Consider the following 71,024-nt stretch of genomic DNA (forward strand, 5'->3'; position numbering starts at 1 on the left):
TTTCTGTGGCACTTCCTGTTTTAGGATTCTGTGAGATCGGAAACTGTCCTCAGACAGCTGCTTGTGGGGTTTTGACAGGATCAGCAAGGACTAAAATCGGGGCTAAAATAAACCTTGTCGCGTTCTATTTGGTTGGCTTGCCTGTTGCTGTTGCAATGGCATTTTGGCTCAAGGTTGGGTTCATTGGTCTATGGTTTGGATTAGCTGCAGCTCAAGCCGCGTGTATGTTCATGATGATATACACGTTGATTAGGACCGATTGGAAACACCAGGCTAAGAGGTCTGAAGAGTTAACACAAGATGCTGAGGAGGAAACTGAGGACTTGGAAACAGGACTGTTATCTTGAGGATTTTTGGGTTAATATGGGAAATTAAGTAAATATGAATTAATCTTTTTTGGGGTGCAATTATTTTGGAGGAGATTAATTGCTGAGACGGTCTCAGCTATCCAAAGGGAAGGCAAAATAATAACAATGGCTTTCATATAGAGATGAATGATTGATTATACAACAATTTTTAACACTAACATTTTGTACAGGCAAATACCGCCTTCTTTACATTATTGCTTCCCTAGCAGAGTAAGGGAGTGTACCATCTCTTGCATTTATTTTGAGTATAGAAATTTGCATTATTTGAAGTTGATTTTATGTGAGTTTATGTACGAATTGGCTATTTAGATACTTACATGTACAAAAGGATGCAAGTTTATCTCTGAATTGCCTTAAAACAAGATTATTGTACCACAAACTCTTACGAGTAATCCATGATAGATGTAGAAGAGACGTGCTCCAGTAAATTGTCTAAAATAAGGTATACCACGTACCATACATTGGTATACCTTCCATTTTGTAGACCTGAAGGATCAATAGAACTTTCTTTTCGTACTTAAAATTTTGTCGGAAGCCAAATTTGACAGTCTTTATGTTTATTAGATTACAGCAATAGTAAAATTAAAATTTTTGATCGTATTGAGTTCTGATTTGTGTATATAATATAATAATCTTTCAATAGCTTATGAAGTTTTTGGAGAACATAATTCATAAGTACTTCGTTTAATGCATGGAAGGAAAACAAATGGGTTAAATAATAAGGCCTTAACAGTCAAGCCCAATCAAAGAAGAATTTCCAAGCTTCTTGGGCTCATTAATTATGGTCTAGATAAACAAATACAGTAGAATAAATCGAGAGGCCCAAGAAGAATGAAACGAAACAAGTGACGGTGTGAGTGTTTGAGTAAATAATTTATACAGTATATAAAGATTATAAACGGCATAGTAAAGACTAAGGTATTGTTCTGTTCACCTTATTTTCACTTAGTTCAGGGTTAGTAAGTTCAAATTAGTTCAGATAAGGGTTAATAAGTTCAGGAAAAATAAGTTCAGATAAGTTGTGATAATTAGGGCTGCCAAGTTTATTTTATAACTAAAATCATATAAGTTCAGATTAATAAAAATTAGGTGAATAGAACACATCCTAATTGTAAAAAGTAAGACATACTAGGACCGGCAATTTCACCCGAACCCATAGATAACCAAATCATCCGCCCGATTAAATGGATGAAAACCTGACAAAACACGGATTTTATATGGATGGTGGATGGATCGGATCGGATTTGGGTGGAGCGTCATCCATCTATCACCTGACCCATCCATCCACTTATAATTTTAAAAAATTTACAAATGATTTTTTTACCTACTTGTAATACTAAAAAAGCAAATACTTTATATATAGAAGTAATATTACTTACTCTTTGTATAATAATGTGAATATTGGGAAATTTAAAGATTTTGTCAACTACATATCAAATTCTTAGTTTATGTATATTAGTGTTAAAAATAAACGATGGTGTATTTAAGTATTTTATTTCACCCGATTCATCCGCTGATGATGGATGGGTTGGATGTAGATGAAAAGTTAAATGGTTGGATGACGGATGGATTCTTAGGGGATGAAGGAATTGAGCTCCACCTGATCATTGCCATCCCTATACATGACTAAACAAAATAAAACAAAGGAGTATTATGAATTCGAGAGAGTACAAATTGATAGTTGCTACAATGGTGATTGGGGCTGCACTTGGTTGGGAGGACCGCGTGTTCGATCCTCTACAACAATAATTGGGAGGAGATTGTAACCTACCCTCCCAGTCGAGCCCCAATTCCGGATTATCCCAAAGGGTGAACAAAAATAAATAAATAAATATTGAAAGAGTAGAAGAAAAAAAATATATTATAACGTGTTAAATGGTAAATAATTTTATTTGCGCTAATGGGTATTAATCAGGTTCTAAGCATGTACAGGATGACCGATCGCTCAAAGCCCCAGGTGAAATAAGACCCATAAAGTTTTTTAGATAAAATTGATAATTTAGTACTCCAAAGTATTTTTTGTTGATATTAATCATACGAAATATTTATATAGATACAAAAAATTATTTTATGGCCGATAATTTGACAAAATTGCATCAAATCATTTTTAGTGTTAACACTTGTAGTCTCACCTCTTGTATAATAACATAAACTAGCTTTTAAGTTTGGGCAATGTCTTGATAGTGTTCATTTATTAATATTTTCTTTTGCTTCAAAGTTTAAAATCTAATATTGCATTGTTTAGTGTTAAAATTTACATGTATAAACTTGAGATTCTATGACCAAATATAGAACCACTACTTGAAAGTTGAAACTACTCACCTACCCCAAAAAGGCAAAAACCACCACCGACCACCGAAATGTAGGTAGAACTAAAATTCAGACCATTATTCTATACAAATTCTAAAATTGGCCTACCTATCACAGTAATTAAATCAATCTCTTTGCCAAGCCAATTTGTGTCTTTGTGAGGAGGGGACGAGAAATTAAATCTAATATATTTAAGTTATAAAAGCCTTTATATTTTGTAAATGAATTAAACCGAACAAAAATATGTAGAGAAAACTGGCTGAATTAAATAAACTAAAATAAACTAAGCTAAACTAAATGTAAAGAGGAATATTGCTGAATTATATCATTGTTATGTTTTTTTTAATTGCGTAAGATAATAAGAGGCAAATTTATTAATATATATACTCAATTGTTTAATATAAAAAATAAAGTTCATCGTATGCTGGAAAGAATTGAAGGAACAATGGAGGGAAATAGAGAGCATAGACAGTGAATTTGAAACCTATGACCGAAAGAAAGAAAATAGAGAAAATCTATCGGTCAAGATCATAATCTATCAACACTATGTTAATAATTTAGTGTGTTATTATAAAGTATATCTCTAAGTACATACTAGTATAATAATTTGGTGTACCATTATAATCACATTTTCTCTCTCCTCATTCTCTTGGTTAGAGTTTGCTACAAGAAGAAACGGGAACATGTTGAGGAGATTGCTTTTTACTATACTACACAAATTTTATTCATTTTTTCGCCTTTTAAGCACACAAAGAAACAAACTAGTAATGTCCCACGTTTTCCTTGAGGAATATAATAAGTGAAATTGTCATATCATTAATCCACATCAAAGAATTAGACGACTTTTGCCTCACAAAGAGACATTGTTTCAGACATGTCATCTACTAGATTGTAACGTCTCTCTTGCATATCTATATTATTGTTTTTGAATAATAATTATGATTTCTCTTTTGCCACATATAGTATATGTTTATAATAAAGGTAATATGAAGGCAACTGGATTAACGATGTTAGGACAATAACAATAATAAGGATCTGTTCTCTTCAGCTGATTTTCAATTTACTTTAGTTCATTTTCTAATTTTATTCTCTTATATAATATCCAGCTCAGTAATTCAGTTTAGTAATGGTCCTCATAACCCCAATGCATATACCTTTGAACAATCTTATATATTGTTGATAATAACTAGATGAGGGGTTTGTATGATGATGATGTGACAATTGAACAGATTAAATCCCTCTAAAATCTGATCTAAAAGCTAAAAAAAAAACTTTTTTTTCTTTTTATCTCCACAATGAAATCTAAAATGCAATATTTTTCATGTAGGAACCGGATTAGATTATATTATAAAAGTTCTTTAAAAAAAAATTGTTTTATGATTTATATCAGTCTTTAATTTCTTATTACATGTCAATCCCAATAGGAGAAAATTATTGAAAGTAATAGACTCACTAAACTTCTGAAAGGGTTTTACATGTCTAGAAATCAAAGTCGATTAGGAATATTAAAAATGATTCATGTTAGAGGACCAACTCAACCAAAATCTTAAGCTGATGGTTGAGGCCCAGAAATATGTTTTTATACTCTATCAATTCATAACCCTTTAAATCAAAATATTTAAACCAACTAATGACTCAAATCGATTAATTAACGAGTTTGCTCTAAACGATAATTAATTATGAATGGTAAGTACCAAAAGCAACATATATTATTAGGACAACGAAATATTTATGGGAAGATATAAATTTAGAAGCAAGTAAAATTTAATTTCTTATATTTGAAATATCAACCTCCTAAACTTTGCTCGTACCAATAATACTATGCTCATTGTTGACCAAAGATATCGACAATTGTTTACTTCCTTTGTAACCAATGGTATTAGTAGTTATAAGCAAGTTATAAAGTATAGTTTAATTTTCATAAACAAGTTTAACGACTATTAGAAAATGATGTACTCAAACTCAATAGTTTATTTCAACAATTTAGGCTTATAAACTATGGGGTATAAACGCGTAAGGTACAATGTCATTGACAAATTACGCTACATATAATTGTCAAAAGTCAGTAGCATATTTCTATTTTATTTGACATCATAAACAACTTATTTTGACCAATTTTGGTCTTCAAAATATTAAGTTGACCAGCAAACCAAATTTATTCACATTCTTCTATCGAATAAAGGGTCTACATTTTTCAAGATCTCAACTACTTGAATTAATCTTCCAACAACATTCTACTCAAGTACTTTTGTAGTTTTGTAAATGTACTTGTGCCAAAAACAGGAAAAAATGGAGTTAGCAACCTCTTCTTGCTTGTTGCTTAGCGTTATGTAAATAATGAGAGTACTAGATGATTCTTAGAAAAAAGTTGTTTATTTGGACATATGCTTAATACTACGTAGAAGAATATACTCCATAAGAATTACTCCGTGTAAACTATGGCTAAGAGTCTGTTCACATTTACTGAACTGAATTGAGTTGAACTGAACTGAACTGATTGGAACTGAATTGAACTGAACTGATTGGAGCTAAACTGAACTGAATTGAAATGAATATTTTATGAGAGAAGAAAATTGGGAGCTGAACTGAACTGATTGAAGCTGAACTGATTGAAGCTGAACTAAAATTAAGTAAATGTGAACAGACCCTAAGTTCCTTAAGCTACACAAAGAAGCCTTATAGCTCAAATGTCAAAAGCACTCTTAAAAGAAAGTACAATATCCTTACCATGCATAAGTAGTCGGTTTGAAAATCAAACTATTTGTCTTTGAATATACTACAGGATAGACCAGACAATACCATTGTCGGCTTTGTATCCCATATTCCATTGATCTTGGGAAATGAGCAGAATGACATAGAATACACAAGTTTTGGCAAGCAACAAATAAATCGAGCTCAACAGAACACCAATAGTTACGAACAGTATGAAACATATTTTGCTTAATTGAAATCTATTTAGTATCAAAATGTAGCTTTATTAGTGCTAATCAAAATTTAGTATTTGTTGGTATCCAATTGTTACCAAAAATATAACTTAGTATAAACAAGTTTCCGCTAAAGTATTTAATGAGTCGCGTTACTAGACAGACTTTCTCATATAATGAGAGGGTAGAGTTGTAGAGAGGCATATCTTGCACCATTACAATTTACAAGTTACAATATGTTATACTTTGTCTTACCATTTAACCATCTGACAAATTATGTAATGGCCAACGAATTCATACTTGTGTTTATTGTAGGTAATGATGGAACTTTTGTTTTCGCTGGAGTACTTATTTCAGGGTTGCTTAGTCGGTCAATTAGCGTGTTTTCTATGTGAGGGTAACTCTTAACAGACCAAATAACCCCTGACCGATCGAGTAACCTCGGAATAAGTAACTCTTGAATTAGCAGCCTCAACCACATAGGGTGACCAACTACATATAAGAATATTATTTAAGATAATTAGATGGAGTAGTATTAATATATTCAGTTCTACACAAAGTCTTATATATGGCTGGCCACACGGTGTGGCCATCCATTATGAAGGTTACTTTGTTAGTGTTATACGGGTTACACGTTCAGTTTTACAAGGGTTACTTTGTCAGTATAATAGGGGTTACTTGGTGTTAGGAAGATATGATAGAATATTTACAATATCTTATAGTTAGGAAAGATATAATTCTTAGCTATATTTATGTTATTATCTTAGGCTAGGATATTTAGTTTCCTAGTTTATGATTATCTTTGATATTATCTTCCTTGTGGCTCAAGGAGATCTCTTGTATAAATATTGGTCTTGATTGAATGAGAAGGACAAGCTATTGAATCATAATATTATCACTTGGTCAGTATTACAAGGGGTTATCGGGTCATTGTTACAGGGGTTACTTTGTTTTTTAATAAATGGCTACATAGTGTGGCCGGCCACACACAAGACGCACTGTCAATTCTAAAGTGAACAAAGAGCTTTTATCCAATCCTTTCTCCATCTATAAGTTTGATACTTATCCGGTGGTTATACTAATGTAATGCAATCCATTGTATGTAACAACTTATAATTAACGATTGGGCATAATCATTGTTAAATGCTTAATAATGGGGCTTCTTATCAGAAAAATAAAACTGTATAAAATATAGCAAAAGTTCTTTTAAATGGGCATTATAATTATAAATTTATAACTACTAACAAGTCACAATTTAATACATGGGTAAGTTAATTATTTAATTAGGACATTCTCAAATGAGCTTATAAAATATACAAAATGTTTAATTAAAGCCGGTGTACAATAAATTAGTGAATGGCGGAAGTTGTGGAAACCAATAACTGCCAATTATGTGGTCCCGCACGTGCAAACTCATGATTGCGAAAATAAAACTGCCAACAAAAAGCACTTTCTCTCTCTTCCTCATTCATTCACTCACCAGCTTCTTTCTCTCTCCTCGTTTTTACTCTGAATTGGCGATTTCTCTCTCTAAAACTTCCTATTTCGAGCGTTTTCTCTCTCCTCCATTGTTGATTTTCTAGCTTTTTCTTTCTTCTCTTTCACTTGTGAAGTTGTTATTTGCTTAATTCAGGTTCGTTTACTTATTTTTTGAGATTTTTGTTAGTTTAAGTTGTTTTGATTCTTCAATTTTTAGGTTTTTTTATTTTGATTTTGTTTTCGATTTTCGTAGTGTTTGATTCTGCAATGGTGAAGAAGAAGATTACAAAGAAGGCTGTAGATGCTGAAGAAGGTGTGTTTACTTAAATTTTTCATCATTTTTCAAATTTTTCAGTTGAACTTTCGCTTATATATGTCGAATTAGTAGTGCATGTTATTTTTTTATAGTTTTCAGTTGATTTTTTATGCATATTATGATAATTGAATTTGAATTTTGAAGTTATTATGTTTAATTTTGCGTTATTTTATTGTTCATTGTATATAATTGATTCAAAATTTGTTATACATGTGTTGTGGTGTTGTTATATGTGAAACAAATTTTGCATGTTTGTTTTCAGAACTTTATTTTATTCATTGCTTATTATTCTTCAAATTTTGTATGTTAGGTTTTAGTCAGAGAATGCTAATTAAACTGATTATTGGTTTAGGTTTTATGTTTTAGTTAGATTATGAGTATAGTAGGCATATCTGCATTGTGTTTGTGCATCTGTGTTTGATTAACATGCATATGTGCATTGCTCATTGTGTTTGAGTAATAGACATATGTGTCATATATATGCTTTGACAATGTTCACTTTATGATGTTAAAAGGGTGACTTTATGCTGTTAAAAGAGTCACTGTATGTTGTTAAATGAGTAACTTTTTCAGTTAAAAGGGTCACTTTTTGCATATAAAAGGGTCACTTTATGCATATAAAAGGGTCACTTTATGCATATAAAAGGGTCACTTTATGTTGTTAAAAGGGTCACTTTATGCATATAAAAGGGTCACTTTATGCTGTTAAAAGGGTCACTTTGTGATGTTAAAAGGGTTACTTTGTGCTGTTAAAAGGGTCACTTTATGCATTTAAAAGTGTCATTTATGCACATTATTCTATATTTTTCCATGAGTAATTTCTGAATTTGTAATTATTTCACTGTAATAATTAAATACAGTTGGTTCAATAGGTGGTTATCGTTATAAAATGCCTACAAAAGGAAAAGGAAAGCCTAAAGAGCATGTTAAGGCTAAACCAGTACCAAAAAAGACCTAGATAGCTCCTGAGAAGAGCAAAGCAGTACCTAAAAAGGCTGTGAAAATTCCTGAGAAGGGCTTAATTATTTCTAAGAGTGACAAACCAGAGTCTGAGAAGGCCAAAATAGTTCCTAAGAAGGCTAAAATTGTACCTAAGAAAGCTAATACAGTGGAAGATTCTGATTATGAAATGCTTTCTGATTCTGATTCTGAATCTTTTGTGTAAGTATACATATTTTTTTTTTACATTTTTAATTATATTTTGTTTTTATTTTATATTGTTTTAGTTACATTTTCTTTCTTTTTTTTTCTATGTAGGGAGCAAAGAAGCTTGATTGCAAGATGTAGACCCTATTCATTGGAAATTTTGCTGCAGAACTTTAGTCCTGAGCAAAAACAGGCTGTTGAAGAAATTGGTTTTGGAGGTTTATTACATCTTAAATTGAAAACTCTTAATCGTCAAATGCTACCTTGGCTTGTTGAAAACTTCAATGCTGGTAGCTGCATGTTTACCATCGCTACTAGTAAAGAATTTGTTGTTACTAGAAATGATATATGCGATGTGTTTTGCTTGCCTTTGAGTGATATTTGCGTTCCTGAACTTAATAAAAATTCTGAAGATGAAAGTGTAGATAAACGTATCATTCAGACATGGAGATCTGATTATGGTCTTTCTGGTAAGCAACCTCTTCATTTGTCGAAATTGGAGTCTCGGATGGTTGATTTGGTTGATGGAGGGGAAGAATTTAAGAGGTGTTTGGTTCTTCAAGCTATGTCTAGCTTTTTAGCTCCTACTACTAATAGGACTGTTTCATTGAAGTTGCTGAAAGCTGTTGAAAAATTTGATGAAATTAAAACTTTCGATTGGTGTTCATATGTTTTGAAAAAGTTAAAGAAGGCTGTTCAGAAGTATAAGGATGATGAAACTGCTCAAAATGTTAGTGGTTGTTTGCTGGCTTTGCAAATTATGTATTTTCATCGTCTAAATTTTCAAGGTGAAAAGGAAAGTAGTACTCTTCCTGTGATTCAACATTGGACGGATGTAAAGATTAAGAAGCGGATTAAGTTAGAGATCAAAGCTGGTGGTTATGGGCAGGGACCGTTGGATACTTTTACATATCCTGTGTCACGGCTTAATTTTAGGGAAACTGTTTTTAAGCCAACTCCTACTTTGGGTTATGATAAGGGTGCTTCTACAAGTGGTACCACTGGTCGCATTGTTGCATTTGAGCTTCCAGAAGGTATTATGACTGATGAAGAAATTAAAAAAATTTCAACTGATGTAAGTGTTCTGTTTTCTTATATGTTTAGTTATTATTGCTTTTTGTGTACAAAAATTACCCTTTTGTGTACAAAAGTTACCCTTTTTGTGTACAAAACTTACCCTTTTTGTGTACCAAAGTTACCCTTTATTTGCACCGAAGTTACCCTTTATATGCATTAAAGTTATCTTAAATATTAAGTTAAAAGGGTTACTTTATTCATACGAAAGGGTAACTTTTTTCATTTAAAATGGTCACTTTATGCATTTAAAAGGGTCACTTTTAGCATATATTTAGATTTCCTACTTATTTTATTATTTTTATTTGTAACATTTTTTTTTCTTTGTTCATATGTTTGTAGGTTGTTCATGAAATGTTTCTTTTGTTTAAAAGAAATATGGATGTTTTATTATTTGTTCAGTCAACTGGTTTTCAAACCTTGAATGATCTGATTACTTCTCGCAGAAGTGTTTCATTATCTTCTAATGATTCTGTTTCAGTTTCTCAAACTAAACTGCTACTCTCTGATCCTCATTATCTGAAGATTTTAGATGGTTTAATTGATGAGTGTAATAAAATGAAGTCTGTACATGATTTGTTTCGCGGTTTTTATGAACCTACAGAAGGTAACAAGATGTTGTTCCTGAAAAAGAACCTGCACAAGGTTTTAATGAAAATATTCCTAAGGATGATGACAATGGTCATGGAAAAATAGTTAATGAAGGCCTTAATGGTTCTGGACCTTCTGCTATCATTCCTGGTCCTACTGAAAATATTCCTGTTGGGCATATTGATCAAAATGAACCTCCTCGACGTATCTTCAGAGCAAATAAATCTCTATGCTCTCTGGACTGTGGACCAGTAGGTGTGCAGGTGCCTTTTGTAACTCTTTTTGTAAAGAGCAATGCTCGGATTTTCAAGAATTTGTCTCAGTTACATTTGGAAATTCTCGATTATTGTTTGCGGAAGGATGTTTCAATGGATAGAAAGTTAAGTGTCCTTTTTTATTATAATTATTTTTTTATCTGTTTTTTTTCTTATATTTTTTTGTTTTTTTTTAAATGTTGATCTTATTTTTTATTGTTTCAGTGAGAGCCTTGTTACTTTTGGAATGAACTTTTTAATTCCAAGAGAAGACATGGTGTCCCTTGTTGCTCCACTCAGGATTCGATGGTGCGTTATTGATTGCTTCTGTTTGTATTTGAATGAGAAAACATGTTTTCAGGCTACTGGTCCTCGAAAATTCTTCTTCGGTGTTAGGCAGAGTGTAAGTTATTTCATTCTTTTTTTTTTTATATCTTAACACATTTACTTTATATATATATATATATACTATTGAGATCTTATACTTTAATAGTTTGCATTCTTGCATGTTTGTGACAATATTGGCAAAGGTAACATTTCTAGTGTTGTTAAGGATTTGCACGACCTATGGGAAGGTTGGGTTAGATATGAGAATCCAGAATGTGATATAATGGATGTTGATCTGGTATATTTATTCTAAACTTAGTGTAATAAATTTTAAAGAGTTCTGTTTATGATATGCTCTGTTTAAATCTCTTTTAATTTTGCTCTTTCAGATCTATTTTCCTGTTGTTATTGAGAATCACTACATTTTGTATGTTATTGATCATACAAAAGAGTTGGTATATTATCTTGACAACATTATCTGGACTGATTTTGCTCTTGTTTATACAAAAGAATTGTGTTCAAAGATGGTATGTTTGTGTTTGTTTTTTTGTTATGTTACAGTTGATTCATTGTTTCCATTTTAACTTTTTTGATTTTAATGTATTCTAAACTTTTATATTTTATGTCAGTGTGTTCAAATGGGTGCTTTTCTTGGCAAAAGAAATCATCCAAAGAGTTCTCAGCTACCTTCTTATGGTTTTGAAGTTGTTGAGTTGGAATGGAGAAAAGAAAAAGTTGACAATTTGGACTATGGGGTCTTTGTCATGTATCACATGCTCCATTTTGTTGGCGAATCGTTTAAATTAAATGAACTCAAAACAGTAATTATCTACATAGTTTCTGTAGTTTTTTTCTTTCTAATGCTTTTATTAATTACATATTGATAATTTTTTTTTTTTTGCTGTTGTGAGATTAATGGAAGGAAATTTTACGAGGAGAGATCTGTACCACACTGGTGCTGTGTGATTTGAATGAATCTAGGAACGATGTGTTGTCAGAATTACACAAGTTCAACGAGAAGAAGAAAGATCCTGCTTATGTCAATGGAATTGAAGAAAGATTAAAGGCTGCAATTGTTGCGAAGAAGAAGAGAGAAACAGAAGAAAGAAAAATGGCAGCAGAAGCAGAAGTAAAGGCAGAGGGAGAAGAGGAAAAGACCAAAGGAAAAAGGGCAAAAAAGTTTACTCCTTCTAAATAGTGAAATAATTGATAGTTGTTAGCTGATTAGGTCAGGGGTTTTTTTTTAACAATGAAAAACTTAATGTTTGTGCATACATTAAGTTCAATGATGTAATTAAACTTAGTTTAAAGTCTTTAGTTGTTTTTTTGGAATACTGATGTATGTGCATACATAAAGTAATTAAAAGGTTTATTTTTATGTTTTTTATGGGGTAACTTTTATGCAGAAAAGGGTAACTTTTATTTATAGAAAGGGTAACTTTTATTTACAGAAAGGGTAACTTTTAAGCAAGAAAACGTAGATTTTATTGTTAGAAATGGTAACTTTAGCTATGAAAAGGGTCACTTTTATGTAGAAAAAGGTTCACTTTTATGTAAATGGTTTATTATGTGAAAAGGGTCACTTTTTTCTGTAAATTAAAAGGGTCAGGGGTTTTTTTTCTGTTTTTTATGGGGTAACTTTTATGCAGAAAAAGGGTAACTTTTATTTATAGAAAGAATAACTTTTAAACAAGAAAAATGTAGACTTTATTTTTAGAAAGGGTAATTTTAGCTATGAAAAGGGTCACTTTTATTTAGAAAAAGGATCACTTTTATTCATGAAAATAATTACTTTTATGTAAATGGTTTATTATGTGAAAAGGGTCACTTTTTTCAGTAAATTAAAGGTTCACTTTTCTGTTAAAAGGGTCACTTTTTGCTTAAAAAAGGTTCATTTTTTTTGTTAAAAGGGTCACTCTTAATTTAAACGTTTAACTAAATAAAGATATGCTAATAATAGTGTCAATCACATATTCATTAAACTAGTCACATAGTAAAAAAATATATATATATATATATAGTTTTAGAATACAAATTACATTAATTTTTAAAATAAAATGATCTAAAAAAATTCCTAAAAGAGTCTCAAATTAGGTGTTTTAGATCCAAATTCTGAATGTGGAGGTGGCAGTGCTGGTTTTCTTTTTCTCTTGCTTTTTTCAAGACCTCCTTTTGCTCTATTGCTTCTACCTTTTGTTACAACCCTTTGTGGATCAAGTATTGTTGGTACACTTGTGCTTGTACTCGATGCCGAAGAAACATCATCATTGCTATGATTGCTGTCTGCCACATCAGGAACATTAGAAGCAGCTTCTGCACTTTCTCTCTGGCAGCACTAGCAAGTAAGTCTTCCACCATTTTAAGAATGTTTCTGAAACTTTCTTCCATAAATTATCTTGTTTCTTCATTTTCTTGACTCTTTAAGATTAGGTTGTAGTATTTCCTTATCATTGTTTGTCTCCATAAAATATACTGATGTGTAGGATCCTGATTCTTCAACCTATCCCATGCCTCTGTTTTTGCAAACTTAGTCCATCTTTTTGAAACATACTTGTCTGGTATTCTTGTTACTGAATGCAAGTGTAGAATTCTGATGCAATGATAACATAACCATCCAGATGCTTCAAAATTTTTGCAAGTACACCATACATTCTGGCTCTCATGTATATAGTTTACTTGATGTGCAGACCATGGCTTGTCTTCTAGGGCTACCTGATAGAGTAGACATTCTTCATTTCTTCCAATCATTTGAACAGTTGTTGCCATAGAATATCCAAACTCCTCTTCAAAATCTCTAAAGAGTGACAAAGTGAAAACCTATTCACCAAAATCGTTTAGCTACATTTAAACTGGTATAATTTACGTGTAAATTATGTACTTATCAGTTAACTTTTTACCTGAGCAGCATGTTTTAGCATTCCAGATAGTGGCAATGAAGTGAATGTTATTGACTTGCTACAGGTAAACTCATCATATTTCTCTGTGCTTCTCCAACGATTGATTGTTTTCTTAAATATGGTATAAAATTCTGTCAAGGTAGTTGCTTTACTTGCTATGAATCCTATTGCATGATTAGTGCTTTCACTCCTTTGTGACGATAAGATTCCTGCTGAAAAGAAATCTCTACTAAGGGCAGGACACCATTTCTCTTTCAACTCGTACACTCTTTGGTACCAAGAGTGTGCTGTCAACTCATATTTTTGCATCATTGCTTGCCATTTTGCTTCAAATTCTTGTTCTGTCACACACATCTTTAAACACTGGTTGAATGCATACTTGAATTCTTTGTCTTTTTTAAGAGCTCCAAATCTGGTTATAGCATTTTGTTCCAAATGCCAGATACAAAGTCTATGCCTTGTATTAGGAAGCACCTACATTGAAAATAAAGGGGTCACTTTATGTTGTTAAAAGGGTCACTTTATGCTGTTAAAAGGGTAACTTTATGCATTTAAAAGGGTAACGTTATGGGAAAAGGAAAACATTATTGTCAGAATTTAAAATCTGTAAAATGTAAATATAAATCTTTTACCTGCTCAATTGCATTTGCCATTGCTTGGTCCTGATCAGTGAATATTGAAGTTGGTTTTTTATTCTCCATAGCTTTCAAGAATGTTTCTAGTAGCCAAATGAATGAATCTGTTTTTTCATCCCCAATAAAGCACATGCAAACATACAATTATGCCAGTGATTATTTATTCTAACAAATGGAGCACATATAAGATTATATCTGTTGGTTCTGTATGTTGTATCAAAGACAAGCACATCTCCATATATCCTATAGTCTTCTAGCATCATTGAATCTATCCAAAAGATATTGGAAATTCTTCCATCCTTGCCAAACTTAACTCTAAAAAAGAATTTTGGATCCTTTGATTGTTCCTGATTTAAAATGTTCACTAAATTTTGAGCATCTCTAGCCTCAATTTGTTCCATTCTTAACCTTGAGCAAAAATTCAGATGATCTACAACACTATGACCTATATTCTGTTCTCCTCCAGCCTCTGTAGCCATGTACTTGTAAGTGTCCATTGTAGTTAGACCTGAAGATTTCATTGTTTTTATTGCTTCAGCTTTTTCTTCTGTCATTTTTCTTTCAGAAGGATGCAAATAATGCCACTGTGACCTTGTTAGCTCATGGTTATGCTGAATAACATGAGCCACTACCTCAATCTTTCCTTCTTTATTCACTTTTGCTCTTATGCATGCCTTGCAATTTGATCTTGTAATGGCTACTTGTCTTGGCTTTCTTGTTTTCACATTCACATCCTCTTCATTAACCATTTCAACCAACTTTGTTTTCTTGAAACCTGAATTTCTCTTTCCTTCAGCAGAACACACATAATTTTTCTCAGTTACTATTTTTGTGTGTGTCTGGTATCTAGTTGTATGTTTTCGTATTGAAAACCCCAGTATAGCAGCATGTTTTTCATACAATTCCAAAATTTCTTCAAAAGTTTCTCTTACCACACCAAAAAAATGAACCTCTAAGATCTAAACCAGAAGCATGAATTGGATTTGTATCTGTTATTTAATACAGATATATCAGATTATAATCAAAGGCAACATATAATTCAATTTAGAGGAAACAAAATGGTAACATTTGTTCGAAAATAGGGTCACTTTTATGCATGAAAAGGGTGACTTTATGCTGTTAAAAGAGTCACTGTATGTTGTTACATGAGTAACTTTTTCAGTTAAAAGGGTCACTTTTTGCATATAAAAGGGTCACTTTATTCATATAAAAGGGTCACTTTATACTGTTAAAAGGTCACTTTATGCTGTTAAAAGGGTCACTTTATGTTGTTAAAAGGGTCACTTTATGAATATAAAAGGGTCACTTTATGCTGTTAAAAGGGTCTCTTTGTGATGTTAAAAGGGTCACTTTGAGATGTTAAAAGGGTCACTTTGTACAGTTAAAAGGGTAACTTTGTGCTGTTAAAAGGGTAACTTTAAGGCATACAAAGGGTTACTTTTTGCATACAATCTGAAATGTTTATAGAAATTACCTTCAGTTGCATTTGATTTGGTTGTTTGTTCTGAATTTGAATCAATTGATTTGCCAGGAACCACTTGATATTCTGCATTATCAATTGGTTCTTCTGCATTCTCAATTGGTTCTTCTGCATTCTCAATTGCTTCTTCTGCATTCTCAATTGCTTCTTCTGCATTGTTAATTGCTTCTTCTGCATCGTCTACATTGTTTATATTGTTGAGTATTGGTACGAATTCATCTCCAAAACTCTTTGTTTCTTCTTCTTCTATAATCGATCGATTTAAATCGATTTCAAATTCAGTTTCAATTTGCCTCTGTTTTTGTAGCAATTCGTGGATGAGATTGCTAAAATTTGTGGTATCGAAAGTCGAATTTTCCATTGATGATCGGATTCTCCAATTTTTGCGTTTATCGAATTCCTCAATTTGTAAGTTGTTTCACTTTCTCTACTTTAATTGATGATCGAAATTTTTAATTTGTGTGTTTTTCACCTTTTTTTTCTTCTCAATTGATGATCGATTTCTACAATTTTTGCGTTTTCTCACTTTCTCTCTCCTCAGTTCATGATCAAGAGCTGCGTTTTCTCACTTTCTCTCTCCTCCATTATTGTCTGCGTTTTTTTGATTTTGAGGTATTAAATTTCGCGATTTTGCTTTTTTTTTTTTTTAAAAAAAAAAAAACTAGTAAATGAGTGGCATGTGCACAATGTCCAATGTACAGTAAAAATACTGTACACCGGGTGCATGCAAAATGGATTGATAAAATATTCATGGTGCTGAGATACCAAGTATCAAGTATGATGGGCTGATACTATTTTCTAGTATTTCCACTTTGTTCCACGATTACTATTTATATACATTTTGTATCCACTATAATATATAGGGAGTACTCAAAACAATTATTTATATTATCCAACAAATAATATGGCCTATTTCATGAAATGAATGTGTGAACAACAAACTGCTCGATCTCTTTTGCCACTTTGCCGGCCACCGTAGACTTCCAATAAAATACAATCCTAAGGCCGTTTAGTTACATATGGGAATTCTTTCAAAAAAAAAAATTACATATGGAAATTAAATGCCTATAAGAAGCTACAATACATAATGAAAAATTTTATATCCTAGGAATTACTAAAATTGTATTTAGTTGAAATATAGGAAATATAAAAAGCACCATTTTGCGGAAAAAAAAAATCTTTTAAGAGCTTTATGGTTAAAAAAAAAACCATCACGTTCATTTTTTTTTGCTAGAGGAAACTTATTTCCTTGATTATCTTCTAATTAACTTAATTAGATTCTAATTTCCTCCAATTTCTTCTAATTTACCTCTAACCCACCTAATTACTTAATAATAAGATTTAATTTATACATAAAAAAAACCACCACCCCGACCACCAACCAACCACCGTTTCCCCTTCTTCCTCCCTTCCCCCTCCCCCTCACCCACCGAACTTGCCACTCAGATCCCCCCACCCCCGGCGACCTACCTCCATCGCCAGAGGACCGTCCCTTTCCCCCGTTGGCGACCTACGCCTTCCCTTCGAATTTTTGGATCTTATTTACTTAAACATGATCAAATCAAGTCCAAATCAATTGCAATTTGCTTCTAAATAACCCTAGCATCACATACATACATAATCAAAGCCAAAACAAGCATCCATTACAAGCAAGATACACACAATTAAAAAACCCCCAAATTAATTTTCTAGGGTTTTTCAAAATTAAAGAGGTGGTTGTCGGGCGGTGATTAGGGGGAAAGGGAGGATCATCTGGATGTGGAGGAGGTCGTTGAAGGTGGGGGGATCCAGACAGCGGGTCCAGTGGGGGGGTGATTCCATGGGAGCATGAAGGAGGCGGAAGGGGAGGGAGAAAGGGGGAAAGGGATCATGTTAATTAGAAGAAATTAGAGTTTAATTATGTTAATTAGAGGGTAATTAGGGATATAGGCTTTCTCTTCCAAAAAAATAAACGTGATGGTTTTTTGAAATAAAAATAAAAAGGTTTTAAAAGGTTTTTTTTTCGCAAAATGATGCTTTTAAAAGATTTTTTTGACAAATTTTCCTAATTTCAACTACTTTCCCAAAATTTTGGGACAATAATGTAATTTCACGCAAAATACATGTAGGAAATTTGAGTGACCAAGGTAGGATGTGGGAAATTAATTCCCATATTTTGTAGGAATTCCAAATTCCTTAGGAATTTGCACTTCCTACATTTTTGCTAACCAAACAACTACTCTTAAACACATTTTCCATGAATTTGTATTTCCCCCATTATTAAAGTGCAACCAAACAAGACCTAAGTTTTATTATCTAGACAATAATTGTACTCAGTTTCTCAACCCTTGGCCCAACCTAACTACAAAGTTGTGATAAGACATTTTTATTTAAATTTTAAAAAATTTTATTGTTATTTATTTATTTACTCGTAAATTTGAATTTGAAAACTCAATAATTATCATTGATATGTCCCTCATTTCAAATTAAACACTTTGATTTTTTGCACTTTTGCAAACTTTACTTCACTAATTTTTTTTTCAATTATAGATAAGGAAGATCACATTCATGTGAGATTTTGTAGATTTTCTCACTCAATGTGTATATTTAAAAAATCTACTTATTAACTTATTATAATAATCCCAACTTTGCCTATTTTTTAGTTTGAATAATCTCCACTTTCGATTATTCTGCAATAATCCCAACTTTCACGTATATTTTCTTTATTGAGTCCCAAAAATTGGCAACCTGTTAAAATGTTTTTTTTCCCTAATATGGCACGTGTCGCACATTTATCGATCTAAAAATGTAAACAAAAAAAAAAAAAAAAACGACAAACACCCCCCATTCTAAGCCCCATTGGAAGAACTCCCCCTTTCCCAACCCCATTCATTCCTCCTCACTCCCCAGTTTAACCGGAAACCTTCCCTCCATTCTCCACCTCCAAAACTGGCCCACCCCCCTTCCTTGTTTTCTTTCTCTTTCCCTTCCCCACCACAAAATTGCTGACCCTTCACCACTAAAACACCGGTTTCGTGGGGTGAGGGAAAGGTTTCGATTAGATTTTCGAGGGGTTGAGGAAAGGTTTTCGAGGGGTGGGAGAAAGGTTTCGGGTGGGGAAGGGGGGGGGGCGTGTTTCTAGGGTGTGGGTCTAGGGTGGTTTTGGGGTGGGTGGTTTAAGTCAGGGGCGGTTTCGGGGGTGTGTTCGGTCAACTGGATGTGGGAGAAAGGTAGTTTCGGCGGTGGGGCGAGGGATGGGGTGGCTATTGGACTAAGGGGCAGGGTAAGGGGGTGTCTGCAAGGCTGGGTATGGGGCTATTCAATTTTTATTGGATCACTCACATGTCGAAGCGTGTCAAGCAACCTATAATAAGGGTCTGTTCTCTTACGTTGAAATTCAGTTCAGTTCAGTTCAGTTCAGCTCCTAATTTCCTTCTCTTATAAAATATTCATTTCAGTTCAGCTGAGTTCAGTCAATGAGAACATGCCCTAATAGGTTGATGATTTTTGTTGACCGGTTTGGAATTAATTGATGAAAATGGAGGGGAAAGTTGAGATTAATAAAGAGAAATCAAAAGTTAATTATTCGAAATAAATCGGACAAAGTTGAAATTATTATAATAAAATTTTCAATTTATTATTAATAATTAGAATATTTAAGATAAATTTATGCATCGATATACGAACATATAAGAAGAAAAAAAAAAAGTACTCCGCATTAACTAATTTGAAACAAATGAAGTAGTCGGCATAAGCCAATAATGCCTTAACCCATTCATTGTGTTGGTGGCCTAAATTCCAAATTCGAAGCTAAGGGCAACCCAAGCGAAGCCAAGCAAAATTATTTGGAGAGTGATTGAGCTCCCAATGGCCAATACTAAACTAAGAACATCAAGATTTTTCTTTATTAAAAAAAACATGAATCACTTCATATGCTCTCCACGTGTGCACGTCTTATTCGACACATGTATTTTCATATCTCCTTTTTCTCTCTCTCCATTTTATTTTATTTTAAAAAATCAAATCTAATTTTTACCTCTCACTTTTTTCAAATAACAAAATAAAAAAATTATTAAATTAAAAAAATAACACAATACTGACCGGAACAAATTCCTGCGAATATCTTCACCGGAACTTCCATTTTCACTTTTAGAGAGAGAAAATTAGTGCTTAGAGAGAGAAAGTAAAAATACTCTGCAAATCAATTACCCCACAAAAATTCAGAATTAGGGTTCATTTAATCTTCATTCAGCTCAAAATTAGCTCAAAAAAGATTTAATTTTTAATTTACTTATAAAAGATTCAAACTTTGCTTTTAGAATTTTTTCTACAATAATCCCACTAAAATTTCAACCCTCTTTTTATTTTTAATCTTTTTTTTTTGTAGCTTCAAGTGTAAGTTTCTCTGTTCTTTTTGCTACCCTTTTTCCTCCCCACAATTTTGCTTCCATTTTCGGGTACTAAGAAACTTCAAGTTCAATCAAGAAATTTCAAGAAAAAGAATAGTATAATAGTATTAAGGGGGTTGTTTGTTTGTTATTTTGGTAATTTCCAAAAAAAAATCAACATTTGACTATTCAGGAGAGAGAGAAAATTTGGGTTTTTATGGGGTTGATAAACCCCGGATTCTTCTTTTGATGCAACATTAAAAGGTTTATTTTTAAAAAATTAGTTTGATTTTTTTGGGTTTTTCTGGGGATTTTTTTTTTTTTTTTTTTTTTTTTTTTGAAATGAGGCATTCAGGGATTATTTGAGAAAATTAATTGAAGAGTATGAGTATTGGAAGAGAAGAGAATGATTGTGGGTCAAACAACCCGAATTCTAGAAACGGGTCGATCACCGGTTCACTTGATGAGAGTCTTCTGGTTGACCCGAGGTTGTTGTTTATTGGGTCCAAAGTTGGGGAAGGAGCTCATGGCAAGGTTTATGAAGGCAGGTCAGATTAATTTAACCAAAAGAAAGAAAAAGTGAAATTGTTATTTTCATGATTTTGTGCTGTTAGTTATTCCCTTTTTTGTGATCGTATTGTTAATAGTGTTTTAAAGTTGCTTAATTTAGTGTGTTTATGTTTAAGTCTATAGTAATTTTGAATTCATGATGTTTGTTGTATTATTGATTGATGAATTGGCTAAGTAATTGCTGATGTCTGTAAATGTTTGCTGAATTTTGTTTTTTTTTTCTTTTTTTCTTTTCTTTTTACTGTTTTAGTTTTACTTTGGCCAATAAAACAGTTAAAAAATTTATAGAGGGGCTTAAGTTAAGAGTAGATTTGTATAATTGTATGCTGTCATCATGCTAATTAGACTGTAACAATAACAGCAATCGCAGCAACAACCCAGTATTAGTGCCTCCAACAGGCTCGAGATTAGGTCCGATGAGGTCCAGATGTATGCCGTCTTACCCCAGTTACTGTTATCTGTTATTATTTTAGATTGGGGTATGAAAGAATAGTATAGTTGTAAAGTGTAACCATTTTTCTGTTTTAGAATGAAGGGGGGTGGGGTTGGGTGGGGAGAGATAAGATGAGCTCTATAAACTTCATGTAATAGTAAAGCTGGCCTGAGATTAGTTCCGGATGTATGCTGTCTTGCCCCTATTACAATTGGTATTTTCGATGGGGATTTGAAAGAATAGGATAGTTGTGAAGTGTGAGCATTTTTATTTTGTGTAAGAAAGGTGGGTAGGGAAGCTACAAATATTGCGGATTATAATGCACGGAATTACTCCTATGATTTTCATTGTGCACTTAGTTAATGATGCTTATGAAGCTAAAAACATTATGATACACTGAATTTCATTCTTTAAGTCCTACATTTGACTTGATAAATGATGTCTTGTTGATAAATTTTTGGTGTAGTGCTTTATAAGATTGTGCTATGTGACTCTTATTGGTTAGGGCCTTTGTTAGCACCGTATGGGCATTGCTTTGGTATGTACTATGAGTTATTGCCTTATTGGTGTAGTAATTAATACTTCCTTTGCCTTAATGCAGATATGGTGACAGAATTGTGGCTATTAAAGTTCTTAACCGTGGGAGTACTACTGATGAGAGGGCTTTGCTTGAAAGCCGCTTTATACGGGAGGTTAACATGATGTCTAGAGTTAAGCATGAGAACCTCGTCAAGGCAGGTCTTTAATATTTGATTGGTGAATTGTTTGTGTCCCTTTTTCTTTTTCAAACCTCCCTATTCCTTCTATTCGTTGCAGCAGAGAAGCTTGTATTTTGCTGTATTTTTGTGGTTGGAAATCTACTTCAAGCATGTCATATATTTACCCATTATTTTTCATTGCAGTTTATCGGAGCTTGCAAAGACCCATTGATGGTTATAGTTACAGAATTGTTACCAGGCCTATCATTGCGGAAGTACTTGAACAGTCTTCGTCCAAATCAGCTAGAGCTAGATGTGGTGTTGAGTTATGCACTTGACATTGCTCGTGCAATGGACTGTCTGCATGCTAATGGAATCATACACAGAGATTTAAAGCCTGGTATTGCCAGGACTATCCTTTGTTTGTAGACTATTTTACATACTGATATATTAGGAAGTGAACTAAATATCAACTACCATATGTATTTTTTTTGTCCATATAACCTTGTTTGGTAGACTTGGGATGTAATGAGATTGAAGCATTAAAACTAGATTTTTTAATTTTATTTCTCATTTTATTCTACTTGATTTACAACTGTATGATGAAGTTTTGCTGCTTTTGCTCTCATTTTCTGTTGCCGAGTGTGTTTCTGAAGTATAAACTACGTATATTTAATCATTTCAGCCTTTCAGGTTGTGATGCAAATAACTCCTTTTCTTGATTTGTTTGCTTACTTATGTTGTGACAAATTTTTGTTCATTGTGGAGACTCTATATCGATTGTCTATTGTTATGCTGTTTGCAGATAATTTGCTGCTTACTGCCAATCACAAGTCTGTGAAGCTAGCAGATTTTGGTCTTGCGAGAGAAGAAACTCTGACCGAGATGATGACTGCAGAAACTGGGACGTATCGCTGGATGGCTCCTGAGGTAGGTTTTAGTTTTTATTTATTTTTTTGAGCGGTAAATTGATTTTTGTTGGATGATCTCAAATATGGTTCGAAAATACGGTTTTGGTCATGATCCCTAGAACGGCCTTGCGTGGCAGGACTAGAGTTGATGCATTGATTGCCGATCATGACGCGGTTGTTGCAATATGAATTTGATTACAAAGTCTTTTTAGAATTTTACAATAATTGTAATTTATAAGTGTTGTTAGACTATTAGAGGCATAAAGCCTCTACTGGGGAGACGTGAGGAAACTTTCGCTCTATCTAAAAATAGCAAGTAATTTTTGAGTGAAACACGGGATGTAATGTTTGATATGTTGAATCATTTGATTCTGATGAGATCGCGGGTTTTTGATGCACCTTATATTGAACTGTATGATTTTGGATTGATCAATTGAAAATCCCTTACAATATGGCTGTACTGAAACAATGCGGCCGTATTTTTGCACCTTGAACTCTATGCAAATTATTATAGGAAGAGGGCTACAACATGTCTAGTTATATGGTGTTTGGTTTATAAAGGGGTAAAGGAAAGAAGGAGAAAGGAAAGCTACTCCTTTAATTCTCCTAGGTTTTCTTTTTTTCTTTTATTAAAAAGAAAAAAAAAAAATAGTAAAGGGAAACCATGTATATCTATCCTTCCATCTACGACCGCCACTACCTTTATTCTCCACCACTACTAGTCTACTAGTGCCATTCCTCTATCGGCTCTATGCTTCCAACACCAGCGCCCTCCTTCCACAATTGTTGGACCGATGCCACCACCCCTCTCCCTATATATGTTGCACCCACTTCTCTCTCTCTTCTTTCTTTTAGATCTACTTCCTCCATTCCACACATATTGCAACAATTACCATTTTAGAAAATTTCACATATATTGCAACATTACCTTATTTGCACATGTTTTCTCTTTCTCTATCCTCATCAAGTGGTACCTTATCTTTATTCCTCTCTATCTCTTTCCTCTTCTTATAATATGTGCCCCTTCCCCATGTTGCAATATTAAGGGAACAAAGGAAGTATTATTTTTGATAGAATTTCTTGATGTTCAGGGTTGATTTTAGAGTAAGTGGTGTGCTTTTAAATGTTTAGAGTTGTTTTTATTGTATTTAGGCTTTACTGGCATGGTTACGGGTTTTTATTGAAGTGGTTTGGTGAAAGTGGGAAGGTTGGATGGTGGTGGAAGTGTGGTTTCGTGTGAGTTGGATATGTGTTCGGTAGGTGGGGTTGGTTTTCAGTGGTGGGTGGTGGTTTTGTAGGTGGTTGGGTGGTGGATTAGTGGTGGTGGGTGTTTTTGAATTTTTTTTTAATTAATTTATTATTATTACACGGAATTATCAAATTTGGTTCATGTAGCTGACCCCTCTTATGGCATTAAGGTTTTGATTGATTATTATTTTTTTTATATAAGTGGGTGAGTGTTTTTGAAGGGTGCGGCGACACCAGGGGTTATGTTGGTTTTGTTGTTGGTCACTTTTTCGGTGGTTGGGGTGGTTTTGGCAGAGGTTAATAATCCCGGCATTAGATGGTGGTGTTTTGGTGTATTGGGGTGGTCATAGATGGTGGTGGTAAGTTGGTTGGGTGTAGAAGAGTTAGGATGATTGCTTGGGGGTGTGGGAATCATGGTAGAAGAAAGTGGGAGAATGGAAGGGGTAAAGCAAATAATTAAATTAGCCTAATAAATGATAAGGGAATCATGGTAGTTGGTTGCCTTTCCCTTTCTTGAATCCCCCTAAACAATTGCCATTTGTTCCTCTAATTGTATACTTTATATTGCAATATACGACGATCCTCAGTTTTATAGGCATGTCTTGCCGACATATCACTTTGGTTTAAGCTATTTAATTGGAGTCAACAGAATAATCATATAAGAGATTCTAGCTAGATTATGTTCTTTAGTACTTTAGTTCTTAAATTAGTTATAGAGTGGAACCATGATAGTCCAGAGCAAGGATTTTCATTGTTGTAGGTTGTTTAAATCAGTTGATTGACCAAGAGACTACTATGTCCCCCCTTAGGTGCTTTCTCTTCTTCTATGCCCATCCACTCAATTTAATAACCGAAGGATGCCATGTTCTAGCTTCTGGCATAATGTAGGATTTACTATTAGTTATTTTAGTTGTGTCTAATGCTCTGTAATATACTGTCTTGTAGACTAGTATGTAATTTGCTAGATTATGTTGATCCCATGATTTCTTTTATCCTTTTGGTAAATCGTATGCACTATGATATTTTATTATTCATATAGATCCACGAAGTAGTTGCCTTTTACATTTAGAGAATTTGGATTGATGTGGATGTATTTCCTGGTTTAAATTTCCTTCTTTTTACATGAGAACCCTTATCTGAACTTTCTATCCCTTATCTGAGCTTATTTTTCCTAATTTGAAGTTTGAACTTATCCTAACTTTCTTAGTTGTTAGCTTAGCCCTTATCAAAGCTAATTTTTCTTTTGAACTTGTCTAAAGTTAACGCCCCAGTCTTTTAGTCCTTAGGATATTTTCTAAAGAAATAAAAAAATGTAATTTCCATATTCGTGGAACAGACAAAGGTTTATAAAGTTGTTGAAGATACTATAGGCTTTAAATCAGGCCAGAACATTGTCTGAGGTTCCTTCTGTAGTCTATGATAACCTTATATATGCATACTGGTTTGTTCTTGCAGTTGTACAGCACAGTCACTTTACGCCAAGGAGAAAAGAAGCATTACAACAACAGGGTAGATGTGTACAGTTTTGGAATTGTCCTGTGGGAGTTGTTGACTAATCGCATGCCTTTTGAAGGAATGTCCAATTTACAAGCTGCATATGCTGCAGCATTTAAGGTGTGTAGAGTTAAAATCTTTCTGCTGCTGCTAGGTGTCATTGTGCACAGCATATAATGATTCTTCTTTTTAATTATTTGCACCTTATGTTTTTATGGACGCTTTCTTTAATTTGCTTCTTGTAGTCCCGTTGTTTAAACCTGTTTCCTAACTACTCTCTCCGTCCCTATTGTAAGTCAACTTTGCTTGAGGGTTCAAAGCCACAAAGATAAAATAGGATGAAAAGTGAAGAGTTTGAAGTGACTAAGTAGGCGTGGATTCTGACTTTTGAAAAATCTTGCCGAAAGTAGGATGCTAACTGCCTAACTTAGAACTGGGACACCCTAAAAATTTTAGTATTAGCGAAACTTTGTGTTTTTTTTTAGCATGGTTTACTTTTAGTTTGCGACTGTTTCAATATAGAGCAATGTCTTCAAATATTATGTTTATTCTAGATTACTGTATGTTACTTTTATTTGGATAAGGGTTAGAAAGGCTACAATCCATTTGGACCTCTCTTGACCTTCCCAGAACACGGATCCTTACTAGGGGGTTGTTATTTGTACTTTACATTGGGTTGATCCTACTTGGAGGTTGCTGAAGTATGCATCTCTCTTCATTTAACTCAGAATTTCTTTATCGTTTTCTTATAAGATTTTGTTTGATCTTAAAAAGAATGTATTGTTATTGAATGGTAATTAAGAAAAAAAAATTGGTGAAATATACTCAAATTTTGGAAGTGTAGAGAAAAAGTAGTGCGAGGGAATGTAGTATGAGTAAATGTTGGGAGTTGTGAGAGGAAGGTTGATGGCTTGATATGATGGAGATACAATGTTTATTGAGACGAGCAAAAACGCAGGAAGATTATTGAGAGTTCGAGGGAGTATGTTAATAATCCAGTTTTGAAGGGGGCCTTTATACAAAGTTCGGGTTGTCCTTTGTTAAAAGCTAAATGCCCTAGCCCATAGTAGTATTCGTATAATTCCATATAACTATGATATATGTCTTTTAATGTGAGTTTCTGAGTAATTTTCTCGTCTTATTATCAATGCAGCAAGAGAGACCAAAAATTCCAGATGATATAGCCCCAGAACTTGCATTCATCATACAATCATGTTGGGTCGAAGACCCTAACTTACGGCCTAGCTTCAGTCAGATTATCCGCATGTTAAATCAATATCTCTTTACACTCCAACCACCAGCACCTCCTCCACAGACGTGCTTGCCAGAATCAGAGGCCAATCAGGCTGCTTCAACAAGTAATGGTGCCATTACCGAGTTCTCAGCACGTGCTAGGGGGAAATTCTCATTCATTCGCCAACTTTTTGCTGCTACAAAGAGGACAAGGAACTTGCAATGAAGAAAATCGGGTAAAATTTTGTGTTGAAACATTCAATAGACGGTTATTTTCTTCTCTTCCTCTTTTTTGTGTAATATCTTTTGATTAGTTGGAGAACTTGATGATTAGCTCAGGATGATTATTGAAAGAGATAGCATGTTAGTGAGGGAACATGTTCTTGTTCAGAAATAAAGGAAATACACAAGTTGTCAATATTACACCAACGTCCACTTCATTGTAAAGAAAATATGTATGGCTTGATCAATTTGTTGCTCGGCAAGACTCATTTAGAGTGTTGGATGTGGAGTAGTGCCGTAATGAGATGATTTATACACGTATATATCCTTCTATGTGGCTTGTTTCAGTTTTGGTGTATTTCGTAAAACATGTTTGTATGGTCTGTGTGATCATTCCTTGTGGTCGTTGTGGATTAACTAGATTACAATCTGTAAGCCTAATACGAAGTATGTCACATGGAAGGTTTTGAATCTTTCCTCTAATTCAGTCACCATGTTGCAATGCTGCAGCAAGGAAACTGCCTTTACTTGGTTCGTTGTGTTATCAGTTCGATTATAAACTTCACGAAGCCTCTGAATCCCAGGTGTGACTGTGTGAGGTTCGAGACTCTCACGTAGCTCATTGTTGGGAGTTTCCCCATCACTTCCACCTGATGGTAATCTGCTGAAATTATACCCTTATGCCCTCCAACACGAGTACAAACCACAATAAAAGTGATGGTAGTCATAGATTCGTTGTCTTGGTAATTACTTTCTCCGTGTTTAAATAAATGAAACGTTTTGACTTTTTTCACTATTTTTCTAATTTAGTTTGACTAATATTTGTGATTTATACAAAAAATAAATTGTATTGTGGGTACTTGTTGGAGTCGTCCTTGCGAATAATTTATTAATATTCAATTGTTATACTTTTACCTATTGATAATTAAAGATATTATCATTTAAACTATTACATTGACATGCGTGCATAAAAAAACGTTTCATTTATTTGAATATGAAGGGAGTATGAGGTGTTTATTTATTTGCATATAGGGGGTTGAAGAATCAACTTATGGAGTAATATTATTATGTCATTGAAATTACTCAAAATTTTCTTAGCAAAGTTACAATTTTCGTTTTATTGATTTCTTATATTTATGAAAAAAATATTGTCAAAATTTATCCCATTGTAATAGAATGATAAATCTCCTTTTGGATTTCATGCAAGTCTACATTAGAATAACTAACTCAAAAAATGCATAACAAAATCATAAAGAAATTAATAAAAAAATGGTCGAAAATAGACAAATATTATGAAGAAATTTGGTTATGAAGACATTTGACTTTTGTTATTGTTAAAAAGCACCACTTTACCTGGGCAAAATTTTATTTTATTTTACAACTACCAAAACACACAAAATATATGAATTTTGCTATCAATATTATTATGGTTTCTGTTAGGATTCCGTTAGCGATTGCCTATTAATATTTTTTCTCAAATTGCGTGTCGAAAGATATTCCTATAAGGTTTTAGAGGGTTATTTTGGCTCATAAGATTAAGTTTATCCCAAGATTGAGACTTATACTTCACACTCAGCCACATCAGATTTCCACTAACTTTTAATAATTTTTTTATTATTCAGATTCATACAAAACTTCCTCCAATTTCACACGTTATTCCATGATTCACTTCAGATTTGCTTATCTATTAATATTATTAACATTCATTTACATATATATTTATTTTTTTAATAAATTTTTTTTAAGAGGGTGAGTTGGCAACTCACTAATGGTAATAACTAAAAGATTTTGTCCTCTTGTAGAGTCTTAAGATGAGTTTTGGATTTCAAAACTCATTGTAATATTGTATACATTATTGCAAGAATTTGGCTCAAGACTCCTTCCAAGACTTGCAATAAACTCACCCTAAGGAGCTAAATTGAGCTCGACATTGAAAAAAAAACACATACCTATTTTGTTTTACGTGTCAAAAAATGTACATATATGTGTGGTGCTATTCTTTTTGTCGCGAAAATTGCTCATTTTAGATATTATGAGCCATTTTAGTCTTTAATCTTACAAATTGAGTTCAAAATTGACAAAAATTAACATAAATATCTCATTTTGCGTGTCTAAATTGACATCATTGCGCTCGAAATTAACATTATTAAACACGTAAAACTAGACATTTACATTATTTTAGCACAAAGTTAGTAAAAACTGGTACGACACCAAACACAAATGTAACACGACATGACATGACAAGACAAAAGCGACATAGCTAGGGGTGGGACTTTGGTTTGGCGGTTCGGTTGGACCTCAGTGTGAGTCGGTTTCGGTTTGGAGCGGTTCGGGTTGAAACGATTTGATTTAGCTGACGGGTCGGTTCAGTTCGGTTTCGGTTAGTCACGGGTCGGTTCGGTTTCGGTTTATTTCTTTACGGTTTAAATTCGGTTTGGGTCATAAGCGGGTCGGTTTATAAACAATTCGGATCACCCCGGTTCAGTTTGAAACGGATCGGTTTAGGGGGCGGGTTTACCCAGGTTGATGACGGTTCGGTTTACAAACAGTTTGGATCATGCCGGTTTGGTTTGAAACGGGTCGGTTTAGGGGCGGGTTTACCCTGATCACTGTTGGTTCGGTTTATAAACGGTACGGATCATGTCGGTTCGGTTTGAAATGGGCCGGTTTAGGGGCGGGTTTACCCAGTCCAATGTCGGTTCGGTTTATAAACGGTTCGGATCATGCCGGTTCGGTTTATAAGCGGTTTGGGTCATGAATTCATGAATCATGATTGTTTTAAAGATCGCGTCATGACCATGATTTAATGAGTTGATACTTAGAATACAATAAATCGATAATTAAGGAAGTACAAGTACTCAATTAGATCGATCAACAAATGTTTTAAATTTTTAAGTTTTAACATATATGTTTATCGATTATACGTACATAGTTACATACTTAATTACTTACATACCAATGATTCAATGAGCCAATGATACTATGATACCAATCGTACATTCATACCATACTACCATATGATATACATAATACATATACATTAACAATATCGTATTGAATCAATTTCAATTTTCAAACATTTGCATATCTTATAATTTATAAGTTACACACTTACACGAGATTAAATGGATTATTTATTTAGTTTGGTACTTTATTTAGATTACTAACTCAAACAACTTGATAAGTTAAATGGACGAAATGACATAATGACTAAAGTGGTGATGAAATCATTATGCAATACTAATGTACAATTAGTCAAATAATCAACGGTTAGATTGAATGCCCATGAAAAACAACAGTTAGATTTCATTACTTTATTAGTTACTACTCATTACTTTATTAGTTATTACTTATTACTTTATTAGACTTATTCTTATACTCTTATTACTTATTAAGTTATTAGTTTATTACATTTAAAGTCACAGACTCACAGATATATTCATATATATAGTTATACATAGAGATGTTAGATATTGATGTACATTAAGTCATTAGCTATGTCATATTGAATTCATTCAATTTTGTTTCATTTGTGTTTCTTACAATTTATAAGTATATACATAATACATATACATTAACAATATGTCAATATCGTATTGAATCAATTTCAATTTCCAAACATTTGCATTTCTTATAATTTATAAGTTACACACTTACACGAGATTAAATGAATTATTTATTTAGTTTGGTACTTTGTTTAGATTACTAATTCAAACAACTTGATAAGTTAAATGGACGAAATGACGAAATCACTAAAGTGGTGATGAAATCATTATGCAAGAGCAATACTAATGTACAGATAGTCAAATAGTCAAATGGTCAAATATACAACGGTTAGATTGAATGCCCATGAAAAACAACAGTTAGATTTCATTACTTTATTAGTTACTACTTATTACTTATTAGTTATTACTTATTACTTTATTAGTCTTATACTCTTATTAGTTATTAGTTTATTACTTATTAAGTTATTATTTTATTATATTTAAAGTCACAGACTCACTTATATATTCATATATATAGTTATACACTTATACATAGAGATGTTAGATATTGATGTACATTAACGTCATTAAGTCATTAATTATGTCATATTGAATTAATTTCAATTTTGTTTCATTTGTGTTTCTTACAATTTATAAGTAATATTGTAATATTAATAATAATAATAATAATAATAATAATGATGATGATAATAATATTAATAATAATAATACTTATAAAAAGAATATTAACATAAAATTATACTAACATTCTAACAATAATAATAATAATAATAATAACAATAATAATACTAATAATAATAATAATAATAATAATAATAACCTCAAAATAATAATAATAATAATAATAATAATAATTATAGTAACCTCAAAATAATAAAATAATTAATAATAGTTTTCAAAAAAAAATAATAATAATATATTAATATATTTTAATAAAAAAAGGAAAAAGTCTCGAAAAAAAAAAATAAGACCGTTGATAAAGCTGGCATGTTGCATGAACATTCTGGAACCAGACCTTTATTACTTTATTACTACCAAAAAAAAAAAATGAACGGTGAGATGCTGAGATTAAAAATGGACGGTTAGATTAGGAGAAGAAGTAAAACCTAAAACTAAACCTAGAGAAAACTCACTAGCACACACGCCTCATTTGTCATTTCCTCATCTCTTTGATATTCTCAAACATCTCTCTCTCTCCTAACCTCCTAACCCTAGCTATCTCCCTCTTCATCTGAATCTCTCAAGCTTTCTCAAATTCTCAGTTCTCACGCCTATGAAACTCTCATTTCCTCATTTGATATTTTCATTTAGTCTTAAAATTTCAGATTTTTTTTTTGGAAGGTCTAATTCTTTTGTTCATTTATTCCGAATTGATTAATTTCTGTTTTTTTTGTAGATCTGTCATATACTCATATTCTACTCACGGCAATATAAGGTATTTGTATTTTTCATTCTCATTCTAAGTTCCGATTTTTTTTTTTTTTTGTTGAAAACTTCTAATTTCCTATTTTTTGTTCTAAGTTCTGTTTTTTCTGGTTTATTGTAGATCTTTTTTCTGGATATTCTCAAACTTCGAATTTTTCTGGTATTTTTCTGGTTTTTTATAAGTTCTATTTATTCTGGTTTATGAGTTTATCTGCCTTTTTTTTTTAATTTTAATTTTAATTTTTTTTTTCTTTTTTTTGTAGATCTTTCATATTCTCTACTCACGGACGATATAAGGTATTTGTATTTTTCATTCTCATTCTAAGTTCCTATTATTTTTTCTAAGTTCTGTTTTTTCATTTATTATTTTGTAAATTATAATTTCTGAATTTTTTTTTTGAAAGTTCTAGTTCTTTTGTTCATTTTTTGTTTTGCAATGTATATTTTGTGATTTTTTTTTTATACGTAAATTTTTTTTTTTTTTTTTTTTTTTGTAGATTTGGTATTTGTATTATGGTTGTGTTATGTTGGTTGTTTTGCAATGTATAGTCGCTAGATCTTGATTTTCACAGGGAGGGGAATTGAATTATGGTTGTGTTGTGTTGTGTTGGTTGATTTGGTTGCAATTTTTATGCGATTAACGGGTTACGGTTTTGTCTGTGTGAACATAATTCATGTGATTAATTGGTTTGAAGGGGAGAAGGATTACTCTGGTTCACCTCAAATGAGTAGACACGTTTGTTTCACTTAGCTAGTGCAACTTTCTAGTCTTTTAGAGAATTCTTATCGAAATATATTGACATTTCTGTTGAATAAGGAATTAGGGGGGTGGTAAAAGGACGAGGAGTATTTTGGCAGCTGTGAGCAGGATACTAATGAAGAGTGGCCATAGTAATCAGTAAATGTTGTGATGTGTTGTTGAATGAGAATTAGTTTTGGCATTTACATTGATGCTAGCTGTTTTGAGAGTGGATTAATTTTATTTTATTTTTTGTTGTTGGTGTTGTTGTTGTTGAAGGAACAACTTATGTTTTCTTAATTTGGTTCATTTTACTTATTGTAGCACTACAGATGTGCATTTGCATTGAGTTAACTTATTTTCTCTAATTAACTACAATATTTGTTTTCTCTTAGGTGCTTAATTGTATTATCTAGAAGCTACACAATTTCTTCAATAAGTCCCCATTCTGCTAATCTTATTCTGCTGTTTCTTATGCTTGCTGTTTTAATTTTTCTTGAATCATCGTTGCCCTTGTCATTTATGTTGAGACTTCAATGTATATGTACTTGCTGGCAGCATTTTTCAAGTTTTAAGTTAAAACAGCCATTGCTCAGTGATGATACGATAAACGTAAATCTGAGAGCAATTTTGAAAAACAAAAATAAGTTCCTGCTGAGTCCCTTCTGCTTATATTATTCCTTGCTTCTGATAAGTTGCTGATCTGTTATTGCGTGTGCTGGTTCCTGCTTGTTGCTGCTATTTCCTCTGCTCTTGGGTGTTGTGCTGCTGCTTCAAGATTCTACTTCAAGATTTTGCTCCCAAATCACTCACATTCTCACTCCTCCCTTCATCTTATCATGTATCATTTTTTTGCAACCCTAAACTTGATGATATTTCAGTTGATAAATATGAAATCTAATCTGGGTAGTAGTGATAGTAGTTTCATTAATTGGTATATGTATTGTGAATTTTAATCAATGAAAATGGTGACTTTTTTTAATTGCTTGTTGATATTACTCTAATTTTAATGCTATTTATCTGCTGGATTTGTGGTAATGTTATGAAATAATTGTGGCTACAGATTTGGGATGCCTCCGTATTTATTAAAATTCTTTTACTTAATATCTGGTTTAATTTAAGAAAAGCTAAAAAATGTGTTTTATAAACATTTTAGTCCTCCCCTTTACAAAATACTTGTATAAGAAAGTTTTATAAAGTGATAATGTGAATGATTGTACGCCTTATTGACTAGTACAGTAATATTCTAATGCTTATGCCACTTGTGTAACGCAATCTCATACATCTCCAATCTTATGTTACCTTTGAGGCTTTGAGTGATATTGGATGATCATGAATATCAAGAAACAATGAAGATAATTTGGGTGGACTAGCATTATTACTGGAATGAAAATGATACAAATGATATATCTTGTAATTAAAATAAATAAGTAATCTAAAACGATATTAATAATGTCGTTGGCCTAGATCTAGGTAATATAAACCTTTGTATAAACCTAAGCCGTTTGATTAGATCTACATTTATTAACATTAATTGTATTTACTATTTAGCCATTTAGGTTGTAAATAATTCAATTTGAATTAAGCAGTTTGTAATCGGATCAGTTTAAACAGGTTAGCGGATTATAACGGTTCGGTTTAAACGGTTTCGGTTCATAAACGGGTCGGTTTAAACGGTTAGCGGGTTACAAATGGTTCGGTTTAAACGGTTTTTTTTTTCGGTTTAAACGGTTTCGGTTTATAAACGGTTCGGGTCATTAACGGGTTTATAAACCATTCGGTTCGGTTTCGTTTCGGTTCGGATTTGCGCAGTTTGGTTTGTTATCGGTTTACGGTCCGTAACGGGTTGACATTGAGCGGTTTAATTCGGTTTCGGTTTGATATTGAACGGTTCAGTTCGGTTTTCGGTTTATATTTATCGGTTTATAAACGGATCGGTCCGTGATGGTTCGGTTCGGTAACGGGCGGTTTCACGGTTCGGTTTGAAAAGTCCCACCCCTAGACATAGCACAGCAAGTGATATCTTAGGAGTTTAGGACAAGTTAGTAATGTAACAGTAATACTGAGTCTGTGAGTCAGTCAGTCAATCGTAGGAGTAGTGGTAGTTTAGTGGACTAGACAAGTCAATGTTTAATTTGGACAACTTTAACAACAATCGTGGAGAGAGAAACACTTCACAGCACAGCTTCTTCCAGATTTTAGAGAGAGAAAACTATCAAACAAACAAACCAAAACAAAAAGAAAGAAACTTGCTTCAAATGAATTGGGATTCAAGATCTAGATTAGTGAGAAACAGGTTTTGAGCAAGTTTTCATCGAAATTCCTCCGTATCATTTTTGAAAAATGTCTTATTTTAATTTTGTAGAGGGTCAACTATAAAGCTTCTTTACTTGGAAATTGAAACTGGGTTACTTTGAATTTGGTCATGAATTTCGTAGGAAATTTCTGCACCAAATACCCAATTGAAGTTTTGAGATTGGGACCTAATTTCCCTTTTATTTTCTTACCAATTTCTGGGTTTCTTCAAAAATCCCTAATTAATTAGGGTTTTGGGTATTCAATATGACCCATTAATTTTTCTGGGTTTCCTTTAAATTTGACAGATTTCATCTTAATTTTTTAAATTTTAATTTTTTTGGGGTTTTGGGTTTAAGCTTAAATGGATGGAAATGAAGCAGCTTTGCATACAGCTATTAATGCAATTGAAGCTTTAGGAAGAGGTTTTGATTTGAACTTTGATACGAGGTTGTTGTATTGCAAAGGAACTGCTGGGTCTAGGATTCTCCAAATTGATGAAGAAACCACTTGGGATTTAAGGTTGTCTAATCATATGATTATCCCTAATGTTCCTAGGTCTATCAAAACTGAACACTTCCACGAAGGTCGGGAGAGTTTTAGTGTTTGCTCTTATGATGAGGTAATGCTCTATAATATCTCTACTCTTCAAGGAGTCGATTTTAGATGTTTGTTTCTTTTTGTTATTCTTATATATAGGGATTTGATCCTAGGTCTTGGGCAAGTCTTTTACCAACTAAGCGAGCTGACATCCATTGTGTGTGTGTGTTTGTTTTTTTTCTTGTTGTGGTTTGTGGGATTTGGTTGTTTTTGCAAATAATTAGTGTTGATCATCTAAATTGGTTTTATTTTTCTTATTATCTGAAATTTTACAAATTTTATTGTTCTGGTGATGATTGTTGTATTATAGGTGTATGTAACCTTAATTAGAGAGCATTTATGTGGATTTTGGGTTTTACCTATAATTTTGTGCCATTATCATCAAACATCAAAGGCTATTGCTGTTTTGGTTTAGAAAGTTTATTATAATGATTTCTATGTATGGCTTGAGAGGTTGGATCCTATCCATTCTCCGTCTTGCGTTTTCTAGTTCAATGAACATCTATTGTCGTTGGAATATTTGTTATTTGTGTTTTCAATCCTGAGCTAAGGGTTGAATGATTGAGTTAGGCTACTCGCAAGCTCAGTTCCGTTGTAAATGGAAGTATAAATTGAGCTTATAAGACGGTGCATTTGCTTGAAGTGGGATGGTAATTCATACTGCATCATTGTGCATGTAGAGTTTATGCTACTCATGGTTGGTCCTGTAAGAAGTTTTGGACATTAGAACTTCAATCAACGAAGGCTGAAATTTGAGAGACTGGAAAACTTCTCCTGTTCAGAAGCTGAAAAGTGGGATACTGGTAAAGTGGATCGTTATCTAGGAAAAGTTCATCTTGCATCTCCCGCTTACTATTAGGCTCCTTGCAGTGCTTGATCAGTAACATTCAGGAGATTCACTGTTCCCCTTTGGCTATTTAAGGAAGCTGAAGGACATCTCAATATGCAAGGAAGGGGTAAGAATCGGAATGGGAAGTGGAAGTGGAAGCTGGAGGGTGTCTTTACACCTAGGTAACGCTTGTGAGGGATGATATTTATGTATCTAAGAGAAAATTGATTCTTATGCAATTCTTTGTAGTATGAGAAGTGGTAGTTTGTTGCAGATACACGGGAAATGATTGCTCAACCATGGAAAGTTTTGCTAAATGCCATCAAGTTACATTCATTGGCTTTGGAGTTCCATGCATATGAAACTTACTGAATTTAAATGTGAATTGTCGAGCAATATTATGAATGCTTGATGACAAGATTAAAGTTGACCGTACTTTTAGTAAGGGGTGTAATGTTGGTCTGCAAGGGTGTCAAGAAAAGGATGACGTGACTCAGAATCAGTTAAATGTTTGAAATATTGTCGTGTTCGGTTGACTGTTAAGTTAAAGGCATTAGATAATGATCATGAAAGATTGCATTGCTACCTGTAGCTGATCTGATTGTAGCTTTGGTTATCTGGACCATATTAGGGTCACATCAAAATACATAGTATAGGATTATATGAAACCTTTATCTTCTTGGTTTGTGACTTGTCTACTTTCTACTTGGAAGCCTTGATTCTTGGAATCTATAGTATTGGGAGTGGTAGTTTTGTTACTAGATACCTATAACTGTAGGGAATTTCTTAAGAAAAAAAAAAAGGTTTACATTTACAAGTTTCCCCTGTTTGGCTCTGCAGAGAGTTCCCCTTTTCACCCCTGTCAGCTTGTGGCATGTTATCTCAATGTAATTGTTTTGTCATTCTAATTCATCTCTCATGGCTATTGCATCAGATGGTGAAGCACTTTAATAAAAAAGCTGAGCTAATGGCTGACATTCCTCTTGGAAGTTTCAATTCTGCATTTAATTTTACTGGTTCGAAGCACATTGATGCAACATCCACTAAATCCTTATCAGTGGAAGGGTTTGTCATCCCACTTGCCAAATTTCAGCTTGCTAAGTCTTCATGGGTTCTACAGGAGAATGTCATCAGGGCTATCCCTACTTCATGGGATCCGCCTTCATTAGCTAGGTATGAGTGTTCACTGAACTCCTGTGGTATTTTTAAACAAATTTCTGGGTTGTATTACTTTATATTTGTGATGCCACTTATTGCTTATAATAACTTTTTTTTTTTATTTTTATTTCCACCAGTTTTATTGAAAACTTTGGGACACATGTTATTACATCCATTACCATCGGTGGTAAAGATGTAGTATATGTTAAACAGCATCAATCATCACCTTTATCTGCCATGGAAATGAAGAACTATGTTCAAGAGATTGGAAACCAGAGGTTTATGCAAACCGACCCTCGTACAAGTTCAGGTCCAATTAGAGTAAAGGATAAGGCTAGTCTCAGAATGTTTCTTCTATTGGTTGTCTCCATTAGTGTGAGCTTTCATATTTTGACTCAGTTCTCATGCTTGCTTTCTTCCGATTGTTGTTACAGGTTGGAGATTCAAGCTTGTTCAACAGCCAAGGAATATATCCGCAACCGGCAAATGTTCCATCTCTTAATGGAAAAGAAGTAAGGACTTCAATGCTTACTTATAATGAAATCCATGTGTGTGTGGAACATATGTAGCTTACTCTGGAAATTAGCACGACATTCCTTTGTTATTATTATTTCTGTATTTTCTATAGGAATTTATACCAGGGCTGAGATTTAGTATCACAATTGAGACAATAATGCTACTTTGGGGCCAATTTTTAATGTAAATAAAAATTGTGATTTTGAGTAGCTTTATCTCCTTAATTTGGGACTTAAAATTTACTTAATAGGTACTTGGTGTTTTTCTGAAACTGTAGATATACGGTCCACAGGGTACTATTTGAAAATTCCCTTGTTCTTATTTTTGTCTTTGTGAGTGCTGACATGAGTTTTATACTCTATATTTTGTTACATCCTAATTCCTTCGTGCAACTGGTCATGCAGGATATCACTGTCATTTTTAGGCGGAGGGGAGGTGATGATCTGGAGCAAAGTCACAAACAATGGCTTATGACTGTGCATTCTTCTCCAGATATCATTGAGATGGCCTTTGTCCCGATAACTGATCTGATTAAAGATTTAGCAAGAAAAGAACACCTCAGCCGAGCAATTAATCTCTATCTGGAATGTAAGCTGTCACCGTATTTGATGAAGTCTGTTTCAGCATGAACATATAATAATTAGGTTTTTCAGTTTACAAGATTATTCATGTAATTAACTATATTTGCAGACAAACCTCCGATTGAGGAGTTAAGATATTTCTTGGAGTTTCAAATACCCCGGGTATGGGCCCCTATGCACGATAGACATCCCGGTCATCAACGAAAGGAACCTGTGTGTCCATCTTTGCAGTTTAGTTTAATGGGGCAGAAGCTTTATGTTAGCCAAGAGCAGGTAACTTTGCATTTACTTACATGTTTCTGCATATTTATATGCTTGCCTAGATATATATCAAGACTACTATTTGCCTGTGTTGCTTCTTCCTTAACCTTGGAAATTTTGGAACTGGTCGGTGGCTAATGATTTCATTGAGTCTTTCCTGGATCATGGAAGACATTTTATTCAAGTTCAATTTGGTGTAATCTGTTTGATGGGTCCATAATATCAAAATTTTATGTTCCAGACCTAATTTTTTTTTAACTTAGACAATAGAAGCCGGTTTTATAACACGGGAAAAATATTTTTGTATAGTTTTATAATTCATCTTTTTGCCGATATCTTGTACACTTTCCTTCTAGTTCTTTTTAAAACTAAACTTATCATCTCTTACTTGGCAAGTAGTCTTGATCTCCTCTCAACACATGGGCAAAATTTCTCACTTCATTGGATGAGTTAGTTAGCCTTTAATTCCACGATGTTAATTATATTGGCGGATGAAGGGGGTTTATTATGGGGTTAGAAACTTATTATTGTGCATTGAGGATTGAATACATATCACACATATCTAAATGAGAGCGAGATGAAGAGTTAAGGGGCTGAAAACTGAGAATTATTTATCCATTGAAAGGAGATAGTTTTGCCCGAAGTTTCTTATTGTCCTACAAATAACGAGAACACTTATTTTCCAATCATTAGCTCTGGTTCATAAATCACAGCTAAAAGTTGCATTTCCTCTCTACCCAAATATTGTTTGGAGAAGAGGAGTTTGTTTGGGTCCAGTTTAAACTGGCCTACTCAATGTATCCAGTGCTTTCTGTTGTGTTTTTGTGTTTCCATCTCATGTCTTTGTATTTCGTATATGCAGGTTCCTGTAGGGCGTAAACCTGTAACTGGACTAAGATTATTTTTAGATGGAGCCAAGCAGAACCGATTATGTATTCATCTTCAGCACCTGGCATCTCTCCCAAAAATCATGGTTCCATATTGGGACTCTCATGTAGCAATTGGTGCACCCAAATGGCGTGGACCTGAGGAACAAGATAGTCGGTGGTTTGAACCTGTGAAATGGAAGAACTTTTCTCATGTGAGTACTGCTCCCATCGAGAGCCCTGAGACTTTTGCTGGAGAGCTTTCTGGAGTCCACATTGTCACAGGAGCTCAGCTCGGAGTGTGGGATTTTGGATCAAGAAATGTCTTGTACATGAAACTCCTTTACTCTAGGCTTCCAGAATGCACCATAAGGAGGTCATTGTGGGATCATTCTCCAGCAGAAAAACCCAAGAAATCGGGTGGTTCAGAAAGCACTTCTGGTGTGTCAAGTTCAGGCTCATCGGAAAGTGTCAACGGCAACAAGTTGGTCAAATTCGTTGACATGTCAGAAATGATGAAGGGCCCAGAAGATCTCCCTGGTCATTGGTTGGTAACGGGTGGAAAACTGGGTATTGAGAAAGGGAAGATTGTTTTGAGAGTGAAGTATTCATTGTTAAATTATTAAGGATTTTAGTTTCATGTTTTTGTGCAGTTGTTGCGTCTAGTTTGATGTTTAATGCAAGTGAATTGGTTTAAGTAGCTGTGTAATTTGTTGTCTGGCTATCAGGGGATTGATAAATGTGCATTTTTTCCAATTTTGGTGTTAGTTATCTATTCAGCTACCATTGTAAAGTTTGTAGATAATGCTAATTTTGCTTGTATAAGTTACCTTGAAAATGATGTTCGAGTTTCCTAAAAGCTCCCAAGTTCCCTGGCCATTGAATCGTTTTCTCTCTTTCGCTATCTGAATGCAGTGTATCCAGCTAGCTGCTGAACCCCATAGTTGAGAAATGTGCATTTTTTCCAATTTTGGTGTTAGTTATCTATTCATCAGTTGTTGGACGGATGACTGGGCCCATTTGTCTTATATTTGAGAAAGAGAACGGGTTACTGTTCGGAGGAGTGAAGTCCTCTAAGTCAGCCATTCAGGCCTGAGCAAGCACGAGAAGGGGGGGGGGGGGGGGGGGGGGGGTAGGGAAGAAGATGATAAAGAAAATTGAAGAAAACAAAGGGGGTAAAGGTTGGCAGGGGAAAGAGTAGAGAGAGATGCTCTAGAGATCTAGAGAGAGAAATTCAAGCGTTACTAAAAGGTAGTTAGCCCGACACAACTAAGGTATCTTGTTATTAAGAAGCAACAAAGAGCTTCAAAACCGGAAATATGATTACTGCTAATATGTGGCCATGTGGGTGTACAAGTTAATCCTATCAAAAACTTTTTTTTTTTTTATTTAAAAAAAACGAAAAACTCTTTCATACATGCAAATATTTGCTTACTTCCTCTTTTTTTTCTTTAGATTTTTTTATTCAAAAATTTAAACTGATTCAAAAGCAGAGGATGTATCTTAGAAATGACAAGTAAGATAGACCATGCTCTTTTTGATCTGTAATAATTAACACGTGTTAATAGACACAACATTTAAGAAAAAGTTGATAGGGTTAATTTTATTGAAATGTTTAATAGTTTAAGTCCATCTTAAAATATTAATAAAGAGTTACAATTATTTATTAACTTGGTTAGGCTCGTGCATGGCACGGTCTTCACAAAAATTCTACCCATCTATTTGCAATGTACTTACTTGTAAATGATTTTAAAATAATTCTTAATCAGTTATTAGATAGTAGCATTCACAGCAAGTACTTGAGGTGCCATTGAAGAAGTGGTGAAAAAACCGAAAATAGAAAGGGAGTGAGTCTTTAGGATCAAGGAATATGATACGAGTACCATGCATATAGAGAATGGATCGGACAGAATTATTGAGGGAAGTTATTGTTGATGATAATTTGCATTGATTATGAGCATCATAGTGATTACAAGAGTATATGATATTGACAACTACAGTAATTCTAATTACACGTTGTTAGTACTTAGTAGTATCACAGAATAATTACATCTTACAAACTGACTACAAAGTGCCCTATACCACATATACTTCTTTCAGATTACCATGTTCATTCACGAAAAATATTCCTTTTTTCCTCCCACCCTTGTGACAAAATTACCATGTTCATTTCTTTGAGATCCAATTTTGTTGGATGCCCACTCAGCTCCTGAACAAGGCCAGCTGAAAGCAAAACAATAATTGTTTGTTATAGGACAACCAAAAAACAAAACACATCCCTAACCAAACAAAACCTCTTGTCATCAACAGCTACATTATCAGCTTCGATGCTAATTTCACCAATATGACCGCCATTTGATTGAATAACAACCTGATGCAAATTTAAGATATCGCTAACATGCTGACTAGAAATGCAAGGCTGAACAATAGAGTAATCATACTCACTTTGAAACTTTCATCAACCATATTAGAGTCACCACTAGCAGTCACCACACAGGATCTGTCGAACAATAGCTGGAAATACTGCCAAGGATAAAGAACATTAATTAGATAGCACACAGCTTAAAACTGCAGAAACCCAATGATATTATTTGTCCTTCAGAATTTGTAATATTTTATATGAACAAGTCACTTCCTATAATCCAAAATTCTGAACCATGGCAAACAAGTGGACGAAGCAAAAAATATTTCTGTGTTCATTCCCATCCCTCTGATGATCACCAAGTACCTAACCATTTACGGAAAGATCTTGCTCATGTATGATATGCATTAAAAAGTTGAAACAAAGGATATTTTTACTATTTTTCAACAAGGCCCTCTAGTGGAATAATATGAATGGATCCAAAGATGTAAAAAAAGCTAAAAATTGGAAAAATTTGTGTTGATTATGTTGCTTTTTAAAAGGACTTCGACAGAGAACAAGATGACTGCCATGATTTAAAACTGTACTTTTACATCTATATATATCAATGGCTCATAAATATCATACCTGCTTGGCAGAATGTATCGCAATTCCATTACAGGTAGCAATTAAATCACCAGGGCATACACCTTTTTCATAAGCAATTGAACCTTTATATACCTGATATTGAAATAACACCCTTCACAGCATTCAGGATATGCAAATAAAATTTAATTATACAACTAGAATATGGAGACCATTGAAACATCTAATCACCTCTTTGACAACAACATATGAGTCAGTTGGGGATACATTAAATCTTTCCCATACATCAGGAGGCAATTGATGCAAGTCAACCACGCTAAATCCAAACCACGGTCGCACAACAGTCCTGCAATAGAAATAAATACAATTAAGCATGCTCAAATTCTCTTTGTACTTTTAATCTTTAATCCCTTTCTCTTGCTGTTCTCTTTCTTCATAGTGCAAGACCACAAAAATCAAATCTATCTCCAACAAAGATGAGTAAGCACGCTTTAGTCACGACTAAATTTCATTGGTGATCTCAACTTTTGGCTTAAATGGATAACAACAACTAGCGCGTTGTACTGTTGTGTGATCAAAGCATCCCTTTAAAGTTGAAGAAGAAATTCTATAGGACAGCTATAAGAATAGTGTTACTATATGGTACAAAATGGTGGGCTTCTAAGAAGAAACATGTTAAGATGGGAGGATCGCAAGGAGCTTAATAGGTCGAGGGAGACTGAAGATAACATGGCTGGAAAGACTTTGGAAAGATATGAAGCAAATGGATTTGCTTGAGGATGAGGTTTTGGATCATAAGGGATAAAGGAGGAGAATCTTTATTGATGATCGCATGGAATAATCTTTTTGCTTGGTTCATATAGATTCAAGCTTTGATTGATTGATCTCAACTTTTGGCAGGTAAGTGATAGGCAAACAATCGTGAGACGAAATTAAAAATTTGAAACCCACTTGGTACTCAATCAATCAATTCAAAACCTAAAGATTAATGAAACATGTTGGACCTTTTACACAAAGATCTCTATAACTACTACAAATCATACACACATGTTTTAACTAAGAAGATTAGAAAAATTCATGCAATATACTAACACAGTGGAAAGGAAGAAACAACAGATAAGACATTTTTTGGTAGACACAAAAGGAATTGATCATAAAAATTGACATATGAGACGACATTATAAATCATACCTATAAGACTTCCACAAATCCAAGCTAGCTAGGATAATTGGAGTAGGAAGTGGATTGCCAAAACCGTAGTTATCGAGAAAGTTAATCCCAACCACAAATCCATCATCAGTGATAAGTGGTCCTCCTTCAATACCCTGTTTAATATTTTTTTTGGTCAACACATAAAAATATTACTGCTACTAAAACAATAACCGGATAAGAACAAGTCATCGTTGAAAAAATTCAAGCTTGTGAGTTTGAATACAATTCTCTAGAGTTTTAACTTTATAATAATAAACATAAAAACATCAATGCAACTTTAAGTCCATGAGATTAATATATGCTTGTAAACAAACTTGAAATATCACTATTAAATCAAATTGATAACCCCAAGTGCTTCTTTATTCACTATGCAAATCAACATGTAATATTCTCATCTAATAGTGCATAAATATAATTAAAACAAATTAAGCTAATAAAAAACTGCTCCAAATAATACATCAAATAAAAAGAATAAAGAGAATACCTGATAAACATCGCAAGAAGAGCTCAGAAGTTCTCCACAACCAAAGTAAGGGTATTGTAAATGTAAGTCACCGCCATGGTCAAACAAGCTACAGAAGGGAAACATACGACCTAATGCTGTCACTTTCATTCCATCGACTAGATCATCCCAATCAACTTGCTTAGACCTCAAGTCTACCGCTTTAATTTTCATTGTTGACTTAACCCTGAGGGTGAGAAGGTTGTGATAATAATCAACATAATCTTCCTTCCCAAGTAATAAAGTTCCATCTGCCAGCCTTACAATGATCTAGGGAAAAAAAAAAAAAAAACAGAGACATTACTTAAAAGTCTAATTCATTTAACAGAAAATATTGCAACAAATGACCATTAACATACATAATTTTCTCGAGTTTCATGGACAGAACTCAAAAGAAGTTTTGCCGAAGTCAAAATAACTGCCTCATTTTTAGTCGCATCCCATTCAATTACAAGTCCAGAGCAATCGATTGTTCTAGCAACACCTAGGACAAGAAATCAGTATTAATCAACTTTACTTTGCCCTACTTGATAATGATAATTAATGTCATTATAAAGAAGAAAAAATAAATATTTAGTAACCATACATAACAATTCAATCAAAGCCTGAATCCAATAAGTCGTGTCGGATAAATATAAAACTTTGACACATCTCATGACATAAACCAAAATCATAAGGTACAAAACAATTACTATAGCAATATAATATAAATTGTTTAAGGAAAACATAAACAATAAATTTCTATAGCACCACCTTTAGGGGACAATTGTGAAACGGAAGGTTTTCCTTTGGTATAGTGATCGTAAATTTCTGCAACGTAATAAACATTGAAATAATGATCAATATACAGTCAGCAACTAAATTAACACAAGGGAAAGAATCAATTACAAACTTTTCAAGTCTGGAGATTGATCAAAACCAGCGTCGATTGAGTAAGTCCCGGTTATCTCGGGGAATCGATGATGTAGAGGTGGAATATAGATCGGATCACCAGCGTAATAACACCCCATCGGATTGGAATACAGTGAGGATCTCTCAGACATCATATTCATGGCGTTACACTAGGAGATAACAAAAGGCAAAATGAAAACTTAATCACTGCATAATTCAGAGCAAAAACGTAAAATTGTTTATAGTCAAATAAACCTTCAGGCAAAACAACAAGAAATCAGAATAAGGAATTAATTAGGGAACCGAAGGTAAAAGAGAAATTCAAATTGAATTGCAAATAAGAGTTTGGATGGCAAATAAATGAATTCGAAGAACCCAATTGAATCAATTTCATAGTTAAAATCAATCAAAATAAAACGAAGAAATCGAGTCAAACGCATAAATAAAGTTAAATTGATGAAGTAATTGAAGAAAATCAAATTTGAGTAACCTGATGATGGTGAACAAATTGTTTCTCGTAGAAGACAAAAGGAAGCTCTAACCACTTCACTATCCCCACTCTCATTTTTATTTTAGGAAAAATTAGAAAAAATAATCCAAACTTTCATCAATTTTGGTAGAATAATCCCAACTTTAGATTATTTTGGAATAATTCGAACTTTAAGGGGTATTCTTTTTCTTCAATCCCAAATACCAGTTACCGGTTGAATGGGTTTATTATTATTTTTTTAAATGACACGTGTCACGCGTTTATTGGTTAAAAAAATTAAGACAGAAAAAAATTAAAAAAAAAATTAAAGAAAAAAAAGAAAAAAACCACCACCCAAACCAAATAGGACCACCCTTAACCTTATCTCATGCGGCCGCTTTTACTCTTCCCTCCCCCTGTGCCGCTCGAAACCCCCTTCCAAACTGTCCCCAACTCCCGAAAACCCCCAAATACCCTTCCCCCATCATCGAAAACCCAAGGCGCTAGGGTTTTCGACGGTGAGAAAGTGGGTTTTGGGGGTTTTCGAGTGGGGGAGGATTCGAAAATGAGGGACTTGTGGGTGAAAGTGGGTCGTAGAGCCGACACAGGGGGTTTAAGGAGAAAGCGGCGCACCGTTGGGGCAGGGGAAGGGAAGAGTAGGCGCGGCCGGCGATGCAGGTGGTGGGGTGGGGGTTACGGTGGTCAGGTAGGAGAATAAGGGGTTTCTTGTTTTTTTTATTTAAATTAATTTTTTTACTTTTTTTTTGGACCAATTGCAGCTTGACACGTGACACATAACCTGTTACAACAGGTCATTGACTTTTGTTGACCGGTTTGGGATTGAAGAAAAAAAATACCCCCTAAAGTTCGGATTATTCCAGAATAATCTAAAGTTGGGATTATTCTACCAAAATTGATGAAAGTTGAGATTATTTTTTCTAATTTTTCCTTTATTTTATGGATATGCTATTAATCTATAGCATATATTAAAAGGCGTTTCTAAATAAGTTTAAAAGGTTCCACGTAGTGCTCTCTTCATTTAATCCGATTTTTACTCCATGTCTAAAAATGTGGTTCTTACAAGATTTGAACCCACGACCTCAAGTTTAAATTTCAACGTGTTAGTCACTAAGCTATTACCATATTACATGTCATTCAATAAAAATTAGATATTAATAAGGAAAAATTACTTTTAATAAACCAACCTTTGCTCCATTCTCCCAAAATAAACCAACCTTTGGGTTATTCCAGAATAATCCAACCTTTTACCACTATCTTCCCATATCACACCCAAATGACTTGCTACCTAAGCAACATGTCAAATTTTTTTATTTCCTTTTTTTTTATTTCCCGTTTTGACCACCCTTAACCACCTTATACCAAAAACAACCACCACATACACCTTTGGCCACCATTAATAGCACCTACAACCACCTCAACACACCAACATCACCACTTAAGACACCATCACCACCGATCGGCAGCAGTCACGCAATGACTAGCTCGTCACCACTGCCGCTTCCACCATCCTCACCCACCAAAACATAAGAACATCACAAACTTCAGCTCACCACCATCAAAACTTCCACCATCCACCACCCCCATTCACAACGAACATCAAATAACCACCCTGCACCCATCAAAATCTGTCAACACCACCCTTACTCACCACGGACCACCACCAACACGAACCCAAAACGACCCTTAAATTTTAAACCCCTAACTTACCTTTCAAACTTTCAATTATGGTTTTATTTGGTTAAATTTAACAATAAAAACTCTAGATATAGAGTTTTGGTGGTTAAATTTAACCATCAAAACCTCACACTTGAGAACTTTAATGGTGGTGAAGAATTGAAACACAAAAAAAAAAATAAAAATAAAATAAAATAATAATACAAATCTAGTTGTCGAGCAATAGGATGTGGCTTCCTTCCTTTCTCTTTCTCTTCTCTTGGGGAGTTAGAAAAGGAGACTGTTGCATTGCTAAAGCGGATCCAGAAGTTTTCGAAGATTCAGGATATTGGGGCGCGTGCTGCAGCTCATATCTTTACTAGGATCGGCTTTTCAATAGCTAAAGGAGTGGGAGCTCTGATTGTATCTCGGCTTCCCACTAATTTTCTATAGGTTGTATAACTTTGTATGTTTTTGAGATTTATAATAATAATAATAATAATAAAATAAATAAATAAATAAATAAATAAATAAATAAATTAGAGACGAAGCAGGGATAAAGAGAAGGGGTGCGTGAGGTAAGAGGCGGTGTGGAGGTGGTGGTTGTACTTTGGAAGGAGGAGGAGGAGGGAGAAGAGAGGGCAGTTTTGACAACGGTGGTGGTAGGGGAGGAGAGAGAAACACATGATATTCGAGGGGGATAGATTGTTGGGGGAATTGGTTTATCGGGTCACAAAAATGACACAAAATTGAACAAATTAACACTTTGAGGCCTGAACGAAATCAGTTTCCCAAAGTAATATTTTGACCCTTGTATACACACCGGGTATCACGAAATTACTAGGAGATACAACGAAGATAACCACAATAGTGTGTAGTATATTTGTGGTTAAAATGTAAAAACAAATTATGAAATTATGATGATGACAACTTTAATATTGCAATCGGTTTTCTCAAGAAAGAAAAATAAGGAAACAAGTTTTTTCTTCTTGAAAAGTCACTGACACATATGTTCCCAAGAACATATATATATATATACCAAAGCAAATGGATATCAACGAACATAAGAAAACCGTCCTTAATTTTCGAAGGTAACCGTCCAAACATAGCAGCCCGCTTATGCGAATAACTGCCCACTCACGCGAATAACTATCATTTTTTCAAATGAAAACCGTCATGTGGAACTGTCATATTTGGAAGCAAAAACCGTCATATGAAGTTAAAATAACTACCATAGTACGAGAATCCTTCAACATATTATTTGCGGACAAGAGAGAAATGCTTGCCATGACTAAGGCATGAAGTGTTCTAATGACGAGGACAAGAGAGAAATGCTTGCCATGACTAAGGCATGCTTCGATGGGGCACTAATGGTTTTTTCGCCATGGTGGCCTAACCAAGTACCTCAAACGGTTCGATTTAGAAGGGCAAAGTTCTGGGTTAGAATTTGCGGTCTACCATGTGAGTACCTCAACTCACACATGGAGGAAACAATAGGGGAAATGCTAGGAATGCCTTTCGAAGTAGATTTGGAACCAAACTTGGTGCCGAGAAATGATTATCTACGGATTAATGTGATGATCAACTTGGGAGAACCACTAATCCCGGGTTTTTTTTTCTAAAGCTTGATGATGATGCTATCATATGGATTCAATTGAGGTACGAAAATTTATTCAAGTACTGCACAAGGTGTGGCAGAATTGGACACAAGTACACAAGATGCACGAGGCACGAGGACCTCATCAAAATTGACATAGATCACAAGATGATGGAATACCTCTCTAGGGGTATCCCAACAATGGAAACAGAGGAGGGCTTCTTGATGTTCACATTGGATTTGAGAGCTACTCCTTCGTCGGAACGCACCATTACCACAAGGGTGAGGCTGGTGGACGAACTAGTCAGGCCGCCTTCACCAAATTTCAGAGCACTTGATATCTTGGTGGACTTTGACCTTGGAATTTAAAATGGTGGGAGAACAGTCCAACCAGGGCAGCAATTTAACAGTATGGGTGCTCCGTTCAGAGGTCCGGTAGTCGGCCAGGCGGTGGTTCAAGGAGCGGCAGGTGGTCTGGAGCCACCACCAGCGCAAAATGCTGGTCAAAATGTTACGGCATCTATGGACGTGGAAGGTGGAGAAGTTGGTCTCAACTCGGATATGGATGCTGAAGGTAATCAAGGAGCAACGAGCGCTTCTGCTGGTGTCAATCAATTAAACTTAGGGGAAGAAGACCCTTATCAGGTCGCGGCTATGGCGGTTCAGGGACAGAGCACTAGTGAGCAACAAGGAGCTAACGAAGATCTGATTGAGCCAGTGCCTCACTATGGGCCTGAGATTGAGCGAATTAGGTACGATGTCCTTATGAGCTCGGCAATACAATTGAGAGTTCAGTCGAGTGACGAAATCGCAGCTAGAAGGGTGGATAATTCAGGCTACAATCAGCGGTTTTTCGTGGAATTTGATAGTCAAAATAATCCGAGAGCGATGGAAATTAGGGAACCGGATTCACCGGGGTGTATGAACTGATGGATTTTCAAGGGGAGGAAGATGAAGACGGCTTTCTGGCGGGACAAATCCCTGAGAACCCACTAAACCCATGGGCTGGGGAGTTTGAAATTGCTGTGAATGAGGACGCTCAACTAGAAGAAAATAGTATGGAGGCACAACCCGATCACAACAACAAGCAGATCTACCCCAAATTGAAAGATTAGGAATTGTTATTTCTGGAAACAGGGAGTTGGATTCAATTTCTCCAACTGAAACCATGTCTGACAGTGCTGTTATCTTTACTAGGTGGGGTGAGAGAGATAGAAGGGGGATAAAAAATGAAGAGCAAACGCTTTAAGAAAGGAAAAGAGAGGAGACGATTCAAACCAGAGAATTGTCCTTTAAAAAGAAACGCAATCTCAGATCTGGAACTAGCTTCAGTGCAATTTATAGAGGATTGCAAGGATGACGCGGATTCCTTATTGACTAGAAGGAAGAAGAAGGGTAAAGGGCCTGCTCACGATGGACCCCAAGATGTCGTCTGATCTTCAATTTCGATGCTTGCATTTTGCTAACTTATGCAGGTGATGGGCTTGCGATGGTTGACCCGATCCAACCACCTCTCCCATAGTGATTGGCTTGTTTGGAATTGTCGGGGTATTAAAATCCCAACAACACCGATAATTCCAAAACTTAAAAGGCTTTTTGGGTCTTTTGATCCGAACTTCATTTTCTTATCGGAAACAAAAAGTAGTTCGGATTTAGTTATTAATCGGTTAAGGAACTTAGGTTTTAATTACTTTAAAGGTATTGACTCTAGGGGTCTTAGTGGTGGTCTTTGGTTTGGATGGAAAAACAAGTTACTTTTTGATGTTGTTTTCACTTGCTTGTATCAATTTCCTTGTTGTAAACGTCAATGATGTTATTAATGGAAAATGGAGATTGATTTTGGTGTACGGTGAACCTAGCACATCTCAACGTGGCGGTTTGGGATTGTATAAACCAATGGACTAGTCCCGCTCTTAATAATTTACCGATTGCAATTGTGGAGGACTTTAATCAAGTAGACTCACATTTAGACAAAAATGGGCATAATTTCTCATATATTAGGGGTGAAAACTTATTTATTGATTGGAAGGAATTAAATGACTTCCATGACTTGACTTTTCAAGGTCCCAAGTATACTTGGTCAAATGGTAGGGAGGGTGAGGATCTAATACTTGAAAGGCTTGACAAGGGATATGCTAATACAAAGTGGCTAACACTTTTTCCCCACTCGATCATAACACATCAACCCATCCAACTTTCCGACCATGCCCCAATTATTTTCCAAACTCATCAAAACACAAAAAAAAAGAAACAATGTGTACAAACTGGAAAGGTGGAGCCTTAATTATTCGGAGTGCATAGAGGTGGCGCGTGAAAATTGGGGAAAAACACAGAGTGGCTCTCCAATGTATAAGCTAGCACGCAAAATTCAACTCACAAAGAGGGGAATCAAACGCTGGTCTCTTGACAAAAGGAGTGAATGGAATGGTGAGTGGGACAAATTTGAATCAGATTTACTTGAAGCGCAATTAGCTTTGGAAGATGATGGCAATGCAGAGGAGTTCATAAGAATAAGTAAACAATTGGGAGAGTACTCAAAAAACATGGCAGCTTACTGGAGGCAGAGAGCAAAAATTAATTGAAATTATGCGGGTGATACTTGCTCAAGGTATTTTTTCAATTTTGTCAAGGGGAGGAAAGCTAGGAATAAATTAGAAGCAATCAAAGACGATAATGGCAATTGGATCACGGAGGAGGAGAAAATTGCAGAAATCGCGAATGATTATTTTCAAAGCCTGTACGGTTTGGATTGTCAGGTCAACGCTACAAGTAGGAAGGATGAAAGTGATCAAGTTACCACGGGCATTACGACCAGACTCACCGAAGATCAGAAAGATATGCTCTCAAAACCATATTCAAGAAGAGGAATCAAGAACGCCCTCTTTGCTATAAAACCATGGAAATCTCCCGGGCCGGATAGAATTCCGACGGGTTTTTATCAAAGAAACTAGAATAGGATCCAAGATGATGTCATTGAAGCAGTGCAATCGGCGCTTTCTTCAGGTAACATTTTAAAATATTGCGCTCATACCAAAGTGTGATAATCCCGAGTCCATGGATAAGCTTAGACCTATTGGATTGTGCAATGTTATTTACAAGATTATTTCAAAGTGCATTACTAACTAACAGACTTAGAAGAGTGATTAACGATCTGGTCAGTCAATTTCAAAATGCATTTCTTCCTGGTAGAGCTATCTAAGATAATATTTTGCTTGCTCATGAACTTCTAGAAAGCATAAGGAAGACTAAGAAAGGTGTTAAAAGGAAAATTTCAATCAAAACTGACATGAGCAAAGCGTATGATAGGATAAAGTGGGATTTCTTAGAGAAAGTTTTGTGCAAATTTGGGTTACCTAACTTAGTGGTTAAAACTATTATGAATTGTGTAAGCTCTGTCTTTTTCTCGGTGTTGATAAATGGTAGCGCTCAAAAACCTTTTAAGCCGAGGTGTGGCCTTAGGCAAGGGGATCCCCTGTCTCCCTACCTCTTTATTTTGTGTATGGAGGGATTTTCGGGTTTGATTAGGTGCGGAGAAAGTGCAGGGAGAGTTGTTGGGCTAAGTGTGGCTCAAAGGGCCCCCAAGATTAGCCATTTGTTTTTTGCAGATGACTTGGCTTTCTTCTTTCAAGGGAAGGATAGTAATGTGGCTGCTCTTAAGCACATCCTGGATATATATTGTAGGGCTTCGAGCCAGGTGATCAATCAAAGTAAATCTACTCTTCTGGCTAGTCTTAACTCGAAGGAAGAAGATGTTAATAGATTTAGTGAAATTCTGGGAATTAGCAAAAGTAGTAATTTTGGGGTCTACTTGGGTATTCTGGCATATTTTGGCACTACTAAGAAGGAAATATTCGGTTTCATGGTGGATAGAGTGAAGGAAAGGTTGAATGCTTGGAACTCTATGTTTCTTTCACATGCAGGGAGGCTAACACTCATCAAATCTGTCCTCTCTTGCTTGGGGACTTATGTGTTATCCGTCTTCAAATGCCCTATGGGAATTCTCAAAAAAGATAAATAGTATAATGGCCAAGTTCTGGTGGCTTGGTAGGAAGGATGGCAAAGGTGTATATTGGAAGAGTTGGAAGCATCTTACGGCAGCTAATTAAAGAGGATGGTGGTCTTGGTATCCTTGACACAAGGTTCTTTAACCAAGCTTTGCTTGCAAAACAAGGATGGCACATCATGATGAACACTGATTCTTTGATTAGCAAGGTGTTTCGGGCTAAATATGGGATTGATAAGATGTCTCTGTTTGATAATAACTGGTGTGGTAGGAAAGCAAGTTCTTGGGGTTGGAAAGGGATTGAATGGGGCTTAAATGTGCTTAAAAAGGGCTGCTCGTGGTCTATTGGGGATGGGTGCTCGGCTAAAATTCACCACCCCTAGATTAATGGGAAGGTGCCTAGGTGGAATGGCTATTTTGTCCCAAACAATGCTTTGCTATCTGACAATGGTGGGTGGGATTTGGAAGCTTGAAACATGATGTTTGATAGTGATACAGTCACTAAAATAAGAAATATCATACCCATGGAACAAGGCTTTGATGATATGATTATTTGGGGAGGTGATAGGAAAGGTCTGTACTCTGTTAGGAGTGTGTATAATTTCATCTTTGCAAATGATCAACAACTTAGTGACACTCGGAGCAAAGTCAATTGGAAAAAGTTTTGGAAGACCCCAGGAAGCCCAAAGCAGAAGATTTTGCTTTGGAAAATCTTCAAAGGTGCCTTACTTGTTGGAAGTGAGAGGAAGAGAAGAGGTCTTGGTGCTGATCATCACTGTCTTCTTTGTTTCAGAGGAGATGCATGTGAGAAAGGCCACTTTGAAAGTTTAGAGCATCTTTTTCGTGATTGCTCCTTTGCTAGTCATGTTTGGAAGGGCTTTAATTTAGGGATCAATACTGAGCATCAATCTAACATTCCAATTGCAAATTGGATTCATAACTGGCAAGGATTACTATGTGACAAGCTACGAAGTTTGGATGAGAGTTACTCACTTTTCCTTAGTGGTTTAGAGAGCATTTGGGAAGCACGCAATAATCTGGTTTTTTAGGAATAATAGACAAAATGCTTGGCCACGATTAAACAAATGGAGCACAAAGCCATGACACATAGGAGGAACTGCATTAAGGAGGGGAGTGATGAGAACACAGACTCAAACGATGACAGGCCTCTAGGGTTTGAAGCTGAGACTGGAAGCAGGATATTGCAGCAACACAGTGAAAAGACAACTCTGATTGCAGGAAGCAGTAAATGCATTCCCTCTATTCTAGAAGTAAAAAAACTTAACTGCAGGAATAGATCTACTTGGAATTGGAAGCTTATTGCTGCTCCTGATGGCAGTATTCATCTAGGTGAAGAATTTGGGCAGGGAGATAGAAGCAGCGCTATTGTGGAAGCCACGCTAAAAGGGGTTACAGTAGCCATGGAAATAAGATTATGGCACTTATAGGTTTGTACACCAGATGCAAGATTAGGCAATTGGCTGCAGGGAGTTCGAGCAGGAGACTATCATGTTCGTGACATGATTACAAGACTTATGAACTTGTTACCTAGTTTTCATTGTTTTAGTATTTGTGTTTACTTGTGTGCTGGGGATTGATCCCTAGTATCAGCTGTAAAAAAAAAAATAAATTAATTTGAGGTCAAACCTTAAAAAATATTTACCTTTCTTTGTGGGCCCCTTATTGTGGTGGGCTCATAGACCAAAGACCAAGCCCCACCTTTACTCATCGTATTTACCCTTGTTAAAAGCTCCTTTAGTCACCCTAATAATCTTGAGCAGCAATTTTCCTCCCCTTCATTTGAGCCGCAATTCTCCTTCACTTGAGCAACAATTATCCTTCGTTTGAGCATAATTTGGCGAACCAGGACTATTCTAGCCCCAACTGCAAATCTTGCAATCTTTAAGGTATTTTACTGATATTTTTCTAAGTTTTCTTTCATGAGTTACATTTGTCAATTGTTAAGTTTGTTTTTCTTGAAAGTAGGAAATTTTTACGTTTATTAATTACTTTATTTATTACTTTTAAGTTTGTCTCATCTAGCATGTTGTAGTAATGTGAAGGAAATTGTTTGGATTTATGCATACCCCTGTTAAAAATAATGTTTCTTTAATTAGTTGACCAGTAAACCCTAATTCTACTTTTTTTTTTGAGGAATTATACTTGAATACACTGTCATTATTGTTGATTTGTTTTTTGTATGTGTTTATTTTTCTGTATTATTGTTTACTTATCACACAATAAATAGCGAGTACTTGTTAAGAACATTTTAGAATTATCTCATATTTGATAATATTTCCTAAAATCTACTTACTAAGAACATTCTAGAGTTGTATGTGATAGGATATATTCTGGGAAGATTTACTAAAATCTAGAATTACCGCAAGATAAAGTTTGATGGGGATTGGGAACTTTTGGTGTGTATTATAAATATTGATGCTGGAGATTATGAGATTAATAATACTATGAGCTGAGTTTTACCAATTTTACAAGGTATCACGCTAAATATAAATATTTTATGAGAGAAGGAAATGAGGACTTGAACTGAATTGAACCGATTAGAGTTGAATTGAACTGATTGGAGCTAAACTAAACTGAAATTAAGCTGAAATGAACAGGCCCGTAGTAAAATTCCCTAAAAAAAATGTAGTAGCAATTTATGAATTTTATAATTGTGATTTTCATGTTCAATTGAATTTTGTTTCATACCTAAAGTTTTATGAAACAAAATTCTTCAAATTCTTTAATCTAGATCCTTATGTTAAAGGGTCATTTCTTGCATTTGTGCAAAATTAGTTGACATTCTATTAAAGTAGAATAAGTGTTACAGTTTCTAATCATTGTTATATTTTTTTTTTGTGGTTTGTGTTTCCTTAATTAGTTTTACCTGTGCAAAAAATGGAACACTGGAACGGGGCGATCGGGATTGACAAGGTACTACATACTCATGTGTGGTGTGGGTGGTGTATGGCAAAATGGTAGTATGTGTTAAGATTGTTCCTAATAACAAAGGCAGCGGAACTACACCATCTTATTGCATCTTACATGGTACACTTGAGAAAACCAAGAACATCACGAGTACTATTGAGAAAATCAAGCTGCCATACGATATTGCGGAGTATCAAATATTCAAAATACATTATTCATTAAAACCTCTAACATCAATATGAAAACTACGTAGAGTACAAAGCATGCACTATAAATGTACACTACGTACCTCAAAATCAATAAGCAAAATACACATACTCTTTTTTACCAAATACCAATTCCCAAAAACTTTAATTTGGGGTCAAACCTTAAAAAATATTAACCTTTCTTTGTGGGCCCACTATTGTGGTGGACTCATAGACCAAAAAACAAGCCCCACCTTTACTCACCTCATTTACCCTGTTCAAATGTCCTTTAGTTACCCTAATCTTGAGCAACAATTTTCCTTCTCTTCATTTGAGCCGCAATTCTCCTTCACTTGAGCAGCAATTATCCTTCGTTTCAGCATAATTTGGCGAATCAGGACTATTCTAGCCACAACTGCAAATCTTGCAATCTTAATTTACTTATATGAATAATTAAAAAAAATATTTAATTGCATTTTTCTATTGACTTACAAAGAAATATAATTCAGTGAGAAACAACTTGTATATTTTGTTATGAAAATAATTATGAGCAAAATTTTGTTTTGTTAATAATTACTTCGGTGTATATTAAGGTAACTATAATATATTTATATAATATTATATATATATCTAATTGAAGCTTGTGTAATCTATCGGTATTGTTGTTGAAATAAAATTAGTTATCAAAATAAGAAATATTCAAATAATATTAAAATTATTTTTGCATTAACAATTACGTGAAATTATTATAAAATAACAAATTATGTGTAATTGCGTAAATATTATATATTACATCGTTAACTCAAAATCAAGCTTTTGATTTATTCCTAGTGTGTTTCTACGGCGAAAATGGTAAAAGTAGAAATTATGAAACTAAAACTCAATTTGTGAAATTCTTCTTTTGAGTGTTAAGAAGAGTTAGGATTAACTTATCCTGAACTCCAGCTTCAAAGAATAAGTGAAATGTTAGGCCTATTAATATTTTACTGCTCATCCACGTATATGGGCTTGGCGACTTTCAGTTGGACAAAAATGCTCATAGGACTCTTACTTTGACGATGTTGTAACCAATTATATGATAAGAATATGGTAGTATTTGAGCATGATTTGGACCTAGTGTATAGTTCACCAGTAGCGGCCCTTGTGAACATTAATGGTCGTGTTGTCGGCTTACAATTGGGCGATATAATTGCAGGTATCATCAGTTAGTTAGTGGGACTCTATTACTTCATTCTCATGATTGGACTGCTAAAAATCGACATCCCATTTATATAGTTCAATTGGACTGGAGTCATGTAATATCAGTTCTGATACATACATGTCATTTTAAGTATGCCGTGCATACAAAGTATTTGGATGGGATAATACGACGTAATTTGATTGTTAATGGTCAAGATCAATCATTGAATGAAATCTTTGTAGCATACATGAGGTCTCGATTGAAGATCATTTTAGTTGCTTATTGTAGTTTCATTTAATGGTTGCTTTATAAAGTATTTCTCTTATGTCAAATTACAAACAATGACTTTATTTTCTCTTATGTCAAAGTAGTTTAGTGTGTTTCAATGTGTATTTCACTCTATCTCTCTTTTACATGCTAGCAACACACTCTCGTAGTTAGTTTATAGGATTTTACATTACCATGTTTTGCACTTCTTATATTCGTTAATGGGAAGTGGTCAAGGTTTGCAAAATTCGACTCTCAAAATACAATGGAAATTTTGTTAATTACTACCTTATAAACAAAGGCCTTGTGAATTATTACCCCTAAAAAAAAGTTTTTAATTACTACCCTTAATTCACCTAATTAAATAGGACCGATTACTACCTAATAGCACTTTCTAGTGACTTAACTCAAGTGATGATGTCATAACTCAGATTTAACCACCCTTTACCCTAACTCTAATCAAATAAACCTAACCAACCCAGTTAAAAAAATTAACCCCAACTAATTTGACCCCACATTAGTTACTTTCAACTAACAATCTAAAAAAAAAGGTAAATTTAATTCCTTCCTCACTTTCTCATCTGAACTCCTCATCTTCTTCCATAGCTAAACCCCTAAAACCCAGAAATGTTGCTCATGTTCGTAGTAATGCATGCTTAAATTTTGCGATTAATTACAAAGTTTGGTCCCTATAAACTTCATTGATCTTGAAGCGAAGCAAAAATGGGGAAGAACAAAGGGATTGACATCGGAGGAGAAACGAGAAAGACTCATGCAGTTGTTAGGTCCAAGTAAGTAAATTTATATGCTTTATCCGCATCAAAATCAGGGCAGGCAACAAATCGTCTCCCCGGTTTCTCCTTTGTCCAAGAGGTCATGATTGAAGTAGGTAACCCACACCTACAAAGCCTTCTATTTACTCGAGCAATTTGTAAACTCATCTGCAACCATTAACAATTAATTGGGTTTAAATTGTTCAATTATGAAAAAAAAAACCCAAAATTTACAATGAACCCTAAAAACTAGAAAACTTTAGAACTAAATTGAAGGAAGTTAATCAATTACCTCTTAAGATGTCTTCCTCTTGCAAATTAATCAAACAATTGTGCGATGTGATTATGAACAAGGCGATTTACAGTTGATAGTCTGAGAGAAGATTTCAGTTGGACATGGTGGAAGGAGCCGTTAAAATGGTAGTATTGGGGATACTGAGTTATACAGAGGAATTAGTTAGGGTAATTTTTTTTTAGTTTTACTGTGTTAATTAATTTGGGTTAGTTAGGTTAATTTTAGATTGGTTGGGTTAATTTGATTAGAGTTAGGGTAAAGTGTGGTTAAATCTGAGTTATGACATCATCACTTAAGTTAAGTCACCGGAAAGTGCTATTGGGTAGTAATCGGTCCTATTTAGGTGAATTAAGGGTAGTAATTTAATTTTTTTTTTAGGGGTAGTAATTCACAAGGCATCTGTTTATAAGGTAGTAATTAACAAATTTTCCAAATAAAATTGATGCAAACTTATGGGGTGTTTGGCATTTGGCAACAATATCTTACATTTTTTTAACAACTGAATATCAGATCACAACAGGTCCAACCATCCAACACTTAGAGAACTACATCTTTTGACATTAATACAATACTACGCGTTTTCTTCTACACTAAGGGCATGTTCTCATTGACTGAAGTGAACTGAGCTGAAATGAATATTTTATGAGAGAAGGAAATTAGGAGTTGAACTGAACTTATTAGAGCTTGATACTACATTTTGGTGATTCTAAGTCTTGGCTTGAGATAAACAATTTGGTAATTCTAAGGCTTGGTTTGTTTCGATCAAAAACAATATTCTACATACTTTAATGCGGAAAAAGTATTATTTGTTTGATTATGAAAAACCGAGGAGAAACTGATAATGAGAATAAGTCAATAAAAAGGAGATAAAGAAAAGGAGGAATGATCAATGAAGAGTAAGGACTAAGGAGTTAAGAGAACAATATGGCATACTAAATACAGATAAATTTATTTTTAACAATTTAAAAAAATAGTTTTCATCACCACTTCACTTTTCATAGCAATATTTACCTCCAAAACAAACAAGTTTTAAAAAACAATATTTTTTGTTTACTAGAAAGGAATGAAATAGTATAGAGTTGATAAATATCAGTGTTATGCATGAGAATTCTAAGGTGATCAAAGAAATTTTGATCACCTAAAGCTATATTACATGGCACACTCTAGGCCACAAATAATCAAAGTGGTCCATTTTAATTTTTTTTTAATTAAAATTCATAAATGATTTTCTAAATTGTTAAAAATCATTTATGGAAATTAGAAAATAATTTTAGAAATTATAAAAAAAAAAAAAAATTCAAGCCACCCTCTTCACCAGCCCCCCATTGCCGCCACCACAGCCACCGTCTCAGACTGACGGAGACCACCGCCAACCAACTTTGACTGCCGGCAACTACCATCCCAGTACCCTAATACGCCGGCAACGCCCTAGGCCATTCCAAACCCCATATCTCATCGTCGCGAACCAGCCCTACCACTACCGGCGAAGACTCGTCCCTCTCCCTTTCCCCATTTGCAAAATTGTCGGCCACGACTCATCCCTCTCCCTTTCCCCTTTATCGCAAAATCGCTGGCGACACCCACAAACGCTAACGCCGGCCAAACCAGCACGAAACGAAGGTGATGTTGGTTCAAATTGGGGTGGGGGAGGAAGAAGGGAAACATCGGGGTTAGGGTTTAGAGTAGGGATGAAGGTGTGACGGCGGGGGAAGGTGGGTGCCGCAGTCGTCGGGAGTGTCGCCGGTATGTTGCCGCGGTTAGGGGAGGGGGAGGTGGCTGTGTGGTGTGGGTGAAGATGGTTTTGGTTTTTTTATTTATTATTAATTAAATAATTTAAATTTAATTGTAAAAATATAACCATGGTTTAAATTTTTTTTTATTATTAATTAAATTTAAATTTAATTTAAATTTGGAAAATTTATCAGGAATATTATGACCTTTACCTGGTCTTCCATAAATATTATGACATTTTACCTTTAACCGGTTGTGACTTGCTCTTTAGGTGGGTGGTCAACCCTTGACTTCTATTTTCCTCCAAATGAAGTCTACGTGGCATTAATTACCCAAACACCCATTAATTTCACTCTCTCTTTGCCTCTCCCAGTCTCTCTCTACCCTCTTTGAATTTTCCAATTAAGGCAATTCATGTAAACACGTTTTAACCACAAAATTGCTCAGAGTCATTAAATTGCGCATGTAATTGGAGTGTTCAGGAGATTATTGGAGCGATTGTTGGTGAGCAAAAGCAAAGTTGGTATTTAAAGAAGTTCGAGCCGAAATTGTGGTACTGAGGTAAGTCTTTGTTACTTTAATTTGGGATTTGTTGGTGGGATTGTAGTGGGATTATGCTTAAGGACCAATTGAAGTGCGATATTGCTTAAAGATTGATTTTTTTTTGTTAAATTTGTGTAGTTAGATGAAGTACTTGTTGTTATTGTTGTTTTTGTTTGTAATTTTAGCCTAAAATTTGAGTAATTTAGGGCTGATAGCTATGTTTTATGTTGATTTTAATAATTTGAATCATATTGATATAGTTGGTTGATGTGTGTTTTTGTTGGAAGTGAAAAGTGAAGTGTGTATTTGTATATGCTTAGGTAATTATGTCTGCGGTTTTTTGTACGGTCAGTATAAAAGTTTGGCATGGTGGTTCCTTCAAGCATGTTAATAATGGGGAAATGGTATATTTAGGTGGTAAGGGGAGGACTTTTAAGGTTGACCCAGATGAGTTGTGTTATTGGGAGTTATTAGAATTTGCAAAAAAAATGTGGATATGCACATGTGGGCGGACTGTACTATTTAATTCCTGGAATGAATATACAGGATGGACTTAGGAGAATAGATGGGGATAAGGAAGTGTTGGAGTTGGGTGAAATAGCTATAAATAATAGGTGTGTTGAATTGTACCTAAAGCATGTAGATCCGGACCCTCCCTTGACAAGTACACATGCTGTTGTTGATAAATCACCCCAAACATATGTCCCCAATACAGATGCACCACCAGTTGAGAATATTTCTCAAGTTTTAAATCCTACACAAGTTACTAATGACCAACCACTGGAACCAATAAGAAACAAAAAAAGGAAAAAAATGACTCCAAAAAAGAGACCACCCACAAAAGTGATATCAGTCACCAGGAAAAGTCCTAGTAAACAGCAAGAATCATCCACATCAGCCAAAAAAGATGCTTCCACCTCACTCATTGATGTTAATAATAATCCAACTACAATACCAATCTAGAAAAAATCCACCATTTCTCATCTATCTACCTCCTTTTTTAATGAGCCAACTACCTCATTAAAACCTTGAATCCAGATCTGAGTTTTAAAGGCAGTGTGCAACCCTCTGAAAACCAAACTTCAAACATTCACACTACAACTGATTTTCCCCTTATAGACCCATCTTTCAATGCTGAGTATGAGTGGGAGGACAACAGGCCCTAAAATCCATTGAAATGGAGTGAACTTATAGGTCAGGGCAGTGAGTGTAGTGATGAGAGTGACCCTGAATATGCACCAGAGTACCAAGAAGTTGGTGAGGGACATGAAATTGATGGTGAGGATGATGCTGATTCTAGGTTGAGTGACATAGAATTAGAGGAAGGGGTTGAAAAGGAGTTTGTAGAAGATGAGTTTAATGTTGGTGAGTTAGATGAAAGTGATGAAGAGTTGGTTGAGGCTAGAATAAGGGTTCAGATAGTGACTAATAAGCTGGTTCAGATAGCTCATCAGTTGCAACAAGAAGCTGCTGAAGGGAAGTTAGGCCAGTCATCCAAGAAGCCACCAGTCAATGTTGAGTCAGCAGCCCCTGAAGGTGGGACAAGTGAGTATGAGGACAGTGACCAGGAGATACACACACCACATAATAGTGAGGATGAAGGTGAGGGAAGTAACAGATCTAAGAAATATTTGTTAGTAAGAGGGGACACAGACTTCAAAACATTTGTGTGGAAGGTGGGTCAAAGGTTTCCAAACAGAGCTGAGTTCAAGGAAGCTGTGAGTAAGTATGTTGTTCTGCAGGGGAAGGATATTAGTTATGTGATTAGTAACAAAAAGAAGGACCAATTAGCAGTGAGGTGTGTTGGTGAGTGCCCCTTTTAACTTTATTGTTCAATGCATACTAGAGAGAAGACTTGGCTTGTGAAGACAGTGGTTGATCTTCACACATGCCACAGAAACATGAGTAGGAATAGGCAGTTGAAATCAACTTGGGTGGCTAGTCAGCTGCTAGAAGTGTTCAAAGCTAGGCCACACTGGCCGGCTAAGGACATAATTGAGACTATAAGAAGAGCTTATAGAGTAATAGTTAGGAGGGATTTCGCATACAAAGTGAAGTATCATGCTCATAGGATGCTTCATGGATCTATGAGGAAGCACTATATGAAGGTTGAGAGATATATTCAAGCTGTGAAGAATGCAAGCCCAGGAACAGTCTTGGAATTGGTGGTTGATGCAGACCCCAAATTGTCAAGTCCAATGTTTAAAAGATTGTTTGTATGCTTTGATGGAGTTAAGGAAGGGTGGAAGAAGGGTTGTAGGAGGGTAATATGTGTTGATGCAGCCTTCATAAAAACCTTTTTAGGGGGTCAGATCATGAGTGCAGTGGGAAGAGACCCTAATGAACAGAGTTTCCCATTTCATGGGCAGCCGTGGAGGGTGAAAATAACTTGTCTTGGGTCTGGTTTTTCACCCATCTATAGGCTTGTTTGGAGCAAGGAGATGGCACTGGTGTGGCCATTATTTCTGATGAACATCAGGTAATTGTGTCTTCTATATCTATTTGGTGTTTTCTGATGTTTATAATTAGTTGTTCAAGGTTGAGTAAAGGGTAATATATATGACATATGTTGTTTTTTCCTACTGTTTGTGTGTGTTTTCAGGCAATCCTACATGCTGTTGCTGAAGTGCTTCCTAAAGCTGAGCACAGACACTGTGCTCGACACATTTTCTCACACTGGCATAGAACATACAAAGAAGATGAAATGAAGCTCCAGTTTTGGAAGATAGCCAAATCCTACAATGAGGCAGATTATAATGAGGCTTTAGAGCAGCTCAAAAAAATGGATCCTGAGGCAGCTCTTGCTTTTCAGAGGTACAATCCTAACTGTTTCTGTAGAGCATTCCTAAATACATCTTTCAAGACTGATGTCATAACAAACAATATGGCCGAAACCTTCAACGCATACATAATTAATGCTTGGACAAAACACCTCATTTACATGCTAGAGGATATTAGGGTTGCTCTTATGCAAAGGTTAGTGAATAAGAAAAAGGAAATGCAGAAACACACAAGTATTTTGTGCCCTAGGGTACGAGCCAGACTTGAGAAAGAAAAAGAAAAAGCAGCTTACTGTGATGTCCTCCCCTCCTCTGACAGATTGTTTAATGTTAGATATTGCTTAGACCAAGTTAATGTTGATTTAGTTGCAAAGACATGTAGTTGTAGAAAATGGAACATGGTTGGTGTTCCTTGTTGCCATGCCATAGCCTGCATCTTTTTCTTGAACAAAGATGCAGAGGCTTATGTTGATGAGTGGTTCATGCTTGAAACCTATTTTATGGCTTATAGTGGTTCAATCCCACCTTGTGAGGGAGAGAGGTACTGGCCAAAGGTTCCCTGTAACTTGGACCCACCTCCAATAAAGATTGGTCCAGGTAGACCAAGGAAGAATAGGATCAAGCATCCCCTTGAAAACCCAAAGAAGCCTGGTTCTTTATTAAGGAGTGGGATTGAGATGACATGTAGCATCTGTAAGAGTAAGGGACATAACAAAAGGAGTTGTCCAGATAAAGGGACCTATGTAGAACCTGAACCTGCTCCTAAAAGACCAATAGGAAGGCCTAGGAATGATTTTGCTTCAACCCAACCACTAGTCCCTTCACAAGTAGCTTCATCATCAACTCATGCTGCAACAACTACCACTGCACCCGTTTCAGCTCAACAGGCTACATCACAACACCATACAACTACAGCACAACCTACTCAACTTGGTAGGGGTGGGAGGGTGATCTTAGGAGGCCAAGGTGAAAGAGGTGTAACCCAAGCAGCTGCTAGAAAAGGTGTGTTTCTTAGCCAACCTACTGCATCAGGTCAAGGAACACAGAGAACAAGAGGGAGAGGAACTGGACGAGGCATTGGCAGAGGCAGGACTAAGGTATAAATCCTACTTATTTTAACCATGCATCTTGCTATTAATGAGTGTGACCCTAACAATGTTGTTTTTTTCTTCACAGGTCCCAATAGGAGTTGGAGTGTTGTTTAGTTCAGATGGGACACCACTTTCACAGGTATAAATATGTGATTGCTTCACATATTTTCATTCTTTGCATATCACACATGTTTTAACTTTTTTGTGTTTTGCAGGGGGCTAACACTAGAGGAGGGGGTAGAAGAAAGGGAAGAGGTCTTGGAAGAGGATCACAGTCCACCCAATAACTGCAATCTGACCTTCACTTGTGCCTTTTGTTTATGAACTTTTGTGAATAAAATCTAAGACCATTATTTAGCTTAATGCCTTGCCAGCATTTTGTCTGTAATGAAGTACTAACCACTATGCTTATTTTGCATGAACAATTATCATTTTGTTTCACAAAGCACTGGTGGATGTACTAAACTGAAGTTGTTTTGCAATGCAATGTACACTTTATGCTGTTATGTTATGCTCGCAAAATTAATACTTAATTAGTAGAAACTGAAACCATTTTATTCAACTTAAGTGGTGATACAAAGTCAAATCTTTAACACAATACAACTTCCTAACATAGCTAATTTTTTGGTATTACAATAACGAAGTACATTATTGAACAGAGGAGAGAGAATTAGCAGAAGATTGCCTTCTTAAAGCCATATTTTTTTTTTTAATTTTTATGAACAGGGGAGAGAGAAACAAAGGGGCTAAATGAATAAGAATGGGAATCTTTTTACATGGCAAAAATTCCCAACGGTCATTTACACGTTAGCCATTAACCTGCAAAACCCGGTTACCATGTAAAATGTCCTATTTAGAGAAGATCCTTGTCAAAGGTCATTTTATTCCGGGATAAACAAAAGGTCATAATATTTATGGAAGACCGGGTAAAGGTCATAATATTCCTGACAAATTTTCCTTTAAATTTTTGTTTATAACAAAAACAATTAATATCACCCATACTAATATAAATCCCGTGCATAAAAGTAAGTTCTTTATTTAACTTATTATTTGAAAAATTATCATAATTAAACTTTAATGAAAGTAATGCTTTTTAAATTTATATAATACTAACATTTACATGGTATAAGAAATTATTTTGTGTAATATTTTTTTAAAAGAAAAATTGATTTTAGTGTATACATTTTCCTTATTTGTTGATTTGTAGAATTTTTATAAACTATTAAGAATTATTGAGCAAATTAATGTTTATTCGTCGATTAGTAGAATATTTATAAATTATTAATTATTATTGAGCAAATCAATGTTTGTAAATTGGCATGCCATAATTGTGTAATAAACAAATGTGTATAAATATATACTAATTGAATTGAGCAAATGGAGATCGATTTGGCCTAACTCGACACGAGTTGTCTGGTCTAAAACTCATAACCTTAATGAGCACGAGTTGAGCAAGTTATAACTCAACTCACCTAGATTATTTTTTGTTAATAAATGTTTAAGTGTCCCGACACGAGTTGTCTACTTGAGTTGAGCAAGCTATAAATCGGCTTGATAAGGTCATGAGTAACTAGTGAGCCGTTAGATGGAGCGCGAATAAAGGTTGGTATTGGTACTCCGTTCTCCGTATATAGTTATCGATTGATTGATTGATTATTGTTATTACTAGTAGTAGTGTTGTTGTTGTTGCTATTACTATTATTAACTAACATTGCTATTATTATATAAATAGTTTTCTTTAACAACATATATTATAAATTCTAAGGGCCTAATCCAATTGAGCAACTTAAGATCAACTCGGTCAACACTTGGTCAAAACGCGACTCGAGTTGTCTCGACTCAAACTTGTAACTTAACAATCACGAGTTGAGCATGCTAAAACTCGGCTCGATAAGCTTGTCGTCATTGTTGTTGTTGTTGTGTTGTTGTTAGTTGTTGCTGTTGTAGTTGTTCATATTAATTATTATTATCATTATATAATTTAACAATTTCATTATCGAAATTGCATACAAGTAGAGTCTCTGAGCAGGGAGCAAGCCACAACTCACAAGAGACACTTGACTAAATCAACAGGAGTATGTTTCAATCTTGTAAATTAATTTATACAAAGTTTAAATAAAAAAGAGTATCAATTTCAAGGAAAGTTGTAAAGCAACTAATATTATCACTAGAGGTGAAATAATGTAATAAGAAGATGAGATAGAAAAATGATGGATATTAAATTATTAACATCTAAAATTGGTTAACAAAGCTTTTGGGATAAATATATATCAACTTAATTAATTTAAATAATTTTATACATTTTATTGTATATGTACCTCTATAGAGAGAAGCTATTACGGAGTACTTATGTTCACAACTAGCACATTTAAAATTTAAAGTGAAATTAATTAAATGATGATGAAATAATTTTGTGTTAGGTAGATAAGAATGATTAAGATTGAACAAATGAAACAATGTAATGGAATAAAGGAGGAAGAAAAAACTATTCATATAGAGTAATTTCGTGTTGAGCAAAAAGTCCCACATTGAAAGAAAATAGAAAGTACTGGCATGGAGAGGTTATAAAAAGAAAAAATTAGCATCTCATTCAATAGTATGAATAACTTAGCCTTTAATTAAGGCTTTAGTTATTCAAACATTAGGCCCAAGTTTGTTTGGGCTTTTACTTTATGGAGTTATATAACTTTTTTATTTTTATTTTAGTTATATATCAAGTTACGAAAAAAATCCAGTTATCTTGGTAATTGCCAAGATTGTAGATTGAACATTACCTAAGTCTAGTTTTTTTGGTAATTACCAAGATTGTGGTAAGACATTACTTAAACTTGGTGTTCTTGGTGTAAACCCAACTCTAGTTGCCTATGAAAAGAGTTTATATTGTAATTAATATTATTAGTGTTTTTTTTACATGATCTTAATTAATATGGGTATTACCATTCAAAAATCATAGGCAAAGCTTTTGGGATAACTAATCTGTTAAATTGTGACTCGAAATCTAGTAGGGTTGACTTTGAAAGCAGATATCTCTCAAACTACAAATGATTTTGAGGTGATTCAAGTTGGAGGTGATATCTTGGTTCAAGAGATTTCCAACGATAGGTCATATGCCCAATTTCGATAAGAAACGAGAAAATTATGGCCGTTTTATGAAGAACTGGCGCTGCTGGAAATATGCTGACGAAGTACACGATAAGGCACGACCGTGCCTAAAAGAGACACGCCCATGCCTAGTCAAAATTTTAGTTTTTGGATCCGATTTCAGCTTAATTATTTTAGGGATAATTTCCTAAAATTATATCTTTTCTATGAAGGCTATTTGAGTATACTTGGGGAACAATTTTAGGGTTTTATTAGGGTTTTCTTGTGTTATAAAAGGACCCTGTAGTTGATCAATTAGATCATACCTTTTGAGCCATTAGATTTAAGACTCCTTGTATTATTTTCTCGTTCTTTCTCTATTATAGTGAAGAAGCTCTCGAATCCCCCACCCGTGGATGTAGGTCTATTTTGATCGAACCACGTAAATCCTTGTGTTCTATGTTTATCATCTTTATTGCCTATTCTCGTTCTTATTTTTCATTGATTTTTTCCGCATTAATCAAACACAATTACACCATTATGTCCTAACATAATCAACTTAAATTTAAATTTTTTATCAAAATTTTATACATTATATCGTTTAGTAAGTGATTTTGTATTAACAATTGTAATTCACTACAACAAAATAAAGCAAAGGTAACAATGGAAAACCATTGCCTAATATAAAAAAATTGTAGCCTTGTAGCTAAGGCAACACATATGAGGCGTAATTTATGCCCCCGTTGTCTATTCATAAGGCAACACATTTTTATTCAAAGGCAACAATTTTGAAAGTCAAGGTAAAATGATACATAAGGCAACACTTTTACAAAGACAACAAATGAAAAATGTTGCCATCTAAGGAGATAATTAAAATATGTTTCTAAATGTTGTCACTCCCAAACATTTAGTAGTTGGTAGGGCTCGAACTTGTGACTTAGTTTCCCACCAACTCTACCAAACTTGCTTAACACACACACACACACACATTTATAAATACATATATAAATACATATACATATATATATATATACATACATATATATATACATACATATATATACATATATATATATACATATATATATATACATATATATATATACATATATATATATACACATATATATATATATACACACATATATATATATACTTCCTCCGTTCTTTTTTACTTGATCCGCTTTGACTTTTACACTATTCACCACCCTCCTTTGACCGTGTTTTGTGAATAATATGTAAGGAAAAACATATTTATGTTGGATCATTTTGAATTCGTCTCAATAAGTACTATCATAATATATAACTTTTATATTTTTTAATTATGGAGAATTAAAGTTATTGAACGTTAAAGTTTTGCATTGATAAATATATATATATATGTATATATATATATATATGTATATATATATATGTGTATATGTATATATATATGTTGCTATAGATGGCAACATAGATATTAATGTTACATTTTCAAACAATAGTTTTGTTATTGTTATCTTTTCATGCAACAATTATTATATTTGTTGTCTTAGACAAGAAAAAGGTAACACTTTAAGCAACTGTTGCCTTATATAGTCTAGAGTAACACTTTTTTTTCCGTTACTTTAGTTCAAGGTAACAAATAAATATTGTTGCGTTAGATTATTAAGAGTAACATTTCTATAAGTGTTGCCTATTCTCATTTTTTTTGTAGTGATTATATATTAATACTTTACCCTATAATAATTAGTGACTAACATTAATGATACTTTATAATTTTTTTTGAAGCAACTAATATTATCACTAGGAGTGTTAATTAAGTTAAGCAACTCGAGGTCAACTCCGATAACACTTGTTCAAAACTCGACTTGAGTTGTCTCGACTCAAACTGTTAACCTTAACGAGAATGAGTTAAGCAAGTTATAACTCGACTCAATAAGTTCGTGGAATAGCTTGGTCATTTTATTATTAATAATGAAACTCAAAAATTATATAAATTAATTTTGTATTTCCTTAAAGAGAATTTATTAATTAATACTTATGTCCATGAATAATACCTAAACCTAGTTTTCTTGGTAATTAAATTACCAAGATTATGGTTAGACATTACCTACAGCTTTCTTGGTAATTACCAAGATTGTGGATGGACATTACCTAAACCTGGTTTTCTTGGTAATTACCAAGATTGTGGTTGAACATTACCCAAACCTGATTTTCTTGGTCTAAACCCGACTCTAGGCCAATTGCCTATACTTGAGCTAAGCATGTTATAACTCGGCTCGATAAGCTCGTGAGTAGTTTAATAATATTTTTATTTAATTGCGGAAAAATAAAACATCATTGTTAAATCTATTTTATTGGTACTGGTGTTGGTATAACTAATTCTTTTATTGGTATTAGTATTGTTGAACTCATGCTCGTTAAGGTTAACAGTTTGAGTCGAGACAACTCAAGTCAAGTTTTGACCAAGCGTTGTCCAAGTCGACTTCAAGTTGCTCAACTTGATTAACATATCTACTGATAATATTAGTAGTTTTATATAAAAAACATTTGAGTATCATTAATTTTAGTCATTACTTACAATTCTAGGGTAAAGTATTAACATATAATTACATAACCATTATCTAAATAATAAAATGTATAAATTATGATAAAAATATTAAATTAAATTTGATTAGTTATCCCAAAAGTTTTAATAATATTGGCTACGGAGTATTATTATACTTATTATTATTGTTCTTGTTCTTGTTATTATCGTTCTTATTACTATTATTATGATTATTATTAGTGTCCTTATTATTATGATTATTGTTGTTGTTATTAATAATATTATTATTAAAATTTTCTATTATTATTATTATTATTATTATTAATATTATTATTTTCTATTATTATTTTCTATTATTATTATTATTATTATTTTGCTCAAAGCAAATCAATGTTTATAAATCTATTAACTATTACCAAAATAAAAGATGTCGATGTCACTGCTGCCCACGTGTCGCTCTCTTGATTAGGGGTGAAAGTTCGGTTTGCGGTTTGGATTATAGCCAAAACCGAATCCAATCCGAATTAGTTCGGTTGCAGAATTCTTAATCCAAATCCAAACCGAATTACGATTCGATCCAATCCAATCCGAA

At 34.2% G+C, this 71,024-nt stretch overlaps 6 protein-coding genes and 1 long non-coding RNA gene across 8 annotated transcripts in view; 5 read left to right on the plus strand and 2 right to left on the minus strand.

Moving 5' to 3' along the window:
* Positions 1-873, plus strand: part of LOC110690664 (protein DETOXIFICATION 53-like) — an 8,350-nt gene extending 7,477 nt beyond the window's left edge. Inside the window, exon 3 of the mRNA XM_021867518.1 lies at positions 1-873. This exon is cut by the window's left edge and continues 1,042 nt beyond it. Within this exon, the coding sequence (XP_021723210.1) occupies positions 1-347 (347 nt within the window). The 3' untranslated portion in view covers positions 348-873.
* An 11,990-nt stretch (positions 874-12,863) lies between these two features.
* Positions 12,864-16,162, minus strand: LOC110690777 (protein FAR1-RELATED SEQUENCE 5-like). The gene is made up of 8 exons (XM_021867667.1): positions 15,850-16,162; positions 15,254-15,310; positions 14,503-15,111; positions 14,319-14,425; positions 13,687-14,160; positions 13,466-13,606; positions 13,341-13,379; positions 12,864-13,124 (listed from the first exon to the last, which is right to left on the minus strand). Exons 1-8 carry the CDS (start codon positions 16,160-16,162, stop codon positions 12,864-12,866), a joined length of 2,001 nt encoding a protein of 666 aa, XP_021723359.1.
* A 3,500-nt stretch (positions 16,163-19,662) lies between these two features.
* Positions 19,663-27,324, plus strand: LOC110690665 (serine/threonine-protein kinase HT1-like). 2 transcript variants are annotated; one of them, XM_021867519.1, is made up of 6 exons: positions 19,663-20,716; positions 21,773-21,905; positions 22,074-22,269; positions 22,675-22,799; positions 25,484-25,642; positions 26,676-27,324. In XM_021867519.1, exons 1-6 carry the CDS (start codon positions 20,553-20,555, stop codon positions 26,979-26,981), a joined length of 1,083 nt encoding a protein of 360 aa, XP_021723211.1. In that variant the 5' UTR covers positions 19,663-20,552; the 3' UTR covers positions 26,982-27,324. The 2 variants fall into 2 exon arrangements, with proteins under 2 accessions (XP_021723211.1, XP_021723212.1); XM_021867520.1 differs by having other exon boundaries at positions 20,579-20,716; positions 21,773-21,909.
* Positions 27,325-31,394: 4,070 nt separating this feature from the next.
* LOC110690813 lies at positions 31,395-32,282 on the plus strand. The gene is made up of 3 exons (XR_002505168.1): positions 31,395-31,918; positions 32,030-32,068; positions 32,172-32,282. It is a non-coding gene; the product is annotated as an uncharacterized LOC110690813 (long non-coding RNA).
* Positions 32,283-35,306: 3,024 nt separating this feature from the next.
* Positions 35,307-40,612, plus strand: LOC110690666 (MACPF domain-containing protein CAD1-like). The gene is made up of 7 exons (XM_021867522.1): positions 35,307-35,564; positions 37,306-37,544; positions 37,667-37,862; positions 37,964-38,041; positions 38,450-38,633; positions 38,736-38,899; positions 39,750-40,612. The coding sequence occupies exons 1-7, from the start codon at positions 35,307-35,309 to the stop codon at positions 40,377-40,379; spliced, it is 1,749 nt and encodes a 582-aa protein (XP_021723214.1). The 3' UTR covers positions 40,380-40,612.
* Positions 40,613-41,668: 1,056 nt separating this feature from the next.
* LOC110690667 (putative protease Do-like 14) lies at positions 41,669-45,857 on the minus strand. The gene is made up of 11 exons (XM_021867523.1): positions 45,796-45,857; positions 45,307-45,475; positions 45,168-45,224; positions 44,774-44,898; positions 44,397-44,684; positions 43,892-44,025; positions 42,932-43,046; positions 42,743-42,835; positions 42,199-42,276; positions 42,042-42,124; positions 41,669-41,982 (listed from the first exon to the last, which is right to left on the minus strand). The coding sequence occupies exons 2-11, from the start codon at positions 45,464-45,466 to the stop codon at positions 41,868-41,870; spliced, it is 1,248 nt and encodes a 415-aa protein (XP_021723215.1). The 5' UTR covers positions 45,467-45,475; positions 45,796-45,857; the 3' UTR covers positions 41,669-41,867.
* A 17,439-nt stretch (positions 45,858-63,296) lies between these two features.
* Positions 63,297-65,327, plus strand: LOC110690668. The gene is made up of 4 exons (XM_021867524.1): positions 63,297-63,429; positions 63,553-64,827; positions 64,907-64,960; positions 65,037-65,327. The coding sequence occupies exons 2-4, from the start codon at positions 63,655-63,657 to the stop codon at positions 65,106-65,108; spliced, it is 1,299 nt and encodes a 432-aa protein (XP_021723216.1). The 5' UTR covers positions 63,297-63,429; positions 63,553-63,654; the 3' UTR covers positions 65,109-65,327.
* Positions 65,328-71,024: the final 5,697 nt, after the last annotated feature.

The sequence above is a fragment of the Chenopodium quinoa genome, unplaced genomic scaffold (genome assembly GCF_001683475.1).
Source record: "Chenopodium quinoa cultivar QQ74 unplaced genomic scaffold, ASM168347v1, whole genome shotgun sequence".
Taxonomy (NCBI): domain Eukaryota; kingdom Viridiplantae; phylum Streptophyta; class Magnoliopsida; order Caryophyllales; family Amaranthaceae; genus Chenopodium; species Chenopodium quinoa.

What these genes read in the sequence shown, in the direction of transcription:
- LOC110690777 (XM_021867667.1), bottom strand. Translation starts at nt 16,162, where the DNA reads ATGGAAAATTCGACTTTCGATACCACAAATTTTAGCAATCTCATCCAC. An exon ending in AGGTTCATTTTTTTGGTGTG is followed by an intron (nt 15,112 to 15,253) that starts GTAAGAGAAACT and finishes GTTCTGCTGAAG; the next exon opens with GAAAGAGAAATTCAGGTTTC. An exon ending in TGGCAAATGCAATTGAGCAG is followed by an intron (nt 14,161 to 14,318) that starts GTAAAAGATTTA and finishes TTTTCAATGTAG; the next exon opens with GTGCTTCCTAATACAAGGCA.
- LOC110690665 (XM_021867519.1), top strand. Translation starts at nt 20,553, where the DNA reads ATGAGTATTGGAAGAGAAGAGAATGATTGTGGGTCAAACAACCCGAAT. An exon ending in ACACAGAGATTTAAAGCCTG is followed by an intron (nt 22,270 to 22,674) that starts GTATTGCCAGGA and finishes TGCTGTTTGCAG; the next exon opens with ATAATTTGCTGCTTACTGCC. An exon ending in ATCGCTGGATGGCTCCTGAG is followed by an intron (nt 22,800 to 25,483) that starts GTAGGTTTTAGT and finishes TTGTTCTTGCAG; the next exon opens with TTGTACAGCACAGTCACTTT.
- LOC110690666 (XM_021867522.1), top strand. Translation starts at nt 35,307, where the DNA reads ATGGATGGAAATGAAGCAGCTTTGCATACAGCTATTAATGCAATTGAA. An exon ending in GATCCGCCTTCATTAGCTAG is followed by an intron (nt 37,545 to 37,666) that starts GTATGAGTGTTC and finishes TATTTCCACCAG; the next exon opens with TTTTATTGAAAACTTTGGGA. An exon ending in AATTAATCTCTATCTGGAAT is followed by an intron (nt 38,634 to 38,735) that starts GTAAGCTGTCAC and finishes CTATATTTGCAG; the next exon opens with ACAAACCTCCGATTGAGGAG.
- LOC110690667 (XM_021867523.1), bottom strand. Translation starts at nt 45,466, where the DNA reads ATGAATATGATGTCTGAGAGATCCTCACTGTATTCCAATCCGATGGGG. An exon ending in TTCACAATTGTCCCCTAAAG is followed by an intron (nt 44,899 to 45,167) that starts GTGGTGCTATAG and finishes TTCTTGTCCTAG; the next exon opens with GTGTTGCTAGAACAATCGAT. An exon ending in GTTGATGACAAGAGGTTTTG is followed by an intron (nt 41,983 to 42,041) that starts TTTGGTTAGGGA and finishes TTATTGTTTTGC; the next exon opens with TTTCAGCTGGCCTTGTTCAG.
- LOC110690668 (XM_021867524.1), top strand. Translation starts at nt 63,655, where the DNA reads ATGAAGCTCCAGTTTTGGAAGATAGCCAAATCCTACAATGAGGCAGAT. An exon ending in TTGGCAGAGGCAGGACTAAG is followed by an intron (nt 64,828 to 64,906) that starts GTATAAATCCTA and finishes TTTTCTTCACAG; the next exon opens with GTCCCAATAGGAGTTGGAGT. An exon ending in ATGGGACACCACTTTCACAG is followed by an intron (nt 64,961 to 65,036) that starts GTATAAATATGT and finishes TGTGTTTTGCAG; the next exon opens with GGGGCTAACACTAGAGGAGG.